The 60,948-nt window shown below is 38.7% G+C and overlaps 2 protein-coding genes across 3 annotated transcripts in view; one reads left to right on the top strand and one right to left on the bottom strand.

The window, feature by feature from the left end:
* Positions 1-596: 596 nt before the first annotated feature.
* Positions 597-34,735, bottom strand: f9 (coagulation factor IX). 2 transcript variants are annotated; one of them, XM_062963664.1, is made up of 8 exons: positions 34,476-34,735; positions 17,959-18,122; positions 16,465-16,489; positions 14,392-14,511; positions 11,142-11,270; positions 8,488-8,675; positions 4,954-5,068; positions 597-1,247 (listed from the first exon to the last, which is right to left on the bottom strand). In XM_062963664.1, the coding sequence occupies exons 1-8, from the start codon at positions 34,594-34,596 to the stop codon at positions 712-714; spliced, it is 1,398 nt and encodes a 465-aa protein (XP_062819734.1). In that variant the 5' UTR covers positions 34,597-34,735; the 3' UTR covers positions 597-711. The 2 variants fall into 2 exon arrangements, with proteins under 2 accessions (XP_062819734.1, XP_062819735.1); XM_062963665.1 differs by lacking the exon at positions 34,476-34,735 and adding an exon at positions 21,167-21,323.
* Positions 34,736-59,486: 24,751 nt separating this feature from the next.
* The window catches only part of fgf13 (fibroblast growth factor 13), a 267,783-nt gene continuing 266,321 nt past the window's right edge, over positions 59,487-60,948 (top strand). The window contains exon 1 of the mRNA XM_062963929.1: positions 59,487-59,754. The gene's annotated coding sequence lies outside the window, so the exon portion shown is untranslated. The remainder of the gene's footprint in view (positions 59,755-60,948) is intronic.

The following is a 60,948-nucleotide window of genomic DNA, read 5'->3' as shown; positions in this document are numbered from 1 at the left end:
GCCCCTGTGTGTCCTAACAGGCGCCTCAGGGGCTCAGCTCTGTCTCTGGCACTTGGGAAGAGGCCCCGCCCCTCCTCTAGCCCCACTTCCGTGTCCTAATGGGTGCCATCACCGCCCCCCTGGATTACTCCAGTGCCCACCAGAGGGCAGTAGCACCCACTTTGGGAATCATTGCATTGGATGGTCTTTGAGGTTTCTTCCAACTGTGATTCTAGGGATATAATCTTTTTAAATAAATATACCGTAATACATTTCTGCTGAAACACTGCACAAAAAATCCGTAGACCATAATTTTGATGTCACCCTATTGGACGGTGTCATCTGATGCAGTTCATTCCTTCCCACACACACCACTAGTGATGGAACTGAATTCTTTCAACAAGCCATAAATGGCTGTGGAGGACTTCTGTGAGTCTACAATTAGATCCACATATATGTTAATGTAAAATTGTAGCCCAGTTTGTTACATGGAACTAAAACTGAATTCTAGCCAAATCTATCTCAATTATCCATGCTAAACATTCTGCTTCCTCCCCTCTGCCTTTTCTCTTCTTCTTCTTCCAAGCATTCAAACATTTTACTAAATGAGATGTGCGTGCAGTCATTCACTATATGGTTTATTTATATCTAATGCTGTGAAAGAAATTAGGAGGGTTTTATTCCTCCTCTCACTCCCCGCATCAGAGCATGCTCTTGAAAGATGTTTTGCAGTTAGGGAAGCCCGGTCTCATTTTTGATCCACTGAAGATGGTCCCCTATTCTGGTGTAGATGCTGTATTTGTCTTCTCCGGCGCACGGCTCCCCACATGCAATTATGGCTGTTAGAAACCGCGTGCCTTTAATGTCTGTGGTGTAAGGTCCACCACTGTCTCCTTGGTGGACCTTCTTAGCGTTGTCGGGACTCTTGCCGCAGAAAGTGTTGGGCACAATGCTATACCGAGTACTGTTTGGGCACATCGCTTGGTCAACTTGCAAAACTTGGAGGACACTTGGTGGCCTTCGTTGCTCCGCCAGCTTCCACCAGCCGCTCACGGTGCCGGGTCCATGTTCCAGGAGGCGGTCAGTGAACGCTTTGTCCGCCAGGCAAATCGGGGTGATATACGAGCTCCACTTCAGGGGTGAGTCCAGCTCCAGGAGCGCAATATCATGGTGGTACTTGTTGCTAGCGTTGTATGCGGGATGCGGGATCATCCTTACGATGCGGCGGAGTTGTTCCGTGTGTTCGAAAACGTCTACGTTATATTCACCTGGAAAAAGAGGCATTGGAAATATTCCAAGAAATTGCATATCCCTATTCACTTTCATCTTCAGTGGGCCAAAGGAATTCCAGAGCGACCGTATATACTTGAGTATAAGCCGACCCGAATATAAGCCAAGGTACCTAATTTTACCACCAAAAAAACCTGGGAAAACATTGATTCCAGTATAAGCCGAGGGTGGTATATTTCAGAAATAAAAACGGATGCCAATAAAATTATATTAATTGAGGCATCAATAGGTTAAATGTTTTTGAATACTGTATATACTCGAGTATAAGCCTAGTTTTTCAGCCCTTTTTTTAAGACTGAAAAAGCCTCCCTCGGCTTATACTCGGGTGAGGGTCCTGGTTGGCTTATATTTGGGTCAACTTATACTCGAGGATATATGGTATATTTATTATTTTTCTTTATTATGATTGGTATTGTTACATTTATTATTTTTTCTATTATTGTTGCTACTATTACATTTATTTTACTCTATTATTATTATTATTAAATTTATTATTTCAACTTATACTCGAGAATATATATTACATTTATTATTTTCTCTATTATTGTTGCTACTACAGTAGAGTTTCACTTATCCAAGCCTTGCTTATCCAAGCCTCTGGATTATCCAAGCTATTTTTGTAGTCCATGTTTTCAATACATTTATTATGATACATTTATTATTTTTCTGTATTACTATTGGTATTATTATAGTTATTATTTTTCTCTATTATTGTTGCTACTATTACATTTATTTTACTCTATTATTATTATTATTATTATTAATACATTTATTATTTCACTCTGATCTTATTATTATTATTGCATTTACTATTTTACTCTATTTATTATTTATTATTTTTCTCTATTATTATTGGTATTATTACATTTATTATTTTTCTCTATTATTGTTGCTACTACAGTAGAGTTTCACTTATCCAAGCCTCGCTTATCCAAGCCTCTGGATTATCCAAGCTATTTTTGTAGTCAATGTTTTCAATACATCGTGATATTTTGGTGCTAAATTCGTAAATACAGTAATTACTACATAGCGTTACTGCGTATTGAACTACTTTTTCTGTCAAATTTGTTGAATAACATGATGTTTTGGTGCTTAATTTGTAAAATCATAACCTAATTTGGTGTTTAATAGGCTTTTCCTTAATGCCTCCTTATTATCCAACATATTCGCTTATCCAACATTCTGCCGGCCCGTTTATGTAGGATAAGTGAGACTCTACTGTATTCCAAAAAATTGCATATCCTTATTCACATTCAAGCTATTATGTCAACAGTGGGCCAAAGGAACTCCAGAGTTACCGTATATACTCAAGTATAAGCCGGCCCGAATATAAGCTGAGGCACCTAATTTTACCACAAAAAACTGGGAAAACATTGACTCCAGTATAAGCCGAGAATGGTAAATTTCAGAAATAAAAACAGATACAGTAGAGTCTAACTTATCCAACACTTGCTTATCCAACATTCTGGATTATCCAACACATTTTTGTAGTCAATGTTTTCAATACATCATGATATTTTGGTGCTAAATTCGTAAATACAGTAATTACTACATAGCATTACTGCGTATTGAACTACTTTTTCTTTTTCTGGATAAGCGAGACTCTACTGTACCAATAAAATTACATTAATTGAGGCATCAGTAGGTTAAATGTTTTTGAATACTGTATATACTCGAGTATAAGCCTAGTTTTTCAGCTCTTTTTTAAGACTGAAAAAGCCACCCTCGGCTTATACTCAGGTGAGAGTCCTGGTTGGCTTATAATTGGGTCAGCTTATACTCGAGGATATATGGTATATTTATTATTTTTCTTTATTATGATTGGTATTGTTACATTTATTATTTTTTCTATTATTGTTGCTACTATTACATTTATTTTACTCTATTTATTATTATTATTATTAATACATTTATTATTTCACTCTGATCTTATTATTATTACATTTATTATTTTACTCTATTTATTATTATTATTACATGTATTATTTTACTCTATTTATTATTATTATTACATGTATTACTTTACTCTATTATTATTAAAAGGACACATAAGCACATTTACATTGAAGAAGATGAGAATAATGATTTGATCAGACTTGGAGAGTCTTATCTTAAATTAGAGCTTGATGTAAATATTCAAATACATTTAACCTACTGATGCCTCAGTTAATGTCATTTTATTGGTATCTATTTTTATTTCTGAAATTTACCACCCTCGGCTTATACTGGAATCAATGTTTTCCCAGGTCTTTTTGTGGTAAAATTAGGTGCCTTGGCTTATATTCGGGTCGGCTTATACTTGAGTATATACGGTATTTACATAAAGCTCTAATTTAACATAAGATTGTCCAACTGATTAAATTATTATTCATATCTTCTTCAATGTAAATGTGCTTATGTATCCTTTTAATAATAATAGAGTAAAATAATACATGTAATAATAAAAATAATAAATACAGGTTTCCCCTGACATTAAGTCCAGTCATGTCTGACTCTGGGGGTTGTTGCTCATCTCCATTTCTAAGCTGAAGAGCCGGCGTTGTCCATAGACTCCTCCAAGGTCATGTGGCCGGCATGACTGCATGGAGCGCCGTTACCTTCCTGCCGGAGTGGTACCTATTGATCTACTCACATTTGCATGTTTTCGAACTGCTAGGCTGGCAGGAGCTGGGGCTGACAGCAGGCGCTCATTCCGCTCCTGGGATTCAAACCTGAGACCTTTCGGTCCGCAAGTTCAGCAGCTCAGCGCTTTAACACACTGAGCCACCGGGGCTCCAAAAATAACACATGTAATAATAATAATAATAATAATAATAATAATAATAATAATAATAATAATAATAATAAATACAGGAAAATAATACATGTAGTAATAAATAGAGTAAAATAATAAATATAATAAAAATAAGATCAGAGTGAAATAATAAATGTATTATTAATAATAATAGAAATGAGAAATGAAAAATAAATGTTTCAAATTGATGATTGATTGATCGATCAACAAGTCCAGATTTTAGCTACCGTATATACTTGAGTAAATACGAGTATATAAACCGATGCACCTAATTTTACCACAAAAAAACCTGGGAAAACATTGATTCCAGTATAAGCCAAGGATGGTAAATTTCAGAAATAAAAATAGATACCAATAAAATTACATTAATTGAGGCATCAATAGGTTAAATGTTTTTGTATATTTACATAAAGCTCAAATTTAAGATAAGACTGTCCAACTCTGATCAAATCATTATTCTCATCTTCTTCAATGTAAATGTGCTTATGTATCCTTTTAATAATAATAGAGTAAAATAATACATGCAATAATAATAAGATCAGAGTGAAATAATAAAGGTATTATTATTAATAATAATAAAAATAGAGTAAAATAAATGTAATCGTAGCAACATTAATATAGAAAAATAATAAATGTAATAATACCAATAATAATAGAGAAAAATAATAAATGTACCATATATTCTCGAGTATAAGCTGACCCAAATATAAGCCAACCAGGACCCTCACCCGAGTATAAGTCAAGGGGGGCTTTTTCAGTCTTAAAAAAGGGCTGAAAAACTAGGCTTATACTCGAGTATATACAGTATTTTTTTGCCATTCCTGCTTTAAGTAAAAAAATAAAGCTGGCAGGAAAGGCAGTTTCCACATTTCACCTTCTCTGTTCCTTACCTGCCACAATGGTGTGTGGCTGCTGTGCCAAACAATGCGCCGCAGTGATGACCCACTTTTCGGCAATGATGGTCCCGCCGCAGAACCCTCTCCTCTCAAAGCTGTACATGGAAACCTAGAAGCAGAGAAAGTCTTGTTTTTTGCCTTCAAAGGGTTTTCTACTTAAAGTGTAGTTAGGTAAAGGTTTTCCCCTGACATTAAGTCCAGTCGTGTCCAACTCTGGGGGTTGGTGCTCATCTCCATTTCTAAGCCGAAGAGCCGGCTTTGTCCATAGACACCTCCAAGGTTGTGTGGCTGGCATGACTGCATGGAGCACTGTTCCCTTCCCACCGGAGCGATACCTATTGATCTACTCACATTTGTGTGTTTTGAACTGCTAGGTTGGTAGAAGCTGATGCTAACAGCTGGCACTCACTCCGCTCCCCGGATTCGAACCTGCAACCTTTCAGTCCACAAGTTCAGCAGCTCGGCACTTTAACACGCTGCACCATCGAGGGCTCCGAAAAAGTGACCCCAAAGTGACTCTATTTTCTGCAGCTAAGAGTTTGTCCAAGGTCATCCAGCGGGTTTCCAAAGCAAAATGGGGGTTCGAACTCCAATCTCCAGTTATAGTCCAAAGCTCAAATGGTTATCAAGTTATAAAAGTTGATGTAAGTTAATAATTTTTAATCTGATTTATAGTGTACTAGCTGTCCCCGGCCACGCGTTGCTGTGGCGAAGTCTGGTGGTATGGGAAATAAAGTATTGAGGAATTGGTGGTAGTTAAGTTAAAGGGTAAAGGGTTTCCCCAGACATTAAGTCCAGTTATGTCTGACTCTGGGGGTTGGTGCTCATCTCCATTTCTAAGCCGAAGAGCCGGCGTTGTCTGTAGACTCCTCCAAGGTCATGTGACCAGCATGACTGCATGATATGGCAGCATGGAGTCAAGATAATTCAGTTCAAAGCAGATAATATAAGATTCTAAATGGGTTATATAGCTGTGTGGAAGGGCCTTGAGTCTACACTGCCATATAATCCAGTGCAAATTAGATAATCTGTGGAAGAGGCCTAAGTGAAGCCTAACTGTGCCTGTCCCCTGGGCTGAGTCGGTTGCTAGGAGACCAAGTGGGCGGAGCTTAGCATTCTAACTGGCAGCAATTGGATAAAAACAATTATTCCTCTCCCTCTAATTAGGACTTTATTTTTCTTTTCTTTTTGTTGTATCAACCTAGAGCCTTGGATGATGGGTTGTGTTGTCAAATTTTGAGGTTGGGGGGCCCGTGGTTTTGTTGTTTTGTCCGCTGCCCTGATGCCATCACTCTTTTATATATATAGATTGTATAATTTTTATATGTGTGCTTATCGTAAGCCACCCTGAGTCCCCTCTCGGGTGAGAAGGGTGGGATATAAATGTTGTAATAAATAAATAAATATAAATAAATAAATCCAGGGCCTAAATCTTGTTTAAACTCCGACAAGATTAGAGTCATGGAATCCATTGGGTCTATCTGCAAGTTAATCCACTGTTCAACGATTCAACGATTCTGCTCCAGATAGGAAAAATGTTGGTTTTTGTGCAAAGTCCCACTTTTTTTATACAAATGGATTTCTTTTTTTGCAAATAAACAAATAAACCCAGAAACAACAACAACAACAACAACAACCACCACCACCTCATGGCAACTGGTCATCCTTTCTCACAGAGAATGAGAAAATTGGTAAGTGTTTTGTTTCTCCCCACAAAATGTAGGATCCTAACATCAATGTTAACGGCAGTCATGCTGGGCACATGACCTTGGAGGTGTCTACGGACAACGCCGGCTCTTGGGCTTAGAAATGGAGATGAGCACCAACCTCAAGAGTTGGACACGACTGGATTCAAAGTCAGGGGAAATTTTTTTAGCTAATGCCAATGTTGCTTTTGATATTCGCTACCTCCAGAGGGCGGCAAAGTCTAAACTGTACTGAAATCAATGCTGGTTTGACTATTGGACTGCCAAACAAAGAATTCTTGAAATAAATGCCTCAAATGTCACACTGTTATAATAACAGTATTATTGAGTATTATTATTTAAGTATTAAATAATTATTAAATAATTAAATAATTAAATTATAATAAATAATTAAATTATAATTAAATAATTAAATAATTAAATAATTAAATAATTAAGTATTATTATTTAACCAAAGGTACATGTCTAGCAGTTTCACTAGAGAGACGGGCCCTGCAATAAAACCCTGAGGAATTCTTGGAGCCAAAATGGTTCAGCTGCAATTTTTGAGTGCATCTACACTGCAGAATGTGGAGCCCCGGTGGCAAAGTGTGTTAAAGCACTGAGATGCTGAACTTGCAGACTGAAAGGTCCCAGGTTCAAATCCTGGGAGCGGAGTGAGCGCCCACTGTTAGCCCCAGCTTCTGCCAAACTAGCAGTTCAAAAACATGCCAATGTGAGTAGATCAATAGGTACTGCTCCGGCGGGAAGGTAACGGCGCTCAATGCAGTCATGACAGTGGCCACATGACCTTGGAGGTGTCTATGGACAATGCCAGCTCTTTGGCTTAGAAATGGAGATGAGCAACAACCCACAGAGGTTAGCACAGGACAGAACTCCCAAAAACAGCACGGATTGGAGACCCATGAAAGAGTATTTAATAAAAGAAAAAATAAATATTCACATAGAATTGGACTAAGGAAACTTCCTGGGAGAATAATAGAAACAAAAACAACAACAATAATAAATGTAGTTAAACCTTTTCTTTAAACTATAAAATTAAAACACATGATTATTGCAAAAAATAAAGAGGACAACTTCCAGAGCTCTGGAAGTCATAGAGACATATAGCAACTGATAAATGATATGTATATATCTATATAGTTTTTTTTCCTTCTACAGTAGAGTCTCACTTATCCAACATTCCCTTATCCAACATTCTGGATTATCCAACGCATTTTTGTAGTCAATGTTTTCAAAACATCATAATATTTTGGTGCTAAATTTGTAAATACAGTAATTACAACATAGCATTAATGCGTAATGAACTACTTTTTCTGTCAAATTTGTTGTATAACATGATGTTTTGATGCTTAATTTGTAAAATCATAACCTATTTTGATGTTTAATAGGCTTTTTCTTAACCTCTCCTTATTATCCAACATATTCGCTTATCCAACATTCTGCCGGCCCGTTTATGTTGGATAAGTGAGACTCTACTGTATACATCTATATAGTTTTTTCCCCCTTCTATTTCTTGTCTTATCCTGTTCTGTTTTTATTTTATTTTACTCTTCTTTTTATTTTTCTCTCTTCTTCTCTTTGGTTCTCCCACACTTTATGTTGGTATTTGGGTTGTGGTATCTAAGAGGTGTTTTTTATTCGAATGAAAAAAGACTCTCGATTACTGTTTGTAACAGGAAAGATACAAGTTGCTTAAAAATTGCACAATAAAAACAACTTAAAAAAGAAATGGAGATGAGCACCAACCCCCCCAGAATCAGACACGACTGGACTTAACGTCAGGGAAAACCTTTACCTATTGCAACATAATTGTTGCTACCTGCCACGGAACTTCGCCTTTCATGCTGTCCATGTTGGCAACTTCCCGCTTGGGTCTGGATGGTGGGAGAATCATCTGAGTCATGTTATCCAACATTTCCTCGTGGGCAGCAGTCGCGTTGGATGAAGCCTGGGAGAACGTATGCCTTGCTACCTCTGGAGCAGTGATCTTTCCACACGGGAAGGGCACTATGGATAAACGATAAACAAATATTTCAAATATTTAAATACTAGCTTGGATACCCAGTGTTGCCTGGGTTATTTGAAAAAGTCAATTTTTAATTGTATAAAATACATAAGGTTGTAGGTGGACTACCACTAGCATCTTGCCAAGAAATTCCATCAGTACTTATGTATTGATGGAGTTTCTCGGTATGCCGTCACACCCGGGCATCTATGATAAACTAAGATGAACCGTGGGGCCTTACTTCGAAGCTCAGGAGTCCCAGTTACCAAGGCCACTTCAAGTTGAACATCCAACAAGATTTTTATTTCCTCAAAGTCCTTGACATACTTGGCACACATAGTTAAGGTTACAAATATAAACAGTCAACTTATAAAATCATGCAGATGTTTCTTTCTTGCTTTCCCCCTTAGCTGCTGGGCTAACTTCCTCCAAAGGCGAAGAGATCCTGAGATGGTCTCTACTCTAGCCCTGAGCTGCTATATTAGAAAGAGCAAATCTTTCCCTATCTAAGCTCAAAGCTAGCTTGGAGACGGAGTAGTTGGAGCTCCTTCCAATGGCAGAGAAATCCTGAGATATTCTTTGCCCCAGTGCTGAGTTGCTATATTAGAAAGAGAAGGTCTTTCCCTATCTGAGCTCAGCACCAGTTTCAAAGGCAAGAAGTCAGTACTTGTGATGGCTTGTCTGAGCTGGCCTGGCTTGACCACACAAGCAAGTCTGAGTGGAAAGGCAAAAAAAAAAAAGGCTTCTCAAAATGGAGATTTCATCCCCAAGAAAAGGGGCGGTCTCAAAAACAAAAGGACACTTTGCAAGCTTTCAGCAGAAAAGGCTTTGCAGAATGGTTACAAATCTCTGCTAATGGCTGTCAGAGTGCTGCTGAGTCTGCAGCAACCCTGGGAAAAATGCAAAAAGAGTGCTATTCCCTGCAACCATGGGAAAATGCAAATCAAACCCTGGGAGACGGAACACTCGGCATGATGCGAGTGGTAGTTCACCCACAACCTTGTGTATCTTATACAATTAAAAATTTGCATTTTTCAAAAGTGGCCCATCAGAGCTCAAGATGATAGGACAATTCCTCTGTAATAGAGTGGGACAATGGCTTCCCTCGATCTAAACACTATACTCCCATCAATGTATATTAGAATTGCATTGATTCAACATGGGAAGACTTTTCCAAGGAATGTGTAGGACCTCTTCTAAGTCAAAAAGTGGACCATCAGAGGGTCAAGATGAGAGGACAAACCCTCTGTAAGAAAGTACATTATTTATGTGACAGCGCGAGTGGCGCCATCTATATGTCAAACTGTAAATTGCAAGATTTGAATTGTATCATGCCTGATTTTGCCTTTACCCTGTAAAAGTAATTGAATTGATTGGTTATTTATAGCTGTCAATCAATGTTGTTTGCACCAGTTATATTGCTTCCTCAGCTCAATTGTTTGGCTCCACCTCTTCCTGGAGTAGGACAGTGTTTCCTTTTTCATTCCACTATCAAGCTTTCTACCAGATGGACGTGAGAGAGAGACTTGGCTCTAAAAGCCCTTGATTAAGTTACCTCTCAGCACCAATTCTGAGGTTCTTACCCTTGAGACTTATGCTTCATGTTCAGGGCCAACTTGAACAACGTTGAGGAGTCTCAAGCACCTTCAAATCAGTTCTTTGGCACCAAAGAAAGACTGTGTCTTCAAACATAGGACATTTGGACTGAGGCTGAGGATTGCTCCGGCATTCACAGCCATTGAGAAAGAGGGACCTGGAAAAGCTTCTCAGCTGCAGAGCTCCTTGTACTTAAGACAACCAAAGACTGTAATGTATATTTTCCTTTACCCCTTTGAAACTTCCAGCTTATTGCCTTAAAGGGATAACCTTTTGTGAACAATAAAAGCAGTTTTGAGTTATCTACAGTGTTTTGGTCCTTGGGAGTTCCAGTTTCCCTAAAGGAGGGCAAGAAGCAATCCCCTGGGGAAAGATGTCACGTCCATGCCTCTTTCGCTAAGAGTTATAGCCCCAGGCGCGATGGCATAATTTGGGTTGAACAGGAGGGGCTTCACAAATGAAGAAGAAAAAGGAAGACACATTATTCCTCTGCCTGTTGGGCTGTCTTCCTGTCAAGAAAGCGTCAGGAGGGCTTTTTGTTTCTCCCCGTCTTTTCTGACATCAAATGATACAACCAGGAGGGACTTTTGGCCAATAAGCGAGCAATTAAAATCAATATGCCCCACAGTTAAGGTGCCAAGAAAGAGACAGCTTTAATAAAAAGGTTCAGCTCTACCAGACATTTATCATTCCTAACCATTTCTGTCACCATTTTTCCAGTGTTTGACGTGCTCTGTCTCTCTGCAATAAGTTTATTACAGGTCTGCAGAGGATCGAATCTGAGCAAATTCCTTACTCTGAAGACGATAGCTATAGGTATAGGTAAGAAGATAGCTAATCACACCTCTGACTTTAGTAAATATTTCTTTTACCTGTTGGTTCACAAGACTTCTGATCTTCCTGCAATCTATAGCCAGGAGCACAGGAACAGGTTGCTTTCCCCGTCAGTCCATTCTCGCAGATTTGTTTGCAACCCCCGTTGTTTGTTGAGCAGGAAGTATCTGGTGGGAGTTGAAACGTTTAGTACAGGTTGAGCTTCCCTTATTCCAAAATCCAAACTCTAAAACGCTTCTGCTCCTTCTTGGACTGCAAGCCCCAGAATCTCACAGCCAGCACGGCTGCTTCCAACCTGCTTTGCAGACTGCTTGCCTTCTGCTGCCAGACAGATGGGTTTTAAAGTGTTGGAATCCAACCCTGGGATTTGTCATTGGTGAGGCACCCACACTCTTTGGCAGAGGAAGCTACAGTCCTTGTAAAACTACACCTCACAGGATCCCATAGAATTGAGTCGCTGAGTTCAAGCAATGTCAAACTGCATTCACTCTACAGCAAGCATGAGCAAACTTGGGCCCTCCAGGTGTTTTGGACTTCAACTCCCAAAATTTCTAACAACCAGTAGGCTGTTAGGAATTGCAGGAGTTGAAGTTCAAAACACCCGGAAGGCCGAAGTTTGTCCATGCTTTACAGGGTCAATGCACCCCTTGAGACCTTAGGTTAACAACTTGGCTCTTGAGTATTTAATATTGAGGAGTTCTGCTTTTTAAAAAAAAATTAATTAATTTTTTATCTATATATATATATAAAAGAGTGATGGCATCAGGGCAGCGGACAAAACAACAAAACTACAGGCCCCCCAACCTCGAAATTTGACAACCCAACCCATCATCCACGGCTCTAGGTTGATACAACAAAAAGAAAAGAAAAATAAAGTCCTAATTAGAGGGAAAGGAATAATTGTTTTTATCCAATTGCTGCCAGTTAGAGGGCTAAGCTCCGCCCACTTGGTCTCCTAGCAACCAACTCAGCCAAGGGACAGCCAGGGTTCAGTTAGGGGACAGGCAGACTTAGGCCTCACTTAGGCTTCTTCCACAGATTATCAGATTTTAACTGGATTATATGGCAGTGTAGACTCAAGGCCCTTCCACACAGCTATATAACCCATTTATAATCTTATATTATCTGCTTTGAACTAGATTATCTTGACTCCACACTGCCATATAATCCACTTCAGTGTGCAGTCGGACACAACTGGACTTAATGTCAGGAGAAGACCTTTACCCTTTACCTTAACTACCACCAATTCCTCAATACATTTATTTCCCATACCACCAGACTTCGTCACAGCAATGCGTGGCCGGGCACAGCTAGTTGATATATATAAGAGTTAAGTACAACGAAAGAGTCAGAACAATGGTTGTTGACAGAAAGTGAAGAAAAATATATATAGAAAATCTATTTTAAAAAAGAGAGAAGGAAGAAGTGTGGGAATGGGAAAAGGAAATAAAGAAGGGAATAGAAAAGGAAGAAGAGGGAAAAGAAGTAAAAAAAAAATAAAAAATTTAAAAAAGAAAAAAACAACAATAAAAAATTAAAAAAACAAATAAAAAACTATAAATACATATAAAAATGACTTCCATCTTCGCCTTTGCGTTTTTAATTCCAAAGAAAAAAAAAAGAGGATGATGAAGAAGAAAAAATCAACCTCTTTTTTGAAAATAATAAGGACAAACACAAAAAAAGATTGTTGTCCTTTATGTTGGCTGAGTCAATGATTCTTTGCTTTTCATAAAATAGTAAGATGAGAGACACAAAAAGAATCGTCCTTCTGTTCTTTAATTGATATCCTTCAACTTCTTTTCCTTTCAAATTCTTCTACTTTAGACCAGTCTGTGTATTTTATCGGGTGTCCTGTGTTTTTCTTTGAGGGGTTCTGCTTTGATCTACAAATCCCAGAAGTGTCTAGTTCATTGTGGCTGGAAACATCTGGGATTTGTAGTTCAAAATGGAAGAACTCTGGCTGGATGTAGGCTGGTTTGATCAACTAAATGCCCAAGAGTCATGTTGATGTCATAGTTTCAGTTTTGGACTATGAGTTTGGAGACTTGGGCTTGAGTTGTCACTCAGCCATGGAAACCCGTTGGGTGGCCTTAGGCAAGTCACACTTTCTCAGCCTCAGAGGAAGGCAAAGGCAAAGTCTCTGAACTAATCAGGCCAAGAAAAACCCTTGATAGGTTCACCTTGGGGTTGCCATCAGTTGGAAACAACTCCAAGGCACACAATAGCAACAAGGAGCAACCTACTGCACTATCAACATACCTACTAGGCATGTCCGATCGATGAAAAAAATGTTTCAATTCTCGTTTCTAAAGTAGGGGGCGCCGGCGCTTCGAAATAGAAACTATTTCCAATTTTTTCACCCAAAAATTTCAGATATTTCTGAAAATTCGTAATGATTCTAATTGTTTCTAAAAACATTCTGGCGGGCCCGCATGCGCAATCGCCAAAAAAAACGGCACCTGGGGGGGACTTTTACAGGGCTCTCCCGCCCTCATTTCTGGAGCTATCCTCATCAAATTTGGTACAGTGTGAGAACACATTCAACACTCATAGCTCAACAAATTGCAGAACGTTTCCTGTATCCTACGATTTTTGGTGAATTTTCATAACTTTTTATAATACACTATTTTTTTAATATTTGAAAAATCCTGTTCCTGGTTTGATTGTCTTATTTCCTGTTCAATTGGGTTTTTATCATGTGAAATTCCCTCTTCTACTTGTGTATCTTTGTTTCTGTGGCTGGAAATCCATGAAAATGGTGGACATTTGCAGACACAGTAAACTTTGAAAACTATAAATTCCCTTGATATATTTTTAAGCAAGAAGGACACTGGAAATCAATGGTGCTTCTGGCTATGTGATCCCTCAACTCAATGCCTTTAGAAATGGACCAGTGACCACGCCAAGCAATGCCCTTGCAAGTTGTGCAAAGATACTTTGAAAACTAGAATTCCAGGTGGATGCAGAGGACCCTAGCCCCCACCTTTGCATCCATCGTGGAAGCTTCTGATTGGCCGGCTGCGCTAAGCTCCCATTCAAGGTAGGTTGCAGAAACAAAACAAAAAAAATTAAAAATATTTTAAAAATATCTTTAAAAAATTTTTTTGGGGAAAAAAATTAACAAAACATTAAGAGACAATTAGAGAATGGGCCAACGATGGTTCAAATTACATTGCCGGTTACGCCGTGAGACAACGTATTGGAATGCGTCTCAAAAAGCGAGAACAATCCGATATCAATCCGAGATAAGATTCAAAACATTTTTTGGACATACCTAATACCTACCTATCTCACAGTTCTTTCCTTCATAACCAGCCCGGCAGGCACAAACATAGTTATTGTTTTCAACACGACACCGCCCTCCGTTCAGGCAGAGGTGCCACGTGCATGGGTTTTCATATTGTCCTTGGAAAGGAAGAAAGATTGGAGCATAGTTGGAACCAGGAATTAAAAGCCCATTGGGTGATGGGTTTCAAATAGAAGGACATCATCCTGAATGCAACTGGTTTGGTCAAAAGCAAAGCAGAGACAGGTGTGGTTAATACTTGGATGGAAGACTTTCAGGATGAGAGACCTCCAGGGAATCCCAGAGATTTAGAGGCAGGAAAGAATCCTATGGCGTTGAACCAGACTCAACAATACAGATGTGAAGTCTTGGCTCTGCCTTTTCCTCTCCTTAGATTTAGTTTACTCTGTGTAAGTTTTCTCAATAATGTAGATACCTCCATTTGAATTACTGTATATACTCAAGTATAAGCCTAGTTTTTCAGCCCTTTTTTAAAGACTGAAAAAGCCCTCCTCGGCTTATACTTGGGTGAGAGTCCTGGTTGGCTTATATTTGGGTCAGCTTATGCTCGAGAACATATGGTACATTTATTATTTTTCTCTATTATTGTGGCTACTATTACATTTATTTTACTCTATTTTTATTATTATTAATACATTTATTATTTCACTCTGATCTTATTATTATTATTGCATTTATTATTTTACTCTATTTATTATTACATGTATTATTTTCTGTATTTATTATCATTATTATTACATGTATTATTTTACTCTATTATTATTAAAAGGATGCATAAGCACATTTACATTGAAGAAGATGAGAATATCTTAAATCTGAGCTTTATGTAAATATTCAAAAACATTTAACCCACTAATGCCTCAATTAATGTAATTTTATTGGTATCTATTTGACCCCAGTATAAGCCGGGAGTGGTAAATTTCAGAAATAAATATAGATACCAATAAAATTACATTAATTTAGGCATCAGTAGGTTAAATGCTTTTGAATATTTACATAAAGCTATAATTTAAGATAAGACTCTCCAAGTCTGATCAAATCATTATTCTCATCTTCTTCAATGTAAATGTGCTTATGTATCTTTTTAATAATAATAGAGTAAAATAATACATGTAATAATAATAATAATACAGGAAAATAATACAAGTACAGTAGAGTCTCACTTATCCAACATAAACGGGCTGGCAAAATGTTGGATAAGCGAATATGTTGGATAATAAGGAGGCATTAAGGAAAAGCCTATTAAACATCAAATTAGGTTATGATTTTACAAATTAAGCACCAAAACATCATGTTATACAACAAATTTGACAGAAAAAGTAGTTCAATACGCAGTAATGCTATGTGGTAATTACTGTATTTATGAATTTAGCACCAGAATATCACGATATATTGAAAACATTGACTACAAAAATGCGTTGGATAATCCAGAACGTTGGATAAGTGAGACTCTACTGCAATAATAGAGTAAAATAATAAATGTATTATTAATAATAAAACAGAGTAAAATAAATGTAAAAGTAACAATAATAGAGTAAAATAATAAATGTAATAATAATAATTAATAGAGTAAAACAATAAATGTAACAATACCAATAATAATAGAGAAAAATAATAAATATACCATATATACTTGAGTATAAGCCAACTTCAATATAAGCCCACCAGGACCCTCACCCGAGTATAAGCTGAGGAGGTTTTTTTTAGTCCTAAAAAGGGCTGAAAAACTAGTCTTATACTCGAATATATACAGTAATACTGGTTCCCATTCCTAGTTTTAAGTTGATTATTAGCCATTCTGGACTCATGTAAACCAGAATATGGGGGCTAGGATGAGGAGACGATAAAAAAGCAAACTTTTTTGCATTTGCAGCACTGTGTACGTGCCGGATGTTTCCATTTGTGGCACCCAAACTTTATTCAGTTCAGAGACCAAAGTACATTTGACATCAAAGTTGTTGCAACTGACCTTCTGAGAGTTCCTGTTTGAATCTTGCACCACTAATGATTTATGCTTGGTATCTAATCTAAAAAGAAACCAAAATACATACCTGTGTATCCCTTCCAAAATTCGACCTAAAAGAAAAAGCGTAAAATTAAAGTCAAATAAAAGTAAATTACTCTAGGTTTTAGTCTAAACTTTACAGTTATCCAAGGCATTGGAATTATTTGGATAGCTCAACACCTTGGATGTTTGAATGTTGTATTATTATTATTATTATTGTTATTATTGTTATTAATATGAACTTTTATCCTGTTTTTCTCCCACATATGGGACTCAAAGCGACGAGTCCCCTAGGAGAAAAGGGCAGAATATACCGTATATACTCGAGTATAAGCCGACCCAAATATAAGTCGAGGCACCTAATTTTACCGCAAAAAAAACTGGGAAAACGTTGACTCCAGTATAAGCCGAGAGTGGTGAATTTCAGAAATAAAAATAGATACCAATAAAATTACATTAATTTAGGCATTAGTAGGTTAAATGTTTTTGAATATTTACATAAAGCTCAAATTTAAGATAAAACTGTCCAACTCTGATTAAATCATTATTCTCATCTTCTTCAATGTAAATGTGCTTATGTATCCTTTTAATAATAATAGAGTAAAATAATACATGTAAAAATATAATAAATACAGGAAAATAATACAAGTAATAATAGATAGAGTAAAATAATAAATGCAATAATAATAATAAGATCAGAGTGAAATAATAAATGTAATAATAATAATAATAATAATAATAATAATAATAATAATAATAGCCGCTATCAGGACTTCAAGATTGAACTTCAAAGACTCTGGCAGAAACCAGTGCAGGTGGTCCCGGTGGTGATGGGCACACTGGGTGCTGTGCCAAAAGATCTCAGCCGGCATTTGGAAACAATAGACATTGACAAAATCACGATCTGTCAACTGCAAAAGGCCACCCTACTGGGATCTGCGCACATCATCCGAAAATACATCACACAGTCCTAAACACTTGGGAAGTGTTCGACTTGTGATTCTGTGATACGAAATCCAGCATATCTATCTTGTTTGCTGTGTCATAATAAAATAATAATAATAATAATAATAATAATAATAGAGTAAAATAAATGTAATAGTAGCAACAATAATAGAGAAAAATAATAAATGTAATAATACCAATAATAATAGAGAAAAATAATAAATGTACCATATATTCTCGAGTATAAGCTGACCCAAATATAAGCCAACCAGGACCCTCACGCGAGTATAAGCCGAGGGGGGCTTTTTCAGTCTTAAAAAAGGGCTGAAAAATTAGGCTTATACTCGAGTATATACAGTAAATAAAGTGTATTATTATTGTTATTATTATTATTGGATAGTTTGTTGGAGTGGATTTGCACATTCATAGGCATAGAAGGGCATATCTACATTATGGAATAAATGCAGTTTGACACCACTTGAGCTGCCATGGGATCCTGGCCAAGCCAGTTAGAGTGGCATCAAACTGCATTAAGTCTACAGTGTAGATACACCCTCAGGAAAGCACCCAATGGTCAGGTTTTGAGACATCTCACCGTTTTCTTGTCATCCTCAAAGACTTCCCTCGCTTCTTCATAATCACATACTTCTTCTATACATTCACGTTCAAGGTTTCCTTGACGGATCTCCTCCAGAAATCCGGAATTGTGCCTTTTATACCTGACCAAAACATTGCTGGCTGCCTCCTGGTTGATAAAAACTTCAACATGAAAAGGAAGAAGAGACAATTGGTATCATTGCTCTATGAAATGCACGCTAAACTGATGGTAAGAAACCTATTTATTTATTTATTTACAGTATTTATATTCCGCCCTTCTTTCTCACCCCGAAGGGGACTCTGGGAGGACCACATTGTACACATATAAGGCAAACATTCAATGCCATATAAACATAGAACAGAGACAGAGACAGACACAGAGGCAATTTAAACCTTCTCCAGCTTCCTGAGGGTATATTTATTTATTTACAGTATTTATATTCCATCCTTCTCACCCCAAAGGGGACTCAGGGCGAATCACATTGTACACATATAAGGCAAACATTCAATGCCCATATACACATAGAACAGAGACAGAGACAGACAAAGAGGCAATTTAAACCTTCTCCAGCTTCCTGAGGGTATATTTATTTATTTACAGTATTTATATTCCATACTTCTCACCCCAAAGGGGACTCGGGGTGGATCACATTGTACACATATAAGGCAAACATTCAATGCCCATATACACATAGAACAGAGACAGAGACAGACAAAGAGGCAATTTAAACCTTCTCCAGCTTCCTGAGGGTATATTTATTTATTTACAGTATTTATATTCCATACTTCTCACCCCAAAGGGGACTCGAGGTGGATCACATTGTACACATATAAGGCAAACATTCAATGCCATATAAACATAGAACAGAGACAGAGACAGACACAGAGGTAATTTAAACCTTTTCCAGCTTCCTGAGGGTATGCTTGATTCCGACCACAAAGGAAGCGGTTGCTTCATCATCCACTACGATGGCAACTTCCTCATTCCAACGGTGGTTGGATGATTTTTATGGTGTTGTAAATTAGCCTCCCCACATATAAGTACTACCTAAATTTCCTACTTGATAGATGCAACTATCTTTCGGGTTGCTTAAGTCAGCAACGAGCTGGGGCTATATATATATATATTTTTAATTGTCGGGTGCTCACCCTGACACGGGCTGGCCTCGAACTCATGACCTCTTGGTCAGAGTGATTTATTGCAGCTGGCTGCTAACCAGCCTGCGCCACAGCCTGGCATTCCTATAAAGAATGGCACATTGTGAAAATGGTGATGCAGAACACTTCTAGACGTGAGACCAAATTGGAACTAATGCCTGCCTTTTTGAAGACATTGCTAACAAAGGTTGGAACCAGATGCTGGCATTCAACTGCTCAACACATAAAATATCCTATTGCGGAGAGCCGATTTGCAATTTTGGCTCATTTGTGTATAGTTGTTTTGCAACGAAAACTGCATTTTTCTGAGCAGAAAATGATATCTTCACATATATTTCAAAGGCTTGTTCACATCGGGAAGAAAATGACTAATCGGGCATGAAGAAAAATTACACCCTTGCCTTGAGCTAATATGCTTTGATCTCTGGATGATGAATATATTCAGGATTTCATTGGCAATACAAATTTGGCCAGATTTGATATCGGTGTTTAGGAAAGCAACTCATTTTGGGCTCCAAAGCCCATAATCCCCCCAGTCAATATAGATATAGAATTTATTGATTGATTAATTCAATGTGGAGATTGCATTAAGTTACTGTATATACTCTAGTATAAGCCGGCCCGAATATAAGCCGAGGCACCTAATTTTATCACCAAAAAAACTGGAAAAACATTGACTCCAGTATAAGCCGAAGGTGGGAAATTTCAGAAATAAAAATAGATACCAATAAAATTACATTAATTCAGGCATCAGTAGGTTAAATGTTTTTGAATATTTACATAAAGCTCAAATTTAAGATAAGACTGTCCAACTCTGATCAAATCATGATTCTCATCTTTTTCAATGTAAATGTGCTTATGTATCCTTTTAATAATAATAGAGTAAAATAATACATGTAATAATAATAATAATAATAATAATAATAATAATAATAATAATAATAATAATAATAAATACAGGAAAATAATACAAGTAGTAATAAATAGAGTAAAATAATAAATATAAGAATAAAATGACATTAACTGAGGCATCAGTAGGTTCAATGTTTTTGAATATTTACATAAAGCTCAAATTTAAGATAAGACTGTCCAACTCTGATCAAATCATGATTCTCATCTTCTTCGATGTAAATGTGCTTATGTATCCTTTCAATAATAATAGAGTAAAATAATACATGTAATAATAATAATAATAAATACAGGAAAATAATACAATTAATAATAAATAGAGTAAAATAATAAATGCAATAATAATAATAAGATCAGAGTGAAATAATAAATGTATTATTAATAATAATAAATATAGAGTATAATAAATGTAATAGTAGCAACAATAACAGATAAAAATAATAAAAGTAATACAGTAGAGTCTCACTTATCCAACATAAACGGGCCGGCAGAACGTTGGATAAGCGAGTATGTTGGATAATAAGGAGAGATTAAGGAAAAGCCTATTAAACATCAAATTAGGTTATGATTTTACAAATTAAGCACCAAAACTTCATGTTATACAACAAATTGGACAGAAAAAGTAGTTCAATACGCAGTAATGTTATGTTATAATTACTGTATTTACGAATTTAGCACCAAAATATCATGATATATTGAAAACATTGACTACAAAAATGGCTTGGATTATCCAGAGGCTTGGATAAGTGAGTGTTGGATAAGTGAGACTCTACTGTAATAATAAGATCAGAGTGAAATAATAAATGTATTATTATTAATAATAAATATAGAGTAAAATAAATGTAATAGTAGCAACAATAATAGATAAAAATAATAAATGTAATAATACCAAGCCGAGGGGGGCTTTTTCAGTCTTAAAAAAAGGGATGAAAAACTAGGCTTAAACTCGAGTATATACAGTAAGTTTTATGGCCTAAAATCCCCATCCATTGGGATTTCTTCAGTCCAAGCCAATAGAAGTAATTTCTTCAAGCTCTATTCTCTTCGCAAGTGACTAGCATTTGGGTTTTTAAAATTGCTTGTAAAGTATCGACTCCTTTATACAAATCTCTTTCTTGTTAAGTTTAAAACGAACCTACCTGCACATTTGGTGTGGAAAACAGAGCCCAGGAGACACGCCGCAAGCAAGAAGACAACGCTTGCCATTTTTAGGAAATGCTGAGCCGTTTTTTCCGACTAACTGTGAAATGGGAATTTATGTCTCAATCCTTCCAAAGGGCAGGTACATATTTGTTTTGCCTCGGGTTCAGGGGTCAGATGTTCACCAACTCTATAAAACTACAACTTTCAGGATTCTATAGCATGGAGTCATGGCATCAAACTGCATTCATTTGACAATGTACGCCTTGGTTAGTAGCCAGCTGCAATAAATCACTACCGACCGAGAGGTCATGGGATCAAAGCCCGGATCAGATTGAGCTCCTGACCGTTAATAGCCTAGCTCCCTGTCCTCAGCTGCTGCAAGAAGATTGCACAGACAGACTACAAGCAGAGGCATAACACCGTTGCTCAGATGATTCATTGGAACTTGTGTGACAAATACCATCTGCCTGCGACAAATAACTGGTGGGATCACAAGCCGGAAAAAGTTACAGAGAATGAACATGTCAAGCTACTCTGGGACTTCCGAATTTAGACAGACAGGGTTTTGGAGCACAAGACTCCTGACCTCACGATCGTGTTAAAAAACAAAATATGGATTGTCGATGTTGCAATCCCAGGTGACAGCAGGATTGAGGAGAAACAACTGGAAAAGCTGACACGATATGAGGATTTGAAGATCGAATTGCAAAGACTCTGGCACAAGCCAGTCAAGGTGGTCCCAGTGGTGATGGGCACACTGGCTGCAGTGCCTAAAGACCTTGGCCTGCACTTAAACACAATTGGCACTGACAAAATCCCACCTGCCAGCTGCAGAAGGCCACCTTGCTGGAATCTGCAGGCATTATTTGCCGATACATCACACAGTCCTAGACTCTTGGGAAGTGTCCGGTGTGTGATCCAATATAACAGACAACAGAGTGTCTGCTGTGGACTCATCTTGTTGTGTATCAAATAATAATAATAATAATAATAATAATAATAATAATAATAATAAGACAGAAGGCCTGATCCTTGCAGCCCAGGAGCAAGCCATCAGAACAAATGCAATTAAGGCCAAGATCGAAAAATCAGCTGATGACCCAAAATGCAGACTGTGCAAGGAAACTGACGAAACCATGGATCATATCCTCAGCTGCTGTAAGAAAATTGCACAGACAGACTACAAACAGAGGCACAACTATGTGGCCCAAATGATTCATTGGAACTTATGCCTCAAGTACCACCTCCCAGCAGCAAAGAACTGGTGGGATCACAAACCTGCAAAAGTATTGGAAAATGAGCACGCAAAGATACTGTGGGACTTCCGAATCCAGACTGACAAAGTTTTGGAACACAACACACCAGACATCACAGTTGTGGAAAAGAAAAAGGTCTGGATCATTGATGTTGCCATCCCAGGTGACAGTCGCATTGCCGAAAAACAACAGGAAAAAACTCAGCCACTATCAGGACCTCAAGATTGAACTTCAAAGACTCTGGCAGAAACCAGTGCAGGTGGTCCCGGTGGTGATGGGCACACTGGGTGCCTTGCCAAAAGATCTCAGCCGGCATTTGGAAACAATAGACATTGACAAAATCACGATCTGCCAACTGCAAAAGGCCACCCGACTGGGATCTGCGTGCATCATCTGAAAATACATCACACAGTCCTAGACACTTGGGAAGTGTTCGACTTGTGATTTTGTGATACGAAATCCAGCATGTCTATCTTGTTTGCTGTGTCATAATAAAATAATAATAATGATGATGATGATGTAGATGCACTCAAAGGAACTCGTTACGTCTTCAGGCTTAAGTCCACAACCCAAACATGATGCTTCCTTCTTCTCCAGACAGTGGGTTATTTTGGGAAAGGTAAATGTCAAAAAGTGAAGCCATGCCTGGCGGGATCGACAAAAATAAAAATGCATGCCGAAGAGAGGGATGAATGGGAAAAAAGCCCTTTGAAATCTCCCAGTTCAAAGGCAGCTCCCCTGGATGAGCGATGCCAAGCCTGTTGAAAGGCTCCCAAAGCTGTGAGTAAATATGATGATTAATTCATCACAATGGGCCCCTTCTGCCAGGGAAAGAGCTAATAATCTTCAATGCGGTCTTTATCAAAAAAACAAAACCAAATGTCTTCTAAAATGTTGTTTGCATCTACTGGCAATTGCCTCTTCTGGAAAGAGACACAGGCGCACAGATGGCGTCTGAGTTGGTGGGAAATTATATTGAGATTTCTCAGTCCTTTTGGAACCTTTGGGGTGTCTTGAATGTATTCAATGGATGGGTTGAGCATTATTTATTTACAGTATTTATATTCCTCCCTTCTTTCTCACCCCGAAGGGGAATCAGGGCGGATTACAATGAACACATATATGGCAAACATTCAGTGCCAACAGACAAACAACATACATTAGACAAACTCAGAGGCATTTTTAACATTTTTCCAGCTTCACGATTCCGGCCACAGGGGGAGGTGTTGCTTCACCGTCCAGTAGTGGCTGTACTTCCTCATTCCTTTCCTCGTGTTTTGCTGGCAGTTTTATGGTGTTGTAAATTTGCCTCCCGCATAAAGCGTCCCTAAATTTCCCTAATTGACAGGTGCAACTGTCTTCCGGGGCTGCATAGGTCAACAGCAAGCCGGGGCTATTAATGGTTGGAGGCTTAACCCAACCCGGGCTTCGAACTCATGACCTCTCGGTCAGTAGTGATTTATAGCAGCTGGTTACTAGCCAGCTGCGCCACAGCCCGGCATGCAAACATGAAACTTTCAAACCATTGTTGAATGTATAGCAGAGGTCTGAATTTTTTTTAAATAAAATTATATAGCAATATAATTCTGATGTTAGCTCCATCTCTTCTGTTAACTTTGCAAATAAACCCCATCTTTATGCCCTCTGGTGGAGAATATAAAATATAGTAATATCCCATACTGGTTTTGGGTTGCATCGCAGGAAACCTCTCTCCTTTTCTTCCCTTCTTTCCATCCTTCTCATAGTGAGCTGACCTACTTCTGTACATTTGCATCTTAAAAGGAGGAATTAATTGCATGGCTCTATGTTAAAAAAGGAGGAAAGTAAGAAGGCCCTGCTTTCCCTGCAGCCAACACATTAATATTTCCAGAACTCCAAAACGCCAGAACTTCAAAACTCCCTTTTTCCCAGACTGCTTCCATTGAAAATCTGCCACTCCCATACTGTACCATCTCCACTGAACATGGCGGGTGAACAGCGTCGCTGTCTGTCACACTTTCTGGATTGTCATAAGGTCACTTATATAGCAATATTTTGCTGATTTTGTCCCAAAATTGTAAATGAATGATAGACGTATTCGCCCTTTGGCCTAGACTTGTGTTTTATATCTCTTTCCTGCAATATTGTTTTTATGATGGTTTTACTGATATTGTTGATTTATTGTTGTAAATTTATGTGTTTTGATTCGTTTTTATATTGTGATGTTGGGCAAGGCCCCATGTGAGCCGCCCCGAGTCCCTACGGGGAAATGGGGCGGGATACAAGAATAAAATTATTATTATTATTATTATTATTATTATTATTATTATTATTATTATTATTATTATTCCATCCTGGCTCCATCTGGGGCCGGGCTGTGGCGCAGGCTGGTTAGCAGCCAGCTGCAATAAATCACTCTGATCAAGAGGTCATGAGTTCAAGGCCAGCCCGTGTCAGGGGTGAGCACCCGACAATTAAAATAAATAAATAAAGCCCCTGCTCGTTGTTGACCTAAGCAACCTGAAAGATAGTTGCATCTATCAAGTAGGAAATTTAGGTAGCACTTATATGTGGGGAGGCTAATTTACGGCACTATAAAAAATCATCCAGCCGTCGTTGGAATGAGGAAGTTGCCATTGCAGTGGATGATGAAGCAACCGCTCCCTTTGTGGCTGGAATCAAGCATACCCTCAGGAAGCTGGAAGCTGGAGAAGGTTTAAATTGCCTCTGTGTCTGTCTCTGTCTCTGTTCTATGTTATATGGCATTGAATGTTTGCCTTATATGTGTACAATGTGATCCGCCCTGAGTCCCCTTCGGGATGAGAAAGAAGGGCGGGATATAAATACTGTAAATAAATAAATAAATAAATAAATAAATACATAAATGCAGTAGAGTCTCACTTGTTTTTCAGTTGGAATCATGGGAGTAAAGCACAATAAGAAGTAGGAGCTCTGAACAAGATTGCTGGCCCATGTTCAGAGTTCCCTCCTTTCAGGACATTTCTGTCTCTTTTCAACCACAAAACATCTGATGAGCTCCATGCCTCTCCATGCTTGGAAATAGGGCCAGGCTTTAGCCCAACTGGTTAATCACCAGCTGCAATAGATCTTACCAATCGAAAGATTGGCAGTTCAAAGCCCTGGTCAGGTTGACCTTCAGGCCAGTTCACTGCCCACCTAAGCAGTTTGAAAACAGCTGTGAGTAGATAAATCAGGTACCGCTTAAGTGGGGAGATATTTTATGACACTATAAAAAGGAAATTCCAGAAAATGCCAGCGATCATAAGAAAGGAGGAGGTCTGTGATCTGAACTCTTCAACATGGAGGATGGAGCGACAGCACCCCCCTGTGGCCAGAATCGAGCACAACCTCCAGGATGCCGAAGATGGGAAAATGCCTACATATGCCTCTATCTGTTGTCTGTCCTATCTGTATAACGGCATTGAATGTTTGCCATATATGTATGTCTCTGATCCACCTTGAGTCCCCTTCAGGTGAGAAGAGTGGAAAATAGATGCTGTAAATAAATTAATAAACAATAAAGAGGCTGAAGTGCCCTACGAGGGGGAAATGTCTCAATGTGTTGAGATCAATTGCCGGCGTTCCCTCCTTTCAGGACATTTCTGCCTCTTTTCAACCATGAAGGGTTATGCATGATGGTCGGAAGTACTTTAACTCATGTGATGTGCTCCGTGCCTCTCCATGCTTGTATTTTAATTGTGTTATGATATGTTGTTTTTATATTTTGTTACATTGTATTGTTCTGGGCACGGCCCCATGTAAGCCGCCCTGAATCCCCGTTGGGGAGATGGTGGCGGGGTATAAATAAAGTTTTATTATTATTTATTAAGTGTCCTACGACGGGGAAATTTCTTAGTGTGATAAGGTGGTTAAACTGCCATGGTTCCATGCTACGTAATCCTAGGAGTTGTCATTTTAGATGGTCTTTAGCCTTCTCTGACAAAGCGGATCAATTCTTCACCAAACTACAACGCCCAGAGGACCATAGCATGGAGCCATGGCAGTTAAAAGTGGAGGAGAGAGTAGATGCAAAGAAGATGAATTGCATTTTCTGTCGCACCTCAGGTTAGCTTCACCTTGCTAAAGACACCAGGCTGCACACAGAATGTAGTCTTTTGTAGTTTATTAGGATATAGGGAAAAAGCAGTTCATAAAAGACAAAAATATACCGTGTTTCCCCAAAAATAAGACAGTGTCATATTAATTTTTGCTCCCAAAGATGTGCTAGGTCTTATTTTCAGGGGATGTCTTATTTTTCCATGAGAAGAATTCACATTTATTGTTGAACAAAAAAATTAACATTTATTATATACTGTACAGTAGTTGTCATCACAAACCAGCATAACCAGAACAACTGTGAATCCAATCAAGAATTTATTGTTACTACCAATATTTCCATGTACAACACTCTATGGTATGTACATTTACCGATCTTTCATGCTCTGGTTTTCTGTTTGGCGGGCATGTTTCCAAACAAAAATTTTGCTAGGTCTTACTTTCGGGGGAGGCCTTATATTTAGCAATTCAGCAAAACCTCTACTAGGTCTTATTTTCTAGGGATGTCTTATTTTAGGGGAAACAGGGTAGTTCCAAAAGATAGTTGCAAAACAAGGCTGTAAGAAACAAATCCATGGAAACAATAGACATAAAGCAGAGTCCTTTCCATAGACAACAAAGTCCCAGAAACGAGGTTACATCCAAGCCATAAGATAACACAGGAAAACAGTCTTGGTTCTTGATTCAAGCGAGGAAATTGCTTTGACGAAGATTTCCCTTTCAGCCAACTGCTTTAATAGCATAACATGAAGGCATTTCTTGGCCCTTTGACTTTCCTCTTATTTGCTATTCTAAGACTTCTGTGCAACCCCTGAAATTCCAGACGACTAGCTCGATCCAGAGATGTGGCGTCATCGTCAAGGCCACTGGCTTCATTAGTGTTATCAGGCTGAGGCTGGGAGCTGCTCTCCCTTTCTGCTTCTTGCACCTGAAAACCATCATCAGTAACAACATCATTTCTTCCCGTGGAAAAACCTCCTTGCTCCACATTTTCTTTTTTTCTTTTTTTTAGATAGTTTTTATTGTGCTTTTATCTATAATTACAGTGAAAGCGAGGGAAACAATGGTGTATAGAAAGTGGGATGAAAGTATTTATTTATTACAACATTTATATCCCGCCCTTCTCACCCAAGAGGGGACTCAGGGTGACTTACAATAAACACACATATAAAAATTATACACATATAATTTTTTTTAAAAAAACACACATATAAAAGTAGAGAACAGAAACCAAGAAGAAAAAGAAAATAAAACCAGGAGAGAAAAGAAAAATAACTAAATAACTTGAAAATGGATAAGTAAATAATAATAATAATAAATAAGGATAATATAAAAAAAGAAAAAAAAAGAAAAATTTGAATGACTTCCCATTGACCTCTTGAGGGTTTTAAAATCTTATAGTCTGTTTTCATCTCTGGTATTAACAGTCTTGTTGTTTTGCCTGCTCCACATTTTCCACAGCAGGAACACCCTTCACTTGATTCCCATCATTCCCATCAGAGTCATCTTGAAACTCATCCTGAACCTGAATCCCATTATCTGGGGGGCCGGGCTGTGGCGCAGCTGGCTAGTAACCAGCTGCAATAAATCACTACTGACCGAGAGGTCATGAGTTCGAAGCCCGGGTCGGGTTAAGCCCCCGACCATTAATAGCCCCGGCTTTCTGTTGACCTATGCAGCCCCGAAAGACAGTTGCACCTGTCAATTAGGGAAATTTAGGGACGCTTTATGCAGGAGGCTAATTTAACTAATTTACAACACCATAAAACTGCCAGCAAAACACGAGAATAGGAATGAGGAAATACAGCCACTACTGGATGGTTAAGCAACAGTTCCCCCTGTGGCCGGAATCATGAAGCTGGAAAAATGTTAAAAAATGCCTCTGAGTCTGTCTACTATATGTTGTTTGTCTGTTGGCATTGAATGTTTGCCATATATGTGTTCATTGTAATCCGCCCTGAGTCCCCTTCGGGGTAAGAAGGGCGGAATATAAATACTGCAAATAAATAAATAAATAAATAAATAAAAAGTAATGATAATATAAAAAAATAAAAAAGAAAGAAAAATTTGAATGACTTCCCATTGACCTCTTGAGGGTTTTAAAATCTTATAATCTGTTTTCATCTCTGGTATTAACAGTCTTGTTGTTTTGCCTGTTCCACATTTTCCACAGCAGGAACACCCTGCACCTGATTCCCATCATTCCCATCAGAGTCATCTTGAAACTCATCCTGAACCTGAATCCCATCATCTTGAAACCGCATCCCAGAATCTTCATCAGAATCACACAGAACATTTTCTTCGGGGAGATGCATCAGTTTCTATGTCACACACAGCACCGTTCCACTTCTGCTAAATGTCATGTTGCCATTATCACCTGGCCATGAGTTTTCAAGAGTGTGATGAAAAAAAGACAACAACCAAAACCGAACATAGCTAAATCAGAGTCCCCGACCAATGGCAGATCGCATCAGCTGGCCAGGGAAATTATCCCACGAAAATGGCATTAGGGAGTAATTGATAGCTAAAACAGAGGAAGCCTCAGGGTTGAGGAACAGAGGAGACTTGGCACTGGATAAACACATTGCTGAAAAGGAGCCAAGATGAGAAACCAAGGTAATGCAAAGCACGGGAAAGCAGCTGGAGTTGAAGCTAGTTTAAGAAAGAAGTGCATAAATAATCCAAGTAAACGTAAGCAATGAAACTGATTGGGGCATTTTGGAAAGTGGTGCCCTAGAGCTTGTTGCCATTGATCGACCTAAGAATTGCTTTTAAAAATCTGGATTGTTTCTAATGGCAGAATTAAGAACTTTCCCTTCTTTGGACATCAATCAGAGCTGGAGATTGCTTTAGTAGACTCCGATCTATACAGTTTGCACTGCATTACATGGTCAGGACTGACTTATATCATATTATATGGGCCTACATTCTCTGAGCCTCAGAGGACGGCAAGGACAAAGCTCTTCTGAGCCAAGCTTGCCTGGAAAACCCTGTGACAAGTTCACCTTAGGGTTACCAGAAGACAGAAGTGACTTGAAGGCACATGATGACAAACATAAATCCATTTAAACAAACAGGATTTTGCTTGCTACAAAACAGGAAAGCTATCCAATGCTTGCTTTTAAAAAACAACATTTGTAGCAGCGGTTTAGATTAAAACCTTACCCAAGGAATAATGACTTCCAATCTAGTTGTAATAGCAAAATATTAAATCCACGGCTTGGCACGGGTCCCAGTGTGCATGTTCAATAGGAAGCTCCCTTGCTACCCAGATTGTATAGATGGCCTTTGGGGGCATCTTTCATTACCTATGGTCTTATGAAACCATCGAGGTGGTCTTTGAGGGCCCCTTTCCTTATCTATGGTCTTCTGATGGCCTTATGAGATCATCTCGATGGTATTTGAGGGTCCCTTTCCTTATCTATGGTTTTCTGATGGTCTTATGAGATCATCTAGATGGTCTTTGAGGGTCCCTTTCCTTATCTATGGTTTTCTGATGGCCTTATGAGATCATCTAGATGGTCTTTGAGGGCCCCTTTCCTTATCTATGGTCTTCTGATGGCTTGATGAGATATCTAGATGGCCTTTGAGGGTTCGTTTCCTTACCTATGGTCTTATGAAACCATCTAGATGGCCTTTGAGGGTCCCTTTCCTTACCTATGGTCTTATGAGACCATCTAGATGGTCTTTGGAGGTCTCTTTGCTTACCTATGGTCTTATGAGGTTGTCTAGATCAGGGGTCCCCAAACTAAGACCCTCCAAGCTCATTGACCTGGCCTCTGTCCTAAACTTTAGACTTAGGGTTGAACTCAGTCTGAAACGACTTGAAGGCACGCAACAACAAAAATCCTAATTTTTTGCTATTTCATCCTAGTCCGGCCCCCCAAAAGTCTGAGGGATCGTGAATCGGCCTTCTGCTTAAAAAGTTTGGGGGCCCCTGCTCTATGCAATGGAAACTGAAGAGCTGCCTAGTGCTGAACTGCCTAATAACCCTCCTCATTTGTTAGACTGTTGTTTTTTCCTCCCCGCTCGAAGGAGCCTGCCTGCTCCTTCCATCTGCAATGAATGGGAAGTGAAATGTTTTGCATTCTCCTAAATACGTCAAGTGCTCCATTGTCACTCTGCGAAATACCTTTGCGTTCCTACTTGGGGAAAACTTTGAAAGAACAAAGGCAGAAAGAGCTGACAGGTAACCCTTTCAGCCTTGTGCTGCAGTGACAGAAAGCACGGTGGATTTACAGAGCATAGCTAATGGAAAGCATGGAAAATACATTAGTCTGACATCACGGAGGAGGGCGGGGGGGAGGCTGCTCCATTTTAAAAGCTGCTATGAAATGATGGACCAAAAGGTCCCAGGTTCAAATCCCGGGAACGGAAAGCGCCCGCTGTTAGCCCCAGCTCCTGCCAACCTAGCAGTTCGAAAACATGCCAATGTGAGTAGATCAATAGGTAACAGCTTCCGGCGGGAAGGTAACGGTGCTCTATGCAGTCATGCCTATGGTCACATGACCTTGGAGGTGTCTACGGACAACGCTGGCTCTTCGGCTCAGAAATGGAAATGAGCACCAACCCCTAGAGTCGGTCTCGACTGGACTTAACGCCAGGGGAAACCTTTACCTTTACCGTATGAAATGATGGATCCAGGCACACTTTTTCCATGGATTCCAATGAGAGGAGGACCAGATACATGGTGATATATCATAGATATTATTTACCGTATATACTTGAGTATAATCCGACCCGAATATAAGCCAATAAATGATTTCCACCCTGGTGGGAAGCTTCCCATCTACAAGATGAACTATCATAGTGATGAAGATGGAAAATAAGGTTGGGCAATAACACATCCCTGATTGACACCTGATTCCACTTTAAATGGGTCACTTTGGGAGTCATTGCTATCCAAGACTATTGCCATCATGCCATAGATATAGACTGGGGTGGGTGGTTAAGGTGTTGTATTTAATGTGTTGGCAGGGCCGCTCTTTGCACATCAGTCTCGTAACATCAGAAAAGGTTGTTTATAAAGTGTAGGATGAACTCATACAAGGACCAATTGTCAGAGTAATGCGCGCAGCGTAGTAGCTACTACTACGCAGAACGAAGGGACGTCAGAGACGATGTAAAAAGTATTTACAAAGTTTACTGAACAAAACAAACAGACTTGCAGATGATAGACACAGGACTTTCAATCTAGGCAAACAACACAGATCTTCTCAGCAGGCAGAACAGATCTCATCTGATGCAATCAGCTATATACAAACACACTTGTAGTCTGGACACTCCTCTCTGGCTCCAGCCACATATCCAAGGCCAATACAGCTTCTTACCAAATTAACTATTTACATACTATAGCATTTCCTGGATGATGCAATACATGCTAGACACAAATTTCATTTAAACACTACCTATACACAAATCCCATATTAACAATTGTGGTCTTGTAGATTGAGAGGCACATCAGGGCTCCTTCAGTGACATTGAATAAGTCTCTCATTCCCATAGGAGAGCAAAGGCAAAACCTTCCTCTCACCATGCTAACCCCGTGATAGGTTCACCATAGGTTGGCCATGTGTCAGAAGCAACATGAAGGCAAACAGCAACAGGAACAAGAAGGCACTGAGGGCATTTTAATAATAATAATAATAATAATAATAATAATAATAATAATAATAATAATAATAATGGAACTTATGCCTCAAGTACCACCTCCCAGCAGCAAAGAACTGGTGGGATCACAAACCTGAAAAGATAATGGAAAATGAGCACGCAAAGATACTGTGGGACTTCCGAATCCAAACTGACAAAGTTCTGGAACACAACACACCAGACATCACAGTTGTGGAAAAGAAAAAGGTTTGGATCATTGATGTTGCCATCCCAGGTGACAGTCGCATTGACGAAAAACAACAGGAAAAACTCAGCCGCTATCAGGACCTCAAGATTGAACTTCAAAAACTCTGGCAGAAACCAGTGCAGGTGGTCCCGGTGGTGATGGGCCAAAAGATCTCAGCCGGCATTTGGAAACAATAGACATGGACAAAATCACGATCTGCCAGCTGCAAAAGGCCACCCTACTGGGATCTGCGTGCATCATCCGAAAATATATCATACAGTCCTAGACACTTGGGAAGTGTTCAACTTGTGATTTTGTGATACGAAATCCAGCATATCTATCTTGTTTGCTGTGTCATAATAAAATAATAATAATAATAATAATAATAATAATAATAATAATAATAATAATAATAATCAACTTTATTTATACCCCGCCACCATCTCCCCAACGGGGACTCGGGACAGCTTACATGGGGCCATGCCCAGAACGATACAATATAACAGAATATAAGTAGAACAACAAATCATAACACATTAAACAATACAATAAATGATAATATACACTACATTAAACAAAATCAAAAGAACAATAAAACAAGGGCGGGCCACATGAACACTAAGATTAAAACTCGGGTGAGAAAGGAAATAAGAGTAACAATAATAATAATAATAATAATAATAATAATAATAATAATAATAATAACTAGCTGTGCCCGGCCACGCGTTGCTGTGGCGAAGTCTGGTGGTATGGGAAATAAAGTATTGAGGAATTGGTGGTAGTTAAGGTAAAGGGTAAAGGTTTTCCCCTGACATTAAGTCCATTATAAATGGGTTATATAGGGCCTTGAGTCTGCACTGCCATATAATCCAGTTAAAATCAGATAATCTGTATCTTATAGGCAGTGTGGAAGAGGCCTAAGTGAAGCCTAACTCTGCCTGTCCCCTGGGCTGAGTGGGTTGCTAGGAGACCAAGTGGGTGGAGCTTAGCCTTCTAACTGGCAGCAATGGGATAAAAACAATTATTCCTCTCCCTCTAATTAGGACTTTAATTTTCTTTTCTTTTTGTTGTATGAATGTAGAGGCATGGATGCGGGGTTGTGCTGCCAAGTTTAGTGTTTCTGGGATGTGCAGTTTTGTTGTTTTGTCCTAGGCTGAAATTTCATTACCCTTTTATATATATAGATAATAATAATAATAATAATAATAATAATAATAATAATAATAATAACAACTTTATTTTTATACCCCGCCCCATCTCCCCGAAGGGACTCGGGGCGGCTTACATGGGGCCTTGCCCGATAAAACAATCAAATATCAAAACACAGCAATAAAACAGTTATCCAATAAAAACATCAATTACAGTAAAAACAATTGTTAAAATCAACATAAAACATACAATATTAACACTGGAGACTAATTCATAGAACCCAGGCAAAGTGCAACATGTGCCGAAATGGGGAAGGTAATTTCACAGTTGAAATGGACAAAGTGCAAAATAGCATTGGCAACAATAAGAAGTAATTCTCTGTGGCACTTAACACATCAGTCCTGTACGAAAAATCTCTATATATAAAAGAGTGATGGCATCACGGCGACCCACAAAACAACAAAACTACAGGCCCCCCAACCTTGAAATTTGACAACACAACCCATCATCCACGCCTCTAGGTTGATACAACAAAAAGAAAAGAAAAATAAAGTCCTAATTTGAGAGAGAGGAATAATTGCTTTTATCCAATTGCTGCCAGTTAGAAGGCTAAGCAACTTGGTCTCCTAGCAACCCAATAAAAAATAATAAAAATTAAATACAATAAAATACTATAATAACAGACAATAACTAAAAATAATACAAGAAAATAATAAAATATAATAAATAAAAATATAACTTACAATAAAATTAATAAAAAATGCAAATAACGTCAAATAAAAATTACACAACAATTTTTAACCAATACCACCACCACTTTGCCACAGCAACGCGTGGCCGGGCACAGCTAGTAATAATATAAAGTCTTTCCTGCAGCAGAGGATGGCCATGTTACTAAACATGGCTGAGTTTAAAATACCGAGAGCAGGCTATTTTTAGCTCCAACCCAAACCCCCTCCCTTCAATGCATGGAAAGAGCAGATCCGAATTAAATAAATAAGATTCAACCGTTATGACTGGGAGCAAGGGCTTTTTCTCTCTCGTTCTGTTTCCATGACATCCGATCTGGCAATGCTTGGCATCCCGGGTGGGATTTCTGCTGGGATGGTGACAATTCTGCCGGCTTCATATGGGAAAATATTCGGCATCATTATAGGAACCATTGCGCTTCTATGAAGCCCCTGAATGGAGAGACAAGACAGGAGTTCTCCATCTCTGTCACACACTCTCTCTTTGATTCTCTGTCTCAATATTATTATCGATCCATTCTTTTTAAAGGCGCTTCTGGCTATTTTTAGCATCGCGCTCTGCTTTCGAGACGCATGGCCGTGCTGTACAGAAAGGCGTCAGTGGTAATCGTGCGAAGGTGGCTTGGAAACAAGGAAATGCCTTTGAAAGGATAAGCAATGGGAAGACGATGGTGGGAGATTAATTTGAGTCCTCTGAGTTGAAAAAGAGGGGGGGGCGGCACAGATAATCTACCGTATATAGAGTATAAGTCGACCCGAATATAAGCCGAGGCACCTAATTTTACCACAAAAAAACTGGGAAAACATTGACTCCAGTATAAGCTGAGGATGGCAAATTTCAGAAATAAAAATAGATAGCAATAAAATTACATTAATTGAGGCATCAGTATACTCGAGTATAAGTCGACCCGAATATAAGACGAGGCACCTAATTTTATCACAAAAAAACTGGGAAAACATTGACTCCAGTATAAGCTGAGGATGGTAAATTTCAGAAATAAAAATAGATAGCAATAAAATTACATTAATTGAGGCATCAGTATACTCGAGTATAAGTCGACCCGAATATAAGCCGAGGCACGTAATTTTATCACAAAAAAACCTGGGAAAACATTGACTCCAGTATAAGCTGAGGACGGTAAATTTCAGAAATAAAAATAGATTGCAATAAAATTACATTAATTGAGGCATCAGTATACTCGAGTATAAGTCGACCCGAATATAAGCCGAGGCACCTAATTTTGCCACAAAAAAATTGGGAAAACATTGACTCCAGTATAAGCTGAGGATGGTAAATTTCAGAAATAAAAATAGATAGCAATAAAATTACATTAATTGAGGCATCAGTATACTTGAGTATAAGTCAACCCGAATATAAGCCGAGGCACCTAATTTTGCCACAAAAAAAAAACTGGGAAGTCAACCAATTTTATTATTATTATTATTTTATTATGACACAGCAAACAAGATAGATATGCTGGATTTCATATCACAAAATCACAAGTCGAACACTTCCCAAGTGTCTAGGACTGTGTGATGTATTTTCGGATGATGCGTGCAGATCCCAGTCGGGTGGCCTTTTGCAGTTGGCAGATCCCAATTTTGTCAATGTCTATTGTTTCCGGCTGAGATCTTTTGGCACGGCACCCCGTGTGCCCATCACCACCGAGACCACCTGCACTGGTTTCTGCCGGAGTCAGATCGAAAAATCAACTGATGACCCAAAATGCAGACTGTGCAAGGAAACCGACGAAACCATTGATCATATCCTCAGCTGCAGTAAGAAAATTGCACAGACATACTACAAACAGAGGCACAACTACGTGGCCCAAATGATTCATTGGAACTTATGCCTCAAATACCACCTCCCAGCAGCAAAGAACTGGTGGGATCACAAACCTGCAAAAATTATTATTATTATTATTATTATTATTATTATTATTATTATTATTATTATTATTATTATTCTTTTCTTTTCTTTCTTTCTCCCCCCCCCCCTCCGGTTTTCTCTTTTCACCTATTTTCAGAACCCTTCCACCTCCCTCACTTTCCTATCAATATATTGTTCCTCCACTTTCAATGTATTATGTTTCTTTACAAAATAAAAAATAATGAGTCAAGATGAAGACCTGGCTATGTGAGCAAGCGTTCAAAGAATAAGTTTTGTTGGCTTCGACTCGGTCTGGACTAAGGTTTATGTACAAGGTTTTTGTGGATGAATGGCTCAAGTATTTTGTATTGTTTTAAAATCTGTATTTAACTGCCGGGCTGTGGCGCAGGCTGGTGAGCAGCCAGCTGCAACAAATCACTCTGACCAAGAGGTCATGAGTTCGAGGCCAGCTCGGAGCCTGCGTTTGTCTCTATCTCTGTTCTATGTTAAGGCATTGAATGTTTGCCTTATATGTGTAATGTGATTCGCCCTGAGTCCCCTTCGAGGTGAGAAAGAAGGGCGGAATATAAATACTGTAAATAAATAAATAAAATATTGTTGTGTATTGGCATCGAATTCTGCCAGTTTTGTAAGTCGCCCTGAGTCCCGTCGGGTGAGAAGGGCAGGATAGAAATGATGGGGAAAAAAATAATAAATAAATAAATAATTATTAATAATTAATAATATAATATAATTAATTAATAATTAATAATAATAATTAATAATAATTAATTAATAACCCATCACCTAAAACAGATCCTTCAAACATGCCTGCACAACTCCACGGGTACAGTCCTCCCAGCTCAGAAAACACACAAAAATGAAAAGATATCATATAGATCATATAGATTTTTGTGGTTGTTTCCAGACAGAAAAAAAGAAAAACTGAGGCTGCATTCTTTTAAGCAGTGTCACATCCCAGTTCGCAAGAAGTATGACCCTGACACACCTAGATCAGAGAGTCCATTAAAACACAGAGAGAAAAGTATACAGAACTCTATTTTTATGTATGATGTGTACTCCTAGACTTCATTTTGTCCCTGGAAGATTTATGGGCTCCTAAAAAATTCAAGAGAATTTAAATTGCCCTGTCTTGCTCACATCATTCATTACTTTTTCTTGATCTCTTAAATATTCTGTTAGAACAACGGCTGGAAGTGTTGTAATGAAAAATGGGTGATAATGAGATGAACAGTGTACTTCTGTTACAGTCTTATTAACAGCAGGAAAAAAGGACGTACCGTATATACTTGAGTATAAGCCGACCCGAATATAAGCCGAAGCACCTAATTTTACCACAAAAAAACTGGGAAACCATTGACTCCAGTATAAGCCGAGGGTGGTAAATTTCAGAAATAAAAATAGATACCAATAAAATTACATGAATTGAGGCATCAGTAGGTTCAATGTTTTTGAATATTTACATAAAGCTCAAATTTAAGATGAGACTGTCCAACTCTGATCAAATCATTATTCTCATCTTCTTCAATGTCAATGTGCTTATGTATCCTTTTAATAATAATAGAGTAAAATAATATATGTAATAATAATAAGAATAATAATAAATAGAGTAAAATAATACATGTAATAAAAGAAAGAGTAAAATAATAAATGCAATAATAATAATAATAATATCAGAGTGAAATAATAAATGTATTAATGATAATACAGTAGAGTCTCACTTATCCAACATAAACGGGCCGGCAGAACGTTGGATAAGCGAATATGTTGGATAATATGGAGAGATTAAGGAGAAGACTATTAAACACCAAATTAGGTTATGATTTTACAAATTAAGCACCAAAACATTATGTTATACAACAAATTTGGCAGAAAAAGTAGTTCAATACGCGGTAATGCTACGTAGTAATTACTGTATTTACGAATTTAGCACCAAAATATCACGATATATTGAAAACATTGACTACAAAAATGCGTTGGATAATCCAGAATGTCGGATAAGCGAATGTTGGATAAGTGAGACTCTACTGTAATAAAATAGAGTAAAATAAATGTAATAGTAGCAACAATAATAGAGAAAAATAATACATGTACCATATATTCTCGAGTATAAGCTGACCCAAATATAAGCCAACCAGGACCCTCACCCGAGTATAAGCCGAGGGGGGGGGGCTTTTTCAGTCTTAAAAAAAAGGGCTGAAAAACTAGGCTTATACTCAAGTATATAAAGTAATTTCTTTTCAAACAAGGAATACCAGAATGATGATGGGAAGATGTTTAGGGCTTCCCTAATATTGGAAGGGAGGTTTAGAAATACAAAACACTGTGTAAATGGACAGTTTCCTATTTGAATACATGTACTTTCAAGTTCACACTAAAACCTAGAATGTATTTACTGCTATTCAGGTTTTCCAGGGAAAGATTCCCAGAGAGAACGTATGAATAGGAGAGTCAGTTGTATTAAGCAGTGCTAGAAGCAAAGCTAAGCAACGATGCATCTTTCAGAGTCTGGGCATGTGCCATTTCCCTCCTCCAACCTCTTTCCAAAAAGTCATTTATTGCTCAGTTGTTACGCATACGGTATATGCCGAGGAATTAATCTCAATAGCAAATTTGAGTAGAATTCCAGCAAAAGAGCAATTAGTTCTCCTCCGAATGTCAGTCTGTTGCCATGAATTGCTAAAGGAGACACGATCTCTTGTTTGGACAGCCGGGCACAAATCCACTCTTTGATCTCCTTTGACTGGGACACCGATGATGGAGTCTGAAAAGTTCTGACAACTAATTAGCTGGTTCAAAGACAACTTATTAAAAAAAAGGAGGCTCTCATCTTGGTCTTTGCAAAGGATAGATAGACCATGCTTTTGAATGTGCTGGAAACTTGGCAAGCGGTGAATGAGGTTGAGTAGGCTTTCCAGTGAAGATCTGAAAGCACAGGAGGGAAAATGAAGTTCAGGGATTGTGTAATATCTTGAAAAGTACCCCTGGTGCCATTCATCCTCTGCTTACATCTGCCTGCCCAAGTGCTGGGGCCTTACCACTTACAAAAATAGTGGAATGTATTTATTTATTTATTTATTTATTTATTTATTTATTTATTTATTTATTTATTATTTCCATTATTTCTATCCTGCCCTTCTCACCCAAAGGGACTCAGGGTGGCTTACAAAACTGGCAGAATTCAATGCCAATACATAACAATACAAAAGAATAAAATACAGTAGAGTCTCACTTATCCATCCTAAACGGGCCGGCAGAACGTTGAATAAGCGAATATGTTGAATAATAAGGAGAGGTTCAGGAGACGCCTATTAAACATCAAATTAGGCTATGATTTTACAAATGAAGCACCAAAACGTCATGTTATACAACACATTTGACAGAAAAAGCAGTTCAATACGCAGTAATGTTATGTTGTAATTACTGTATTTACAAAATTAGCACAAAAATATCACGTCATATTGAAAACATTGACTACAAAAATGCGTTGGATAATCCAGAACATTGGATAAGCGAGTGTTGGATAAGTGAGACTCTACTGTATAAGCAATTAAATACAGATTTAAAATACAGTAGAGTCTCACTTATCCAACATAAACTTGGGCTGGGCTGTGGCGCAGCTGGCTAGTAACCAGCTGCAATTAATCACTACTGACCGAGAGGTCATGAGTTCGAAGCCCGGGTCGGGTTAAGCCCCCGACCATTAATAGCCCCGGCTTTCTGTTGACCTATGCAGCCCCGAAAGACAGTTGCATCTGTCAATTAGGGAAATTTAGGGACGCTTTATGCAGGAGGCTAATTTAACTAATTTACAACATCATCAAATTGCCAGCAAAACACGAGGAAAGGAATGAGGAAGTACAGCCACTACTGGACAGTGAAGCAACAGCTCCCCCTGTGGCCGGAATCGTGAAGCTGGAAAAAAATGTTAAATGCCTCTGTGTCTGTCTATATATGTTGTTTGTCTGTTGGCATTGAATGTTTGCCATATATGTGTTCATTGTAATCCGCCCTGAGTCCCCTTCGGGGTGAGAAAGAAGGGCGGAATATAAATACTGTAAATAAAATAAATAAATAATAAACGGGCCAGCAGAACGTTGGATACGTGAATATGTTGGATAATAAGGAGGGATTAAGGAAAAGCCTATTAAACATCAAATTAGGTTATGGTTTTACAAATTAAGCACCAAAACATCATGTCATAAAACAAATTTGACAGAGAAAGTAGTTCAATACGCAGTAATGCTATGTAGTGATTACTGTATTTACGAATTTAGCACCAAAATATAACGATATATTGAAAACATTGACTACAAAAATGCGTTGGATAATCCAGAACGTTGGATAAGCGAGTGTTGGATAAGTGAGACTCTACTGTAATACAAAATACTTGAGCCATTCACCCACAAAAGCTTGTACATAAACCTTAGTCCAGACCGAGTTGAAGCCAACAAAACTAATGAAATTATCGATATTCATAATGAAATAATCGATATTCATAATACCGCGTTTCCCCAAAAATAAGACAGTGTCTTATATTAATTTTTGCTCCCAAAGATGCACTAGGTCTTATTTTTAGGGGATGTCTTATTTTTCCATGAAGAAGAAATTACATTTATTATATACTGTACAGTAGTTGTCATCATAAACCAGCATAACCAGACAAACTGTGCATCCTATCATGAATTTCTTGTTGCTACCATTATTTCCATGTACAATAGTCTATGGTACGTACATTTACCAAGCCTGCATGCTCTGGTGTTTTGTTCAGTGGGCATGCTTCCAAACAAAAACTTTGCTAGATCTTACTTTCAGGGGATGCCTTATATTTAGCAACTCAGCAAGACCTCTACTAGGTCTTATTTTCAGGGGATGTCTTATTTTCGGGGAAACAGGGTAGTGTGAAGCTCCAGGGAGCTGAGCTGAGAAGGATAGTTTTTTATTGCGGCTGCTATAAATCCAGCCAAGCTCTCCAACCTCATAGTTACGCTTTCAGCTGTTTCCTTTCCTTTCCATCTGCCCCATCTCAAAAAGTCTTGTGTGCTCTTTCCTCTGAATTTGGATGCTGGATAAGGAACAGGTGCTTTACGCAAGCCGTGCTCCCTAGCGAAATTCACAGCCTTGTTCAATGTGGCTGAGCGTGTCTTAAAATAAGCAGTGCCCTGTTTTCCCTTCGTGTTTGTCGATGGGCATCACACTTGGAGAAGGAGGTAGACAGCTTGGAACAGGTCCAGAGGAAAGCAGGGAAAAGGAACAGGGTGTTTGGGCTGGAAAAACGAGAGGGATTGGGTATGTTTAGCCTGAGCGGAGAACGTCTGTGGGTGGTGGTGCAGACAGGAGACCTTTTTCTCAATCCTTGAAGAGCTGCCTTCCAGAAGAGAGCTCAGAGAGCCACTTTTGGAGAACTACGAACTGGCTTGACAGCAGTGTGTGCGAAAAAGACCTTGGAGTCCTTGTGGACAACAAGTTGAACATGAGCCAACAATGTGATGCGGCTGCTAAAAAAGCCAATGGGATTCTGGCCTGGATCAATAGGGGAATAGCGTCTAGATCCAGGGAAGTTATGCTCCCCCTTATTCTGCCTTGGTCAGACCACACCTGGAATACTGTGTCCAATTTTGGGCACCACAGTTGAAGGGAGATGTTGACAAGCTGGAAAGCGTCCAGAGGAGGGCAACTAAAATGATCAAAGGTCTGGAGAACAAGCCCTATGAAGAGCGGCTTAAAGAGCTGGGCATGTTTAGCCTGCAGAAGAGAAGGCTGAGAGGAGACATGAGAGCCATGTACAAATACGTGAAGGGAAGTCATAGGGAGGAGGGAGGGAGCTTGTTTTCTGCTGCCCTGCAGACTAAGACACAATGGAACAATGGCTTCAAACGACAGGAAAGGAGATTCCACCTGAACATCAGGAAGAACTTCCTCACTGTGAGAAAGGCTGTTCGGCAGTGGAACTCTCTTCCCCGGACTGTGGTGGAGGCTCCTTCTTTGGAGGCTTTTAAGCAGAGGCTGGATGGCCATCTGTCGGGGGTGCTTTGAATGAGATTTCCTGCTTCTTAGCAGGGGGTTGGACTGGATGGCCCATGAGGTCTCTTCCAACTCTACTATTCTATGGTTCTATGATTCTATACGACTCGTCATTCTCCCAGCCATCGGAATGATATCAGGTTTAATATGATTAACTCTTCTGCCAACCTAGCAGTTCGAAAACATGCCAATGTGAGTAGATCAATAGGTACCGTTCCAGCGGGAAGGTAACGGCACTCCATGCAGTCATGCCGGCCACATGACCTTGGAGGTGTCTACAGACAATGCCGGCTCTTCGAGTATAAGCCTAGTTTTTCAGCCCTTTTTTAAAGACTGAAAAAGCCCCCCTCGGCTTATACTCGGGTGAGGGTCCTGGTTGGCTTATATTTGGCTCAGCTTATACTCGAGAATATATGGTACATTTATTATTTTTCTCTATTATTATTGGTATTATTACATTTATTATTTTTCTCTATTATTGTTGTTACTATTACATTTATTTTACTCTATTATTATTATTATTATTATTATTATTATTATTATTATTATTATCAACACAACGACGTTGTATGGCACAGCAAACAAGATAGATATGCTGGATTTCGTTTCGCAAAACCACAAGTCGAACACTTCCCAAGTGTCTAGGACTGTGTGATGTATTTTCTGATGATGTGTGCAGATCCCAGTAGGGTGGCCTTTTGCAGTTGGCAGATGCAACCAAGAGCACCTAACCCATTAGCATTATGGAGAATCAAACCCAAACGAAGTCTATACTGGCTCGGTCGTCGCCCAGGATAAAAAGGACCGCGGTGGATGCTGCTGATTCTGGACATCCATCGACAAGTGGGCTACGGAATCATCAAACCCCAAATGAACAGTCACAGAAGCGGCAAAAATATACAATGCCAGAAAACCGCATTATTATTATTATTATTATTATTATTATTATTATTATTATTATTATTATTATTGTATTTATTATTTTACTCTGATCTTATTATTATTATTGTTGCATTTATTATTTTACTCTATTTATTATTACATGTATTTTAAATAATAAATATATTAATAATACAGTAGAGTCTCACTTATCCAAGCTAAACGGGCCGGCAGAAGCTTGGATAAGCGAATATCTTGGATAATGAGGAGGGATTAAGGAAAAGCCTATTCAACATCTAATTAGGTTATGATTTTACAAATTAAGCACCAAAACATCATGTTATACAACAAATTTGACAGAAAAAGTAGTTCACTATGCAGTAATGCTATGTAGTAGTTACTGTATTTACGAATTTAGCACCAAAATATCACGATATATTGAAAACATTGACTACAAAAATGTGTTGGATAATCCAGAACGTTGGATAAGCGAGTGTTGGATAAGTGAGACTCTACTATATTATTTTCTCTATTATTGTTGCTGCTGTTACATTTATTTTACTCTATTTTATTATTATTAATATATTTATTATTTCACTTTGATCTTATTATTATTGCAATTATTATTATTATTATTATTATTATTATTATTATTATTATTATTATTATTACATGTATTATTTTACTCCATTATTAAAAGGATACATAAGCACATTTACATTGAAGAAGATGAGAATAATGATTTGATCAGAGTCGGACAGTCTTATCTTAAATTTGAGCTTGATGTAAATATTCAAAAACATTGAACCTACTGATGCCCCAATTAATGTCCAAACTACAGGAAAGGAGATTCCACCTGAACATCAGGAAGAATTTCCTAACTGTGAGAGCTGTTCAGCAGTGGAACTCTCTGCTCCGGAGTGTGGTGGAGGCTCCTTCTTTGGAGGCTTTTAAACAGAGGCTGGATGGCCATCTGTCAGGGGTGCTTTGAATGTGATTTCATGATTCTTGGCAGGGGGTTGGACTGGATGGCCCATGAGGTCTCTCCCAACTCTACTATTCTATGATTCTATCTATATATATAAAAGGGTAATGAAATTTCGGCCTAGGACAAAACAACAAAACTACACATCCCAGAAACACTAAACTTGGCAGCACAACCCTTCATCCATGCCTCTACGTTCATACAACAAAAAGAAAAGAAAAATAAAGTCCTAATTAGAGGGAGATGAATAATTGTTTTTATCCAATTGCTGCCAGTTAGAAGGCTAAGCTCTGCCCACTTGGTCTCCTAGCAACCCACTCAGCCCAGGGGACAGGCAGAGTTAGGCCTCACTTAGGCCTCTTCCACACTGCCTATAAAATATAGATTATCTGATTTTAACTGGATTATATGGCAGTGTAGACTCAAGGCCCTTCCATACAGCTATATTACCCATTTATAATGGACTTAATGTAAGGTAAAACCTTTACCCTTTACTTTCACTACTACCAGTTCCTCAATACTTTATTTCCCATACCACCATACTTCGTCACAGCAACGCGTGGCCGGGCACAGCTAGTGATTCTATGTAATTTTATTGGTATCTATTTTTTATTTCTGAAATTTACCGCCCTCGGCTTATACTGGAGTCAATGTTTTCCCAGTTTTTTTTGTGGTAAAATTAGGTGCCTCGGCTTATATTTGGTTTGGCTTATACTCGAGTATATACTCATTGACAGACCCCCACCTGGACATGAAAAGCGCCTTAAATGTATATTTAAATGTATAATTATGCAGGTTTTTAATGTATATTTTAATTTTTATTGTAATTTTTTAAATCTTTGAACGATTTTAAATTTGATGTAAACTGTTTTTCTGATGTACATTGTAAGCCGCCCTGAGTCCCCTGATGGGTGAGAAGGGCGGGGTAGAAGTGATGTAATAAATAAATATGTTCCAAAACACTATAGACATGGAAGGCCAATCTTTGCAATAAATAAATAAATAAATAAATAAATATATATTTTAATAATTTTTATTGAATCTTTTTCACATACAGTGATTGCAGATAAAAACGGGGAAAAGTGAGGGTAGAAGGGGAAGGGGGAGAAGAAATAATGATAATAAGACAGAAAAAATAAATAAAAAAAACAGAATTTTTTTTTACAAAAGGTAAAGGAAAAAGAGAGGGGGTTGGGGAAGAAAAGAAAAACTTTTACATAATGAAGAAATAATACAACCAATAACAGGAACCTCCTTCTTATGGGAAGTTCTCTTCCCTACTTAAATTTATACATTTATACACTGTATGTAGCTATATCTTATCACTCATTTTTCTCAAAGTTCAGCAATTAATGCATTTTTTTTTTAAGTTTTAAGGTAATCATCTACTTTTTTCCAGTTTGTTTCTCTAACACTTTTTCCTCTTGTTTCTTTCAAAAGAAATGTAAGTTTGTCCATGTCACGTATTTCCCTTATTTTATTCAGCCAACTGTCTTTCTTCGGAACATCTTCACTTTTCCATTGCTTAGCAAAAATCATTCTTGCTGCTGTAATACAATATATGAATAAAATATCATCATTTAAATCAAAATTTGTATTTATATCTGTTATACCTAGTAAATAATATTCTGCTTTAAAAGGGAATTTTTGGTTCAAAATAATTTGTGTTTCCGCATGAATCATTTTCCAAATTTTTTTTCGATTTGTCACATGTCCACCACAGGTGGTAAAAAGAGCCCGTCTGGACTTTGCACTTCCAGCATTTACTATCATAATTCTTATAGATTTTTCCTAACTTTTGGGGGGTCATATACCATCTGTGAAATATTTTTAACCAATTCTCTTTTAAATCAGATGCATAGGTGGATAAATATATTGACTGGTTGCTAAGAACATGATGCCAGCCCTCTACAGAGAAAAACATGCTTTCTGGCACCAGATTGATTATCCGTACAGGAAACATCTTCTATGCATATATATCTATATATATAAAAGAGTAATGGCATCAGGGCAGCGGACAAAACAACAAAACTAAAGGCCCCCCCAACCTCGAAATTTGACAACACAACCCATCATTCACGCCTCTAGGTTGATACAACAAAAAGAAAAGAAAAATAAAGTCCTAATTAGAGAGAGAGGAATAATAGTTTTTTTCCAATTGCTGCCCGTTTGAAGGCTAAGCTCCACCCACTTTGCCTCCTAGCAACCCACTCAGCCCAGGGGACAGGCAGAGTTAGGCCTCACTTAGGTCTCTTCCACAGATTATCTAATTTGCACTGGATTATATGGCAGTGTAGACTCAAGGCCCTTCCACATCTATATAACCCATTTAGAATCTTATATTATCTGCTTTGAACTGGATTATCTTGACTCCACACTGCCATATAATCCACTTCAGTGTGCATACTAAACATAAAGACAACCATACAACAGACATTCAATACCACCACTAGCTCAACAATTTCTCACCAACACCACCAGACAACGCCACAGCAACGCGTGGCCGGGCACAACTAGTCTATATATATAAAAGAGTAATGGCATCAGGGCAGCGGACAAAACAACAAAACTAAAGGCCCCCCCAACCTCGAAATTTGACAACACAACCCATCATTCACGCCTCTAGGTTGATACAACAAAAAGAAAAGAAAAATAAAGTCCTAATTAGAGAGAGAGGAATAATTGCTTTTATCCAATTGCTGCCAGTTAGAAGGCTAAGCTCCTCCAACTTGGTCTCCTAGCAACCCAATAAAAAATAATAAAAAACACTAAAAAATGGATACAATAAAATACTATAATAACAGAAAATAACTAAAAATAATACAATAAAATAATAAAATATAATAAATAAAAATATAACTAACAATAAAATTAATTTTAAAAATGCAAATAACGTCAAATAAAAATTACACAACAATTTTTAACCAATACCACCACCACTTTGCCACAGCAATGCGTGGCCGGGCACAGCTAGCTAGTTATACTTATATACCCATTCTCTGCAGGGTTCAAAGATAGCCAACTTCCTTCCAAAGAGAACAAATTCTCTTCCTTCCTTCCTTCCTTCGCAGGCTAGATCCTTGTCGGATCTTGTGGCAAGCCTTCCTTGCCCGCTTTTGTGGCATGCTGCACCTGTTGGCAGGTTTGTCACCTCACGTCACATACCGGATCGGATTGCCATAAACATCGGCCAAGGGAAAGCTGTTTCATTGCAAAGCCTGTGCTGAGTCAGGGCTCAGGGTAACATTCTGGGCTGCGGTTCAATATGGAACGCTCAAGTAGAATTCTACACTGTAGATCAGGGGTCCCCAAACTAAGGCCCGGGGGCCGGATGCGGCCCTCCAAGGTCATTTACCTGGCCCCTGCCCTCAGTTTTATAATATAATATTTTATATCAGTTTTAATAATGTAATACAGGGGTCCCCAAACTAAGGCCCGGGGGCCGGATGCGGCCCATCGAAGCCATTTATCCGGCCCCCATGGCACAAGGGCAGAAGGGGGTTGGGCTAAATGACCCAAGGGGTCTCTTTTTCTCTTACAACCATTATTATTATTATTATTATTATTATTATTATTATTATTATTATTATTGACACAACGACATTGTATGACACAGCAAACAAGATAGATATGCTGGATTTCGTTTCACAAAATCACAAGTCGAACACTTCCCAAGTGTCTAGGACTGTGTGATGTATTATTATTATCATTGAGGCTGGGTGGCCATCTGTCAGGGGTACTTTGCTTGTGCCTTTTGGTGCACAAAGGCAGAAGAGGGTTGGACTAAAAGGCCCAAGGGGTCTCTTCCAACCGTCTTTATTATTATTATTATTATTATTATTATTATTATTATTATTATGACACAGCAAACAAGATAGATATGCTGGGTTTCGTATCACAAAATCACAAGTCGAACACGTCCCAAGTGTCTAGGACTGTGTGATGTTTATTATTAGCATTATTATTATTATTGCAGCAAACAAGATCTATGTGCTGGGTTTCGTATCACAAAATCACAAGTCGAACACTTCCCAAGTGTTTGGGACTGTGTGATGTATATTATTATTATTATTATTATTATTATTATTATTATTATTATTATTATTATTATTATTATTTTATTATGACACAGCAAACAAGATATATATATGCTGGATTTCGTATCACAAAATCACAAGTCGAACACTTCCCAAATGTCTAGGACTGTGTGATGTATTTTCAGATGATGTGCGCAGATCCCAATAGGACTAAATAGACTAAATGGTCCAAGGAGGTCTCTTCCAACCCTTTTTATTGTTGTTGTTGTTGTTGTTATTATTATTATTATTAACATTGAGGCTGGATGGCCATCTGTCAGGGGTGCTTTGCTTGTGCTTTCGGTGCACAAAGGCAGAAGGGGATTGGACTCAATGGCCCAAAGGGTCTCTTCCAACCCTCTTTTTCATTATTATTATTATTATTATTATTATTATTATTATTATTATTATTAATTATTGCTCGGTGGCCAACTATAGTCCGGCCCTCCAACGGTCTGAAGGATCGTGAACTGGCCCCCTGTTTAAAAAGTTTGGGGACCCCTGATGTAATATATTGTATATACATATAATATTGATAATAATATCATGTTATACAATATAATACTAATAATACCATATAATAATATTAAATATATGTTCTATATTACATATAATATTACAATATAATGGTATAGTTTAATATAGTAATATACTGTATAATGCTAATATTGTGCTATGCTAATAATATATTGTATGTACATATAGCTGCTCCGAGTCCCCTTCGGGGTGAGAAGGGTGGGATATAAATGTAGTAAATAAATGTAGTAAATGAATAAATAAATAATTTTTGACTTAGGCTCGCCCAAAGTCTGATATGACTTGAAGGCACACAACAACAACAACAGTCCTAATTAACTTGACTATCTCATTGGCCAGAAGCAGGCCCACACTTCCCATTGAAATCCTGATAGGCTTATGTTGGTTAAAATTGTTTTCATTTTTAAATATTGTATTGTTCTTTCATTGTTGTTGTTGTTGTTTTTGTTTTGCATTACAAATAAGACATTTGCAGTGTGCATAGGAATTTGTTGGATTTTTTTTTTTCAAATGATAATTCGGCCCTTCAACAGTCTAAAGGATTGTGGACCGGCCCTCTGCTTTAAAAGTTTGAGGACCCCTGTGGTAGAATGAATTCAGATTGACTCCACTTTCATTGCCATGGCTCAGTGCTATGGATTCATGAGATCTGTGGTTTTTACAGGATCTTCAGCCTTCTCTGCCTCACCAAACTCCATAGCACTGAGCCGTGGCAGTGAAAGCGAGATCAACGAGCTTTCATTCTACAGCAGTGGTTCCTGTTGGGAGTCACCCTGGACTACTCAAGTCTAAATGTAGTTAGATAGATGATAGAATTAAAAGGTAAAGGTTTCCCCTGACGTTAAGTCCAGTCATGTCTGACTCTGGGGGTTGGTGCTCATCTCCATTTCTAAGCCGAAGAGCCGGCGTTGTCCGTAGACACCTCCAAGGTCATGTGGCCGGCATGACTGCATGGAGCGCCGTTAGATAGAGTTAGATTGAGGGAATCCTTTCCCTGTTTCCAAAGCATGCCTAGACAGGCTTTACTGTGTTTCACTCTATCCTGTTTACGTCACATTCCTTACTTTGAAGTTAGTAGAAATGTGAATCTTTAGGGACACTAACTTCTCATTGGCCAGAATGTCTTTTATGGCCCCAATAAACTGGACCATGAGGTTGGAACCATTTTGGTTCTCTCTTCTCCTTTTGTTCTTCTAGCTAACAACACGTCCCGCCATTCCTCCTGGCAAGATGTAACGATTTAGACATTTGTTATTTTTCCTTTCTTGTTTTTCCTTAGAAACCAGTCTAGAGTAGACTAGACAGCTCCCAAGCCTTTCTATCTACAATGGAGTTCTTTTTACCTGAATAAATACTTTTTTAAACTTTTACTGAGACTCTGCAGTCCATTGCAATCCTAAATAGACAAAGGCTTCTTTTGCTCGCCCCGTGTAAGTAACTGTTGCATTTGAAAGCCTTTGCTTTTGCTACTCTGCTGATTTTTGGTGGAATCTCCCCCAGAGAAGGTTAAATTGAGCCTAACCGCTCAGAGATTACCACAACAGTTCTCAACCTTTTCTTTTTGACCAAGGACCACTTGACCAGGGACCACTCTCCAACATTAGTACCAAAAGGGTTACGAATCAGTTTTTAGGTCAGCTTTAGATTTGGTTTGGTTCCAAAAATTGCATTGGATAGACCACATCAGCTCTAGTTTCGGATACAGAACATATGCCATCCAATAGTCACCATCGCCTCACCCACAGAAAACCACATTTAATAATCTAGACTTGATAAAAGAAAGGGGGATTAAAAAAACAACAACAACAACAAACAAAAAACAAACAACCACAACGCTAAAAAAACAACCACACAAAAAAAACTTACATGTAAATAGTTGCTATATATATCCTGTTACTTCCAGAGCTCCGGGTGTGGTCCTTTTGATTTTCTTTTAGTCATTTATTTTTATTTTTTGAAGTTAAACAAGTTTAACTATCTTTACTTTATGCTATTATCCGAGGGACTTTCTTTAGTCCATCCTTATATAAACATTTATTTTTTCTTTTTGTAAAAATCCCTTCATGGGTTTCCAATCCGTTTTATTTGATGTTCTTTCCTGGGCTAGTTTTTGTGTTAATAAATCCTTATTCATCACGTCCATTTCTCCATGCTAGGTACTTCCTTTGTTTTCCATACTTGTGCGAGCACTATTCTCACCACCGTTTTTTTCAACTTGTGTATTGATACCTCATTTTCCCCCTCACCCCTTTCCCTCAGTTACCCTTGTTGTCTTACATGTGTTTTATTGTATCGAGAAATGAGAATCTTTGTTGTTATAAGAAATGTATGGAGTTGCTCGGAACCCTCTCAATAAAAAAATTTTTTAAAAAAATAATCTAAAGCTAATGTGGTCTATTCAATGCAATTTTCTGAATCAGCCTCCCACATAACCCCAGGAACAGGCCTAAAAACCATGACACTAAGGCACCCCTGCTTCCAAGCACCACATGGAACAGCTCTGCTCTGGGGGAGGAAGAGGGAGAGAAGCAGCAGTCAGGAGGCTTGTTGTCACACCTTTTGTGGGTAGCCAGCTTCTCCCTTCCTGACATCCCCATTGCCTCGGCACTATAAGAGGGTTTTGTGACACCAGTTGCTCCTGCTGCAATGGTTTAATAATGGTGAGGCCGTGGACCATATTTTAATTCTTGGGGACCACTGGTGGTCCATGGACAACAGGTTGGGAACTACTGTTCTAGAGTGTAGATACACCCATTGTCTTACTGACCAAAAGTGAAGTCACAGGTTAAAGTCCCTGCCTTTAATGTTCATTTACCTCCAGGCAGAGCCACTTTGAGTCCCCCTTGGAGGAGATAAAGCAGGGTATAATAATAATAATAATAATAATAATAATAATAATAATAATAATAATAATGTTCTGGAACACAACACACCAGACATCACAGTTGTGGAAAATAAAAAGGTTTGGATCATTGATGTTGCCATCCCAGGTGAGAGTCGCATTGACGAAAAACAATAGGAAAAACTCAGCTGCTCTCAGGACCTCAAGGTTGAACTTCAAAGACTCTGAAAGAAACCTGTACAGGTGGTCCCGGTGGTGATCGGCACATTGGGTGCTGTGCCAAAAGATCTCAGCCGGCATGTGGAAACAATAGGCATTGACAAAATTACGATGTGCCAATTGCAAAAGGCCACCCTGCTGGGATCTGCGCGCATCATCCGAAAATACATCACACAGTCCTAGACACTTGGGAAGTGTTTGACTTGTGATTTTGTGATACGAAATACAGCAGGTCTATCTTGTTTGCTGTGTCATACAATAAAATAATAATAATAATAATAATAATACTCATCATCATCATCATCATCATCATCAGTCAACTGCAAAAGGCCACCTTACTGGGATCTGCACGCATCACCCGAAAATACATCACACAGTCCTAAACACTTGGGAAGTGTTCGACTTGTGATTTTGTGATACGAAATACAGCATGTGGATCTTGTTTGCTGTGTCATACTGTGTCTTTGTGTCAATAAATAATAATAACAATAATTCCACCAAAGATCTGTGCCTGAACAATCACACATGCAAAAGAAAACAAAATGACCCATCACAAAAAATGAGTTTTTTGGCAAATTGTGGAAGAAGACACGCTTCTTCTAGGATAACAGCAGATGTCTTCTCCATATCAAAGCCTCCTTCCTTTCAGCGTGTATCAAGTCTCTTTCACATAGCCATACAACCCAGAATATCAAAGCAGAAAATCCCACAATATCTGCTTTGAACTGGGTTATCTGAGTCCACACTGCCATATATTCCAGTTCAAAACAGAAAATGTGGGATTTTATTCAACTATGTGGAAGGGGCCTCAATTTCATCTTAAATCCAAGTTGGAGGAGCACAGGACCACACTATTTGTTGGGCTGTGGCTCCCAGAATCTCCCAGCCGGCATAGAAAATGCTCTGTAACTGCACCAAGCCAGCAAGGCTATGGAAGAACACAACATTCCAAGCCCTCTTAAATAAGACTCCAACGTGACAGATGAAAATAAGAGGTGCCTTGGCCGGCCCCTTAAATAGCCACTGGCATTTCCAGCCTGCTCAGAATCGGTCCGTGACGACACTCCAGACTTGCCGGCTTGCGTTCCAGGAGATCAGATTCCAGAATGGGGCCCACAGCGTTGTGGCGGACCAGAACAAAAAGCCCTCCACCTTCCAGCAGAAACCATCCATCTATCACAGCAGGTGTTTCCTTGGATTAGACCAGGGGTCCCCAAACTAAGGCCCGGGGGCCGGATGCGGCCCTCCGAGGTCATTTACCTGGCCCCCGCCCTCAGTTTGATAATATAATATATTGTATATACATATAATATTGATAATAATATTATAATGTAATACAATATAACACTAATAATAATACCATATCATAATAATATTAATTATATATTCTATATTACATATAATATTACTAATAATATTACAGTATAGTGGTATAGTTCAATATAGTAATATATAATGATAATATTGTGCGATGCTAATAATATAATATATTGTATGTACATATAATTTGTAAGCCACTCTGAGTCCCCTTTGGGGTCAGAAGGGTGTGATACAAATGTAGTAAATAAATGCAGTAAATAATAAATAAATAAATAAATAAATACATTTTAGACTTGGGCTCAGCCAAAGTCGGAAATGACTTGAAGGCACACAACAACAACAACAACAACAACAACAACCCTAATTAATTTGACTATCTCATTGGCCAGAAGCAGGACCACACTTCCCATTGAAATCCTGATAAATTTATGTTGGTTAAAATTGTTTTTATTTTTAAATATTGTATTGTTCTTTCATTGTTGTTGTTGTTGTTTTTGCACTACAAATAAGACAAATGCAGTGTGCATCAGAATTTGTTTGCATTTTTTTCAAATGATAATCCGGCCCCTCAATAGTTTGAAGGATTGTGGACCGGCCCTCGGCTTAAAAAGTTTGGGGACCCCTGGATTATAGCAAGGGGAATCAGATGGCTATCATGATGTTCTTACGATTCCAAGCCAACCAACGTCCACCTAGATCAGTGGTTCTCAACCTCTGGGTCCCTCTCCAGGTGTTTTGGCCTACAACTCCCAGAAATCCCAGCCAGTTTACCAGCTGTTAGAATTTCTGGGAGTTGAAGGCCAAAACATCTGGGGACCCACAGGTTGAGAACCACTGACCTAGATGGACTATTCCCAACCTCAAGCTACAGCCAACTTCACCCTGTCCTGAAATCCACAAAAGCTCCGACCACGACAAATATCTCAATCAGGGTGGAAATGTAATTGGCTGCTCCCAAGTCGAGAAATGGATTGCCCAATGGTCAGGATCAGGTTTGTGATCCCACCAGTTTTTTGCTGCTGGGAGCTGGTACTTGGAGCATAAGTTCCAATGAATCATTTGGGCCACATAGTTGTGCCTCTGTTTGTAGTCTGTCCGTGTGATTTTCTTACAGCAGCTGAGGAGATGATCAATGGTTTCGTCGGTTTCCTTGCACAGTCTGCATTTTGGGTCATCAGCTGATTTTTCGATCTTAATTGTCTTTGTTCTGATGGCTTGCTCCTGGGCTGCAAGGATCAGGCCTTCTGTCTCCTTCTTCAGGGTCCCATTCGTGAGCCAGAGCCAGGTCTTCTCCTTATCAGCTTTTCCTTCAGTTTTGTCAAGGAACTTTCCATGCAATGTTTTGTTGTGCCAGCGGACAGCTCTAGTTTGTAGTGTGGCTTTCTTGTACTGGTTTTTTGTCTGTTGTGCTTTGAGGAGTTTCTGATTTTTGACTTCAATCAAAGCAGGTTTTTCACTTTGCTTTACATATTCTGCCAGGGCATGTTCTTCTTCTTTGACTGATTATTATTATTATTATTATTATTATTATTATTATTATTATTATTATTATTATTATTATTCAGGATGTAGCAGTGGGACTCACATTATGCTTTGCTCATGGTGTCCTTGACTTCCTTCTAACCCAGTTAGTCTCCTACTGTTACTCTCAGCCAAAGGCTTGCTTTTCTGCATAAAGAAGGCCAGAAATGTCACTTTGTGTATTCTTAATTGGTGTCTCCCACACAGGCAGTTAGATGACCTACCCATTGGGTGTCTTTCCATGAATGAGGCAGCTTTGCTCTCTCTCTCTCTCTCTCTCTCTCTCTCTCTCTCTCTCTCTCTCTCTCCCTCCCTCCCTCCCTCCCTCCCTCCCTCCCTCCCTTCCTGAATGTATTTTTACCTTTCACTAATTAAAAAAGGAGCTGCCCAACTGTTAGGCGAATGGGGCTGTCACGGTTGCCTTTGACAGCAGATGGTGAGAGATGGCAACAAAGCATTAGAGGTGAGTGATCTCTTGGCAAAACAGCCAGTGTCGCCTCTTCTAGACTGACTTGGGTTGGTGAAGGAGGATATTATCTCATGGGTAACACTGATTTAATGTTAAAACACCTTTACCAGTCTGCTTGGCATCTGTGTATGGAACAGATGATGCAAGGATACCATCTTGTCTACTGCTCCGTTTAGGGAAGGTCTCAGGGCAGGAGGAATGATAACAAATAGGAAAGAGAGAAACGAGAGAAAGCCACACTGCACAATTATAGCGGTTTGGTAGCACTTTAGCTGCCATGACTCCATCCTATGGAACCGTGGGATTTGTAGTTTATTTATTTATTTATTTATTTACAGTATTTATATTCTGCCCTTCTTTCTCACCCCGAAGGGGACTCAGGGCGGATTACAATGAACACATATATGGCAAACATTCAATGCCAACAGACAAACAACATATATAGACAGACACAGAGGCATTTAACATTTTTTTCCAGCTTCACGATTCCGGCCACAGGGGGAGCTGTTGCTTCACTGTCCACTAGTGGCTGTACTTCTTTATTCCTTTCCTCGTCTTTTGCTGGCAGTTTTTTTTATGATGTTGTAAATTAGTTAAATTAGCCTCCCGCATAAAACGTACCTAAATTTCCCTACTTGACAGATGCAACTGTCTTTCGGGGCTGCATAGGTCAACAGCAAGCTGGGCTATTTAATGGTCGGGGGCTTAACCCGACCCGGGCTTCGAACTCATGACCTCTTGGTCAGTAGTGATTTATTGCAGCTGGTTACTAGCCAGCTGCGCCACAGCCCGGCCCGGTTTTGTGAGATATTGAGAGTTCTGTTTCACACTCCCTTGAACTCATCACTCAAATTCCTTGAAATGTTGGGAGAGTCCCATTCTCCCCGCACAGCAATGGAAGCTCCTGAAAAGGTCCATTTGTGTGTTTGTTTGTTCGATGGCATACTGCAAGTGGCTCCTGGTGTGTAAGAATCAGCCATCAACAAAGACGTTGCCCAGGGGACACGCGGATGTGTTGCTATCTTGCGGGGAGGCTTCTCTTATGTCCCTCCAGAGAGTTCCATCTATACTGATGATCACCGCTCAAGCAGGGAGATTTGAAATGGTTGAACGGTTCTCTGAAGCTTTAGGTGCTCTTACTGCCTATTCCAGGGAAAACCAGCTGATTCCTAATCCTTACAAATAACGTCACATTATATAAAATTTTAAGAATGTCCAAGATTAAGCATGGCAATGCCTTAAATCAAGAAACAACTTCCTTAGATCTACAGAGATACCCATAGGAACACCCCAGCAAGCGAGAGTCCAAAAGTGGCAGGACAAAACCGCAAACCTCAATCCATGGCTGATACTGGATGAGAGACTCCCTCCTGGGCACACAAAAGACTGGGCAACTTGGAAGGCTCTGACCAAGAGGTCATGAGTTCGAGGCCAGCTCGGAGCCTGCATTTGTCTTGTCTTTGTTCTATGTCAGTGATGGCCAACCTATGACACGCCTGTCAGCACTGACATGCCTAACCATTTTTGCTGACACGCTGCCGCATGCAGATTGATTGGATGACTAATGCCTTTTGTGGCCAAATTTGGTGTGATTTGGTCCAGTGGTTTTGTTGTTTACTCCATGGGAATTATGCACGTTACATACATACATACATACATACATATATATATATATATATATATATATAAAATTCTATTATTATTTTAGTATAACTATTACTAAGTATTACTATTATATTATTATATTATTATTCATTATTCATGACTACATTGAAACTACAATAGAGAGAAATCAGCGTGGAAACTGCAAGAGGTGCCATAGATTGTTGTACGTGGAAATAATGGTAGTAAATAGTTTTTGATTTATTAAATACAGTTATATATTACAATTATATATTTTTGTTATTTAAACTATATATATTGTGAAATGATGGTTTTCTCTCTCGAAGTGACACACCACCCAAGTCATGCTAGGTTTTTTGGTGAATTTTGACACACCAAGCGCAAAAGGTTGCCCAACATTGTTCTATGTCAAGGCATTGAATGTTTGCCTATATGTGTAATGTGATCTGCCCTGAGTTCCCTTCGGCGTGAGAAAGAAGGGTGGAATATAAATGCTGTAAATAATAATAATAAAATAAGGCGCTGAACAGACTGTAGGATCCGTTGCTGGCCTTGACCTTGACCCGATTATAAGCCGGGGAGGCTTATTTATGAGCTAAGGGCTGAAAAACCTATGGCAACCTTATGGAAGGGTTTTCTAGGGCCAAGATTGTGTGATATGCCCAAGGTTGCCCATTGGGTTACCCTGGCCAAAAGAGGAATCCAACCTGGCTTCCAGACTTGTAGTCCAAAATCCAAGTGACGGTGTAATGCAGGGGTCCCCAAACTAAGGTAATATTATTATTACTAATAATATTACAGTATAGTGGTATAGTTCAATATAGTAATATATAATGCTAATATTGTGCTATGCTAATAATATAATATATTGAGTGTACATATAATTTGTAAGCCACTCTGAGTCCTCTTTGGGGTGAGAAGGGTGTGATACATATGTAGTAAATAAATGCAGTAAATAAATAAATAATAAATAAATACATTTTAGACATAGGCTCGCCCAAAGTCTGAAATGACTTGAAGGCATACAACAACAACAACAACAACCGTAATTAACTTGACTATCTCATTGGCCAGAAGCAGGACCACACTTCCCATTGAAATCCTGATAAATGTATGTTGGTTAAAATTATTTTTATTTTTAAATATTGTATTGTTCTTTCATTGTTCTTCTTCTTGTTGTTGTTTTTGCACTACAAATAAGACATGTGCAGCGTGCATCAGAATTTGTTTGTATTTTTTTTTCTTTTTTTTATAATTCATTTTTATTGAGAGGTTTCCGAGCAACTCCATACATTTCTTATACAGTAACAACAAAAATTCTCATTTCTCGATACAATAAAACACATATAAGACAACAAGGGTAACTGAGATTTTTTTTTTCAAATGATAATCCGGCCCCTCAACAGTCTGAAGGATTGTGGAAAAGTTTGAGGACCCCTGGTGTAATAAAACATACCACAGAAAGGATGTATTTGATGGTAGTTGCTGGGTACAATTGAAATAGTTATTCCTGAAGTGATCAATTGCAAAAGTAGGGTTGTTGTATGTCTTTCGGGCTGTGTGGCCATGTTCCAGAAGCATTCTCTCCTGACGTTTCGCCCACATCTATGGCAGGCATCCTCAGAGGTTGTGAGGTATGGAGAAAACTAAGCAAAGAGGTTAATATATATCTGTGGAAAGTCTAGGGTGAGAGAGGTCAGTGTGAATGTTGTGTAGTTAATCACTTTAATTAGCATTGAAAAGCTTATCTGCTGTCTTCTTCCTGCCTCTGGGGCATCCTTTGTTTAGAGTCGTTAACTGCCCTTGGTTGATTCATGTCTGGAAATCCTCTGCTTTCAGAGTATTGCCCTTTATTTACTGTTCTGATTTTTGAGTTTTTTAATACTGGTAGCCAGATTTTGTTCATTTTCATGGTTTCTTCCTTTCTGTTGAAGTTGTCCACATGCTTGTGGATTTCAATGGCTTCTCTGTGTAGTCTGACATGATAGTTGTTAGAATGGTCCAGCATTTTTGTGTTCTCAAATAGTATTCTGTGTCCAGGCTGGTTCATCAAATGCTCTGCTATGGCTGATTTCTCTGGTTGAATTAGTCTGCAGTGCCTTTCATGTTCTTTGACTCTTGTTTGGGCAATGCTGCGTTTGGTGGTCCCTATGTAGACTTGTCCACAGCTGCATGGTATCCGGTAGACTCCTGCAGAAGAGAGAGGATCCCTCTTGTCCTTCGCTGACCGTAGCATTTGTTGGATTTTCTTCGTGGGTCTGTAGATAGTTTGTAGGTTGTGCTTCTTCATCAGCTTCCCTATGCGGTCAGTAGTTCCCTTGATGTATGGTAAGAACACCTTTCCTCTGGGTGGATCTTTGTCTTGACTCTCATGGCTTGTTCTTGGCCTTGCAGCTCTTCTGATGTCTGTGGTGGAGTCTCCATTGGCCTGTAGAGCCCAGTTTAGGTGGTTGAGTTCACCTTGGAGGAGGTGAGGTTCGCAGATTCTTTGTGCACGGTCTGTCAGGGCTTTGATTGTGCTCCTTTTTTGACTTGGGTGATGGTTGGAGTTATTATGAAGGTATCTATCTGTGTGTGTAGGTTTTCTTTTCTTTTTCCATGGTGAATTGGATGTTTGGGTGGATGCTGTTAAGATTGCAAAAGTAGCCGCAGAGTTGCCACGGGATGAGGGCTGGACTGTCAAGTGCCCTTCCTTTCTCTCAATCTCCCTCCCCTCCCTAGACTTTCCTCTCCGGTGCCTTTCTTTGGCTTCCAGAGGGATCTTCCATGCTGTAAGCCGATCTCACCCCGGCGCTTCTCTGGAGAACAACTTAGGAAAGTGAAAACAACCCGTGGAATCCTGTTTCAGGAAAAAAAATAGAAGCAGAAGACACCAGTGTGATTTGTCACTTGGTTGTTTGGACCCAGAAGGCGCCGGCTGTGGATGGACCTCTCGTCTCCTGGTCGTCTCCAAAATTGGACAGGGATATTGTCTGACAATTGAGACAAAGAAGAACATGGAGAGGGTTTTTTTCTTTGTCTAACTGCGCTTTGGATTGTGTGTTTGCAGTGGCTATTTTTGAAGGACGGAGAGCAAGCAAATAGCATTGGATTAATCCAGGAGTTTTCTCAAGAGCTTCAGGAGAACCCTTTGACACAGGAATAACTTTCAGGTAGGTGACAGCAATGGCCAAGGGGAGGGAAGCATGCATGGCAAGGGACCCAATTTATGGTATCATGCACATTTGGTCGATCTAAATGAGGTGTGAGATTCTTCATCCATGACCATAGCACCCAGATTGAAAATGTCACCTTCCCTTCAGAATTAGTAAGAATTGCGAGGCTTTCTGGATCAGGTGGGATCCCTACATAGTGGCCAGAAATTGTGCATGGAAAGCAGTGACCTACTTGCGCATTGGTCACATGCTTCCAATTAATATGAGGAAACTCTTGCCTTAAGGTCCGGTCTTATGTCCTTGAAAAGGCTATGTTCTCCACAATAATAATAATAATAATAATAATAATAATAATAATAATAATAATAATAATAATATGAAATCCAGCATATCTATCTTCTTTGCTGTGTCATACAATGTCGTTGTGTCAATAATAATAATAATAATAATACTTTATTTATACCCCGCCACCATCTCCCCGGGGGGACTCGGGGTAGTTTACATGGGGCAGTGGCCCAAACAACATAGGACAAAATATAGGCAACATAATACAAATCATACTATAAAAAGATAAAACAGTAATACAATATATCAATTAAAACAGAAATACAGGATAAAAAATTGCATTTAAAACACATAAATGGTAAAATAGTAATAAATACAGGATAGATTATTAAAAACCCTCTGGGGCTGATTAATTAATGACTGTATCTCCAAAGGCCTGCCGAAACATCCAATACCCTGTATTATGATTTTCCAGATTGTGTGAAGATAGCAATGCTTTCTCCCTAAGGCAGCAAGATGGTGATGCAAAAATAGACTGGGCTTTGGGGTCCAAACCCCAAATTGCACTTGACCCCATCTATGGCCTTAATGTGGCCCCCAGGAACTCCGAAACTGAATGAATCCCTTAACTTACCGTATATACTCGAGTATAAGCCGACCCGAATATAAGCCGAGGCACCTAATTTTACCACAAAAAAACCTGGGAAAACATTGACTCCAGTATAAGCCGAGGGTGGTAAATTTCAGAAATAAAAATAGATACCAATACAATTACCATATATACTCGAGTATAAGCCGACCTGAACATAAGCCGAGGCACCTAATTTTACTCAAAAAACCTGGGAAACATTGACTCCAGTATAAGCCGAGGGTCGTAAATTTCAGAAATAAAAATAGATACAGTAG

This window comes from Anolis carolinensis, unplaced genomic scaffold (assembly GCF_035594765.1).
Source record: "Anolis carolinensis isolate JA03-04 unplaced genomic scaffold, rAnoCar3.1.pri scaffold_12, whole genome shotgun sequence".
Lineage (NCBI taxonomy): Eukaryota > Metazoa > Chordata > Lepidosauria > Squamata > Dactyloidae > Anolis > Anolis carolinensis.
This window is presented reverse-complemented; position numbering and strand designations above follow the sequence as displayed.

Bases quoted from the DNA above. Each gene is read 5' to 3' on its own strand.
- f9 (XM_062963664.1), bottom strand. From the start codon at position 34,596: ATGAAGCCGGCAGAATTGTCACCATCCCAGCAGAAATCCCACCCGGGA. The intron at 16,490-17,958 runs GTGAGATGTCTC...TTTTTCTTTTAG, and splicing joins TTGAGGATGACAAGAAAACG to GTCGAATTTTGGAAGGGATA. The intron at 14,512-16,464 runs GTATGTATTTTG...TTCCTTTCCAAG, and splicing joins ATTTTGGAAGGGATACACAG to GACAATATGAAAACCCATGC.